The sequence below is a fragment of the Marmota marmota genome, unplaced genomic scaffold (assembly GCF_001458135.2).
Source record: "Marmota marmota marmota unplaced genomic scaffold, marMar, whole genome shotgun sequence".
Taxonomy (NCBI): Eukaryota; Metazoa; Chordata; class Mammalia; order Rodentia; family Sciuridae; genus Marmota; species Marmota marmota.
This window is the reverse complement of record NW_025999990.1, coordinates 26,983,793-27,040,863: the sequence shown is the minus strand read 5'-3', so window position 1 is coordinate 27,040,863 and position 57,071 is coordinate 26,983,793. Positions and strand designations below refer to the sequence as shown.

The following is a 57,071-nucleotide window of genomic DNA, read 5'->3' as shown; positions in this document are numbered from 1 at the left end:
GAGGGGGGAGGGTGGAGGATGGGAAAGGCAGCGGAGCACAACAGACACTAGTATGGCAATATGTAAATCAATGGATGTGTAACTGATGTGATTCTGCAATCTGTGTATGGGGTGAAGGTGGGAGTTCATAACCCACTTGAATCAAAGTGTGGAATATGATATGTCAAGAAATTTGTAATGTTTTGAACAACCCACAATAAAAAATTAAAAAAAATACATATAACACTGTGTAGTGATCATATTTGTCACCTTAGTAGGATGGGAAGAGATTGGTAAATGGGACCCCAGTACTCTCTTCCAGGAATTATACAGGTTCACCTCTCACTGTTACATTTTCTCCTCTTTGAGTTGATGTTTGATATGATGTAAGATAAATTTTTGTTTTCTTTCTTCCCTGTGCAGATATTGAGTGTCCTCAGCACCATCTGTTAAAGAGACTAACTATCCTTTATTCATTCTGTATTATTGGCCCCATTCTCAAAGATGATTGTGCAGTGAATGTCTGGGCTTATCCTTGTTCTCTTTTCTGTACATTGGTCTATATGTTGCTTTCTATTTCAGTAAAACAGTGTTTTAATTCTTAAAAAAAAAAAAAAAAAAAAAAGAAAGGACCAGAGTAAAAATCTGGTCAAGTCTCTCAGGACTGAACTGCTGAATGCTGCCTTGTCTGAAAACAGAGCTGAGAATTTCTCAGGTAGATTTGGGATTCTGAGTAGGTCATAGACAATAAATCTGATTGTAAAACCAGTCACACTTCAAACCAAACGCTCATTTGAGGCTTCCTTCTTCAAAGAATAAATTTGCAGAATGTTAATGCTGGAAGGAATATTAGAGATCATTTGGTCTGATTCCCTCATTTTATGATGAGAAAACTGAAGTCCTGAAATATTAAATAAATATTTCAAGGTCACAAAGTCAGTCCATGAGGAAACTGGGTCTAAAACCCATCATTTTGTGAATCCCAGTTGAACATACTTTCTTCTAAATTATTAATAAAATGTCATTGGAGTAAATGACACTTTTCTTTTGAGGTAAAAACTTTTCTAAAATAGAAAAAAATTAAATCATATCCTCTAGTCCTTCAGTATTGTTTATCCTGGCTTTACTGCTTTCACTCCTCACATGGATTTTTTTTGGAAGACAGAGTTTTAAAAGGAGGATATCTCTTTCAAAATAAGACTTAAATATCATAGTGACTAAAAAAAGTTACAAATATCCACAATTTCCTTTGAAGGCTGTTGTTGGTAGGTGTCATGTGTTTATTGATGAATGAATTAGGAGAAACCTGTTGTCTGCTTGCCTTGTGGAAGACCTCACAACTTGCTCTTGCACAGCCTACAGATCCAGGGTTATTTAGGACAGGGTCCAGTGCCATTCACAGAATTATACTGACTAGCGGATACAGACTGCTGATTTGACATCTTATATTGAGTAGTTTAAAGGACACTTTACTATTGGGGGAAATCTTCACGATGGCCCTTGAGAGCTTCTGAACCAGTGCTCATTGCAGCTGAGTAGCATGTGAGTATCTAAGGACCTACAGAATCCTGTGTGTGAGGCCTCATACCCCTTTGCCTGAATATGAAGGGGAAACCCTGTCATCACAGATGCTGGTGACCACGAATGTGGAAGTGCCATGCAGATCTAGATTTATGGGTCTTCTTTTGGCACTAGGTGATGTTTACGAGCTTTGCTAGATGGTCTTGGAGAGTAGAGCTTGTCAGCCTGGTCGATAACACAGTTTCACCTCAAGATGATAAAAAATAACAAGCTACTACAAATAGCTGTTCACCAAGGACTTTGTATTTATTTTTCAAAAATTGGATCAGGTAGAACAGGTATCTGACCATCAGTTCCTCAAATCAGAAACCCATAGCTTGAAATACTATTTTCATCTCCTCTGAGCTCTCTCTTAAGATCTATCAGCCCACTCACCACCTCCATTTCCTTCTCTCATAAGAACTTCAAAATTGAAACATGATAATATCACCACCTTCTCTTATAAGCTATTCTCACTTGTCGGTAATTAACTAATTCATGAAATAGCTCTTCACAATCATGTTACCAACATATGAATAATCATGAATTGTGATTCATGGATTCTATGAAATGTCCTAATAAACTCCATATTTTGGGATGTCTAAACTTTTAGCAGGTGAACATAATTTCCATTAAAACAAAAATATGTCTATAAAGGTGAGAAAACAAATCATCTGCTATTCACAATTATAAGGAATTAATTTATATGAAAAATACCTTAGTTTGGGATGATAGAGTCAAAGAGGCAATAATAGAAAGAAGACATTACAGAATGTAAGAATGTATGTGTGTGTGTGTGTGTGTATGTGTATGCATGCATGTGTATTGATATTCTGGATGATCCTAACAGTGAAATTTATCTACAATCCTCCTTCCTCCAAAAGCCTTACTCCTCCAGTCTTGGAAGAGCTTTCCACTAGAAAAGTAACCTCAAAACTCTCTATGTCAAATTACTGACACCTGGCTTTTTTCACCTGAAAAGAATGATCGGATAGACAGACAGACTGACCAACCCAAACCCCAAACCAAGCCCTTAGAAGTTCTGACTTGGTTGAAATAAGCTGGTACAAACTCACTGACATTGTTTGTAAAATTCTCTAACAAATCCTTTTGGATATCTTCAGTTGAAAGCCACTGTCCCAAATCCTCCATCTCCCTGCTTCCCTCATCAGCTTCTGTCTTCTTCTCACCCTTGGGTCCAATCACTTTCTCATGCTTTGCTTCAAGAAGTGTTCCGTTAGAGTTCACTGTTCTCTCAATATGGTGAAATGGAGGACTGATCTTTCATGTACTTCCACCAAAGGTCAGAATTCACAGCATGAGATAAATATGAATGCTTTGTCCCAGCTTCTTAGCACACCCATTTGAGAGAATGCACTCAATCTCTGAGCACCCAGGCATACAGGGGTTTCTGTACATTAACATTAGAGAACAGCAAAATGAAGTTTGTTGTGCACAGCCATTTTATGGTTAGAGTCCCTGTGAGAATATACTAAGTGTCATATTTGTCTTTCACTGGATTGATTCATGGCATTATAAAGCTCACCTATGGACCCCTGTGTATCCAAGAAATTTGTGTTCAGAGAACCAAAAATAACTCTTCTAGGGCTCCATGTTTTTAATTAGCTCAAACCTTATAAAATAGAGATTAAAAACTAATGGGCTTTGAATTTGAGCATATACTTTAAAATCTAGCATTGTTTCTCAACACTGGTAAAATAATGGACAAATAATATAATATCTACTTTCTCATCTCTTAATTAGGAGCAGGAACATACAACTGTGAAGATTGCATGTGAAATATAAATTATGGTGATAGTAATTGCTAATAAAAATAATTCTTCAGAAGTGCTATCACATTCTGAAAAAATTATCTATATCTATATCTATATCTATATCTATATATCTTACAATGAATGCACAATTGTTTTTGGCGTAATGGAAGCAACCAAGATATTATTTGCTTTGAATCACCTCGTGTTTAGATCCATGTTACTGGCACATAATTACTGTGTTGTTGGCCTGAAGAAATAAATAATTATAGAATATAGTCAATTAAGTGGAGAAAATGGGTAGTTAACTGAATATCAAGAACATGGAAAATATAATTGAGGACCAAGAATAAAGGGATAGATTTTGTTGCAGGGATTCATCTTCTTCTCCCATGTGGCTGGCCATGGATTAGAGACATTCCTGTATGAGTCTACATTCTGACTCTTTGGAGAAGAGTGTCAACAAGTATGGTCATTTACTTAACTTTGGCATTGCTGTAACCAAAATGCCCAACAAGAGTAACTTAGAGGAAGTAGAGTTTATTATGTTTCATGGTTCCATAGCTCTGGGTCCAAGGTAAAGCAGAACATCATGGTAAAAAATGTGCCAGAGAAAATAAGCTCAAGACATAGCAAGTAGGAAGCAGAAAATATCAGTCTCCCATTTCATTATGTTGAGACAGCAACTCTAGAGGAATAATTTTTGTAGCAATATCCTACTTGCCTACAGTTACTACCCAGTTAATCCACATCAATGGATTAAGCCAATGATAAGTGGATTCTCATATCCTAATCCTTCTACCTCTGTACATTCTTATATTATCTCACACATGAGATTTTAGAGGACAACTCATATATAAACCATAACATTCTTCCCCTGTTCTTACAAAGTTAATGTCTATTTCACAATGCAAAATATATAGATTCCATTTTCAAGAGTTCCCAAAGTCTTAACAGTTCCAACATTACTCAAAATCCAAGTCCAAAATATTATCTGAGACTCATGGCAACCTCTTGGATGCTTGTTCCTGTTTAGTTCAAAAAGCAAGTTACATATATCCAATATAAAATAACACAGAATAAACATGTATTCTTCACAAGGGAAAATAGGGGCATAGATAAAAGGAATGGGCAAGTCAAAGATCCAGGTGGGAAAACAAGTTTAACAACTCCGTGTCCACCATCTGGGGCACACAGCAAAATTTATTTTTTCCTTTCAAAGGACTTTCATAGCCCTACCTCATGGATTTTCTGCTGCAGGCCACATGGCTTATTTTTGGGCTTGTTCCTGGTTGATATGTGTAGCTTTACTTGGCAGACATTTTATGTTGCTAGCATCTCTTCTTTAAGACATCCACCACAACTTCAGCTTCTTTCTCGCATCTTTGGGCATCACCCTCTCAGGGGCAGCCTACTGGAGTTTCAACCTTGCTACACTTTTCCTGGCCTCCAAGACCTTCTGTTTGAGTCGTAGTGGAAGCCTTCATGACCTCCTAACTCCAACATCCTACATTCCTGCAGAGTCAGTACCATTTGGTTGACATCAAATTCTGCCACCATCTTGAACAGTAATGAAGCTGCTTGGGATCATGGATGTAGCAGCCTCCGCATGCTTGGTGGCTAAGTACTGTGAAAGAATTTCCTAGCTTCATCCCATGCAAGTGGAGTGCCCCCATGGTCTCTTCTCAAATGAATATTTACATGTTCAAAACTGAGATGAATGTGTTCTAGCCAATTCCTGAGATGCCCTCAAACCACATTTTCTATCATCTCTTTTAATGTGCTTAGCATTTATTCCCATCAGAATCACCCACTGAACTCAGTTTATGATATTCTAGCTTGAATCTCTAGATTTTTACAATATTCAAGTTTTCCAGCTTGCATCTCTAAACTTTTCAAAATTCCTCCCCTCATAAACTGGTTCCAAAGGCTTCCAAACTACATGGTCTGTTTAGTTATAGCCACTACCAGCTATTGGTACCAATTTCTGTTTTGGTCAGTCTTTGGAGTTGCTGTTACCAAAATACCTGACAGGAACAACTTAAATGAAAAAAACATTTAAAAAAAATTTAATTAATTTATTTGTTTATTCTAATTAGATATATATGACAGCAGAATGCATTTTGATTCATTATACATAATTGCAGCACAAATTTTATTTCTCTGGTTTTACACAATATAGCGTCACACCATATGTGCAGTCATACATGTACCTAGGGTGATGATGTCCCTCTCATTTCACCATCTTTCCTGCCCCCATACCCTTTCCCTTCCCTACCTCCCCTTTGCCCAATCACAGTTCTTCCATTTTTCCCATGCTTCTCCCCTCCAATTATGAATCAATATCCACTGATCAGAGAGAACATTCAGACCTTGTTTTCTTGGGATTGGCTTACTTCACTTAGCATGATATTCTACAACTCCATCTATTTACCTATAAATGCTATAATTCTATTCTCTTTTAATGCTGAGTAATATTCCATTGTGTATATATACCACAGTTTCTTTATCCATTTATCTATTGATGGCTGAGTGCTGTTGGTTCCACAGTTTAGCTATTGTGAATTGAGCTGCTATGAATATTAATGTGGTTGTGTTACTGTAGTATTTTAAGTGCTTTGGGTATAGACTGAGGAGTGGTATATCTGAGTCAAATTGTGGTTCAATTCCAAGTTTTCTAAGGAATCTCCATTCTTCTTTCCACATTGCAATAATTTTCAGTCCCACCAGCAATGTATGAGTGTGCCTTTTCCCCCACATCCATGCCAACACTTATTGTTGCTTGTATTCTTGATAACTGCCATTCTGACTGGCGTGAGATGAAATCTTAGATTTGATTTGAATTTCTCTAATTACTACAGATGCTAAACATTTTTTCATATATTTGTTGATCAATTGTATTTTTTCTGAGAAGTGTCTGTTCTGCAACTTAGCCCATTTATTGATTGGGTTGTTTGTTTTGGTTGGTGTTAAGTTTTTTGAGTTCTTTATATATCCTGGAGATTAGTGCTCTATCTGACATGCATGGGGCAAAAATTTGCTCTCAAAATGTAGGCTCTGTCTTTACCTCATTGATTGTTTCCTTTGCTGAGAAGAGGCTTTTTATTTTGAGTCTCATCCCATTTATTGATTTTTGATTTTATTTCTTGAGTTTTAGGAGCATTGTTAAGGAAGTTGGGGCCTAATCCAATGCTGGTAGCAGGCCCGCCCTGGCCCCTGGGGACTCAACCCCCAGTTCTTTGTTATGCATGTCAATGTGGCCAGCTCACAAGGCCATGACGCAGGCTTGCGGTTGGTTCCCTGTTTATCTGCCTCGCACATATGTGCCTCTCGGGAACATCTTGACCTGTTCGAGCCTCCTGATAGGGGACGGTGACGTGATGGTAACCCAAGGACGCAGTTATTACTCTCCCCTCCTCACTTTTGAGTAATTTCCCGCAGCTGTTAAAAAGATATATAAGGGGAACAAATTTGGCAATAAAGCGCGCACACGCTCCCTCCTGGATGAAGAACCTTGGTGTCCTGTGTATTTTTAACCCCGCCGTCCCTCGCCGGACTCGGCTCCGTTAGCCGGACGCGGCAATCCAACATGATGAAGATTTGGGCCTACTTTTTCCTCTATGAGGTGCAGGGTCTCTGGTTTAATTCCTATGTCCTTGATCTAGTTTGAGTTGAGTTTTGTGCATGGTGAGAGATAGAGTTTTAGTTTCCTTTTGCTGCATATGGACTGAGGAAACACTTATTTTGGCTCACAGTTCAGATGTTCATTCTATTGGCCTGAGGTGAAGCAGACATCACTGTAGAAGGGCATGGCAAAAAAAAGCAACACATGACAAGGTTAACAAGAAATAGTGAGGGAGCTCTGCTCACCAGGGACAAAATACAAACCTAAAAGCATGTCCCAGTGACCTACTTCCTTCAGCCACATCCTTCCTGCCTATAGTTAACCACCACTTAATCCATCTCCATGAATTAATCCACTGGTTAGGTTAAGGCTTTCATAGTCTAATCATTTCACCTCTGAACATTTTTGCATTGTCTCCCATCTGAACTTTTCAGGAACAATTCAAATCTAAACCATAACAGTTGGCCACTGGGCAGTACTATGTAGGATTACTGTCACTATGGGCTTCAGTGACAAAATGATCAGAAAGCCTGAGTTTGAATGCTTAAAATTTTTACTACCAACTAATGCTATTTTGTGACCCATACAGACTTTGCATACAAGAGCAGAAAAACCCTGCCTAGTCCTTACGCCCTCCTAACTGAAGAGTGCTGCTCCATGCAGGTTGAGCCCCAGAGTAGAAGCACAGGATCCTGGGTGCTCATTGCTTTCTAGTGGGAAGCACACAACAGCTTGCATTTGTCACCTATACCCTGTTTTACATAGACAAGTCATAACATTGGCTTCGGCATGGAACACATACTCTAAGCTTGGTTTTGGCAGGCAAATGAGATTGAAAAAAGGCACCCACCCTTTCCTTATGGAATGTAAACACCTCACTGCTGGGCAGAAATTTTCATTGGATTATGATATTTGTAAGAAAATGGATATACGTTACTCTTCAGAAACTTTGACTTTTGTCCCAATATTTGAATAGCAAATTAAAAGAGCTAATTAAATGAACAGATTCCTAGTATCAGTTTTTCTTCAAGTTTCATATAGCATTATACAGTTTGTTATTGTTTTTTCTTAAACTCCTGGATTATTAATGGTGACTACAGATTGCCACAACAAAGATATAGAGCAAGGCTGAATGCATTGCTCAGGAGTCTCATGGTAGTAAGGGCACTGAGAAGGAACACAAAATGGGGGCCAGTCTTTAATGGCGACACTTATTCAGTGTGTGCTACTTGACCTACTTTCTGCTTCATACAGTCCAGCTTATGCAACTAGGTAATAAGCAGGCTGTGGGTGAAAACCTGATACTGCATCTTAGGTGAGGTTTGCACAGGAAATAAATTATGAAATTAAAAGGGCTAAACTACCACATAGATTGTGCAACACATTTTTTTTTAATAAATTAGATTCCCAGTGTTATATTTTCATCCACAACTATTTACGTGAAATTATTCAGTCAATGCCATGGAGACAGGGTTACAGAATTATAGGATGGATATCTTCTTTTACCATATATGTTTTTTAACAAAACAAGAAATAGCTACCAATTACCAAGAAGTAATCACCTTGATGTTAATATGAAAGATAAAAAACAAAACATATATTCATTATAGCTATCCAAGTAGGACATCAATAATTCTCTGGACAAGCAGTGAGTCCAAATTAAATTAAAAGGCAATCACAAAGGAAAGTGTGTGGGAGCCATGGATCACTGCACAGGGAGGTCGGTGAGCTCTCAAAGCCTGAGGAGATGACCTGCCCTGAAAAACCCACAAAGGTCTCTCCTGTACTTTTCCTGGCTCAGAAGCATGAGAAGCCTAAAGAAAGCCCGTCTAATAGCTAAGAGTTAGCTAATGGTTTAAAAGCCAGTAATGTCTTCAAGGCCCAGGAAAGCATTTTGTCTCTAAACTCTTCCCAGTCAGTGGCTGAGCATGTAAAACCCAGGGTTTGACCCAGGTTCCGGTAAAAGCAAACCATTTTTATTAACAATTAATACTTCCTAGAAACCTAGTAGATGCCAAAGATGAGTTCACATGAGGAAGACAGAGAAAGGCCCCATCTCCACCTACCCGTGGTTCCTTGTGTCTAATTGAAGCCATTACTGAGCAGAGACCAGCAACACAAGCAAAACCCTAACTAACATGGGTCCCAGAATCCCTAAAACTGGAGGGTGTGAGAAATCAGTTCAGATCCCTTCCTTGGCCATGGCTTTTTTCCTTTTGGAGTTCCAAGGTCTAAATAAGTGCATAAAACAAATCAAGGGAAAATAGGGCCCAGCTGCCTGTGGCCTTTGTTGATGAATAGGGCTCTAAGTCAGTCACTCAGCTGTTTTATTACTTGTCTTTAAGGCTGATGAGTCCCAAGCAGACCTGCATCACTGAATTCTCAATAAAGGGTTAGTGCTTGTCCTGCAGAATAATAAGAACTGCTAATGACACCAATTAAGAGCTGTAAATGTCATTTATACTTGTTTGTTATTTTTCAAATCAATAAGGCTGGAAAGACACAGCAGCCCAAGATAATTTAGATTGGAACAGTTTGTGGGGACATTTTAATGGATATATTACAATCGGGATTCTTGTTCTCCTCTTGGAGAAATTGTATACCTCGTAGGGTCAATTTTGGTATCTATTTAAAGGAGAACTTACGTTCCAAATAATTAAACATAAGGGGAAATATTTAGGGCACTAAAAAGAGTGACAAATACATAATTTCTAAATTCTGTTCATTAAATTCCTTATGTAAAGAGCACCCATTTTGTCTGAGAAAGTGCCTTCAAACAGAATAAAATAATCGAATTAATAAAGAAATATAAACAAAGAAAAAATAGAATTGTAGACTATAGAAATATATTCTGAAGCTATAACAATTTCAGAGGCTCAGGTTTTCATGAAGATCTTACTCTTGCTAAGTCAGTAGTAGATATGAAATTGGTTCATTCATAAGATCATGCAAACGATGAATAAGGTGTTTATTTTCCTGAAATAGGAAGAAAGTGGTCAGAATTCTAGAGATACTTGCTCATTTCTAATAGTGGCACAGGGATTTCATTTCTCACCAGGGCCCTGTTCTAGCAAAAGAAAAATTTAAATGTTTCATTCACAAGCCTTCAATTTTCCATAAAGTCACAATCATGCCAATTATAACTAGAGGGACATTTCACCATAGAGTTTGGGAGTAGCTCACCATCCTAACTTCTGGGTGTTTTTGTGAATGCATTATTAAGCTTTTTAATTGTCATTTTGGATGTTGACAGAGATTATAAATAGCATGTAAAATTTTTAAATTACCTGACCTGGTTGCCTATCTCTATGCTTGTTCCTCACTGAGTAGGTGTTCTATTTTGTTTGAACAGTTCAATTTAAGTGGTTACGCTCCTGAAAGTTCATTTTTAATTACATTGAATAAGACAGTAAAATCATCACATCAGAAAAAAATCTTAAAAAAACACAATTTTGAAAATTACTGTTCAAATAACCAATCAATGATCATTTTCTATAAATGCCTACATGACAAAATGATCAATTTAAACTAAATGTCTTATGTCCTCAGTTTGTTGTGGTAATGTACTCTCATTTGGAGGTTTGATTATCTACATCAAGTGTAAGCATGGGTATCTGAAGGAATAAGTTATAACAATTTTACACTTTAAGTTAACAAATTTTTAAACTGCATGCAGAAATGAAGAAAATAAAATTTAAGACCATAGTAAATATATTCTATTAATAGATCTTTTCTGGTTAAATCATCAATATTGCTGTTTTGTTTTAGCTTCAAAAGTTTGATATCACAGAACAAACGTTTTGTAAAAAGCCAAAAGCATATTTAGGTCTTTTTCTTTATATTCTGATACCCAAGTTGTTTAAAACAGAATTGATATGAAACTTGATCTTTCCAGTGTTTTCAAACTTTCCTTTGTTTTGACTAATGCTATTATATCACTAATTGTCTCTAACTTAACTCCTACTCCTAGTTTTATGATTCCACTATGTTTTCCCAGTTTTCTTCTTAAGCTAAATGAATCTAATCATTCTACCTGAAATATTTATGACACTGTCCTTCATATTGTTGCCTCCAGAATGTCTTAGTCTTTACTCTGCCTCCATCTGGGACAACTCTGTTCTCTAGAACACATATTATGGCCACTCCATGGGACTTCACATAATCAACCTACTTGGAAATGGTTCTGTCTCATTCATTCATTCATTCAACAGACATTTATTGAAGTTCTGCCTTGAATCAAGCATCATGGTAGCCTCTGCCTTGCCACATAAAATCCTACTTTAATATCTGGACCAATCAGATAATACTTGCTATACTTCCTGATGTTACAGCCCTTTTTGCATGGATTTTTATCTCAAAATACAGTAAGTTTCATGAGGGCTTAAATCTTGCTGCAGTCATGTCTGAATTTTCTATACTGTTTATATAGACACATTTCACAGAATAAATGAATGGACATTAAGCTATGTGTATATTATTCCAAGATAATTTCCGTTTGGGTAAAATTTAATCAAATTAGGTAGTCAATTATCAATTTATATAAAACTCTAAATGGATTGGCTTAGTTTTTTTGCCCACTGCTGATCTACATTGTACACAACAATGTTATTCAGTGTACTTTCTTACTTCTTGAATTTGGTTTATTTTTGCCAAAGGTAAATCAGGATGCTTCAATGAATAAACCAAATCAGGACGACCTATTGTTGAATTGTAGTTTAGTATTTTGTTAGCATAGGTGCATACTTCATGAGTTATTTGCATCTATCAGTGGCAGTAACAGATCTAGATGCTGAGGTTCATAAAAAATTTCAACTATAATTTTATCTTTCAAAAAAAGGATCTATAAATTTCTTCCATAAGCCTAGTCACTCTCTGCTGAGCTCTACAGCAACCTAAACACAATCTCCAGTGGGCAAGGGATATGGTGGTGTCTGATACTAATGAAAATGCTTAAGGCCATGCAGAAGTAGGTGGATAGAGGGGCCAAGATTGGCTCACTGTACTTTTACCACATGGTTTCTTCTCAATGCCTCTTTTTCCTCCTCATTAATTCCCACTTTTTTCCCTGCCTGAGGCTCCCTGATCTTACTCCTTCCCACTCTGAAAGAGATCCACCAGAAAATATCAGATAAACTCCTTTTCTTTTGGAATGGAATTCATTTTAAGCATGAGAGGGAATTATCCCAAGGGGTTCATTACTATCTGTTGAATGCTAGATCCCAGAAAGTTGTGTGAGACAGGACATTTTAAGGGCAAGCAGCTCTAAAATTAAAATTAAACTAATTAGGTAACTTCCATTTTAATCACCCTGTGAAAAGGTCATTATGGCCCAGGGACTTAGGCTCAATAGACATCTGGTCTATGATTGCATTTACTCATTAGCTTTCTAGAGTTTAGGCACTTGCTTCCATTACTGACAAAGGATCCAATAAGGCGTGATGACCTCAATGGCAGAATGGACATCCACTGTTCATATTATTTTCTCTTTGGAAAGAAATTTCCAACTGCTTCCCCATATATGGGGAGTCAGAGGGTCACTAGTAAACAATATTCTCTGTTCAGAGAGGATTTATGTGAGTGTTCCTTTTCAGCTATCAAATATAGGTCAAAGAGTCTCTCATTTCCTGAAGGAAGGGCTTCTTCAGGGTCAGGAAGCTCATAAAACTGTGTATCAAGCCAGACTGGATATGACTAGAGTGGGGCCGAGATGGCGGCCAGTTGCAGAGCACAAGACTCATCCTTAGGGGGCAGCTGCTCCTTGTCATACACATGCTCAGTGGGCAGGATTTTCATGAGCCAGGAAAAATGACTTTTCAACTTTTCATCTGAAATCTTCCAATTTTCGAAGATTTTAATTTGGCTTAAAATTATTAAAATAGTCAAAGCCAAACAGAGCCATTATGCCTGTCAGAGCCATTTCCAGTCTTGTACCACTAGTGTGCCACATCTGGTTTTTCAAAGGCAGTTTATGGCATGACAGAGTGTATATTACAAATCCGGGGCTCTCAACCAATTGACTGCATTTCTCATGACCTGGGCAATTGCCATCCCCAGCCCCACCCACTGGTTTCCATCTCCAGATCACTTGACCCCATAGGGTCAGTTTCCTTGCCCATGAACAAAGCAAGTGCCTGTTTAAATGGTGTACCTTTTAAAACTTTTTCAATTAATGCCTCAAACTTTTGATGTTGCCTTTTCCTAGAAAAAAAATTCTGCCATTTCAACAAAAGTAGTAGTAACCTTTACCTGGTTCTGGTGTTTGTGTAATGGTAAACACCATCTATGTCAGTTCTGTATTTAAGTGTTAAAAAGTAATGAGGGTTTTTCAATTTCCATTCATTACTGCAACTAAGAATTTGCTTCTGCATGAGGCTTGCCTATCCTAACTAAATACTCAGTGATTTTTTTCTTATTCTAATGTCCTTAATTAGATTTATAGACTCTTTACAGTGTTTTATGTTGATGAGGGACTTAGAATACAGCCCACACTAATAAAATATCCCCACTACCCAACTTGTGCTTTTGCATGTTTTATTTCAGTGAATAATGAGTCTTAAATAATGTTCTAAATATGTTGTCGAGGATGTTCTAAAGAAATATGGACTGATGATCCATCAGGAGACATTAATAAACATATAACCACATGGAATTGGTGACCAGGAGAAAGTGATTCATTGGGCCATAAACCATTAAAGAATTTGGGTCATGAATGCCTGCTACAAATAAAAATGTGTTTAGAAAACAACAGTTATACATTCTCATTTTTTAATTTCCTTTCTGTGACTTTTAGCTTGCGTAAATGTTTTAAAATGGAAGGTAATCATTGTATAACATTCTCAATCCTAGGGTAAAGAAATTTACTCTACATAGTTTCCTTTTCACATGACACAGCCATTTTCATGGTTATAGCTAATTAGCTTCCTTTCGACATTAGATACAGAGGATGTTTAAGCAACGTAAACTAGCTGTCATCCAGCGGCATCATAATCAAAATGGCATAAAATTTGCCATAAAACCTGCAGCTAATAACATTTATAAGGCACCTTATTACATAAGGATATTGGAGAAGCTCAGACACTGTATATCACAATGTTTCCCCGGGGACCTGGTTCATTTTCCTAATGACTCTGTATGGGTTTACTTCAGGAGCTTTTATGCACCTGCCTGATCACAGGGCTCACCCAGCCAGCCAGACAGACAAGGACTGAGGAGGAGTGAGGTCCAATCTAGTTCTGCTTGAAAACCAATCAACCATTTGACCACCTTTGTAATTCACCAGCTAAGCTTTCTCACCACTTTGTGGCCATGCCACCTTTAATACCATCCCATGTTTTATTTCAAGATGCTTATACCTTGTTCTCCACCAGAGAGTCTTGAATCTTTTCTTCTCCACATCCTACTCCTGTAAAAATGTGCTTCTTCTGTCCTTCAAAGCTAACCTCACATGATACTTCTTCACAGGTTTTTTTTTTCCTGATGATTCTAACTCACATCTATTTTACTTTGGATCTTTTATTGTTTTTAACTGCCCTGTATAGTTGGTGTCCATCCCTGCCAATCTTTTCTTGTTTTTAAAATTGACTATGTCCTAAAAACTCAGACTACACCATGACCAAAGGACAGACAGCCAACACTAGAGAGACCATTAGTTCCACATATTTCAACATTCAATGATATTTGTCCAGTCCTTTTAGGGACCTCATTTTCTCTCTCAGCACTCACAAAAGAGTCAGTTCCAGTACAAGTACCACTGTGGCTTGATGTTCACATTCTGACCCATAGTTCATGTGATTACTGGTTTGCTAACCTACCACCTGTCATTCCACAGGTGGGATAGCTAGGACCTATTTCTGGGGGTGCTTTCATTGCCTGAAACAGATCTAATCCATGACTCCAACAATCAATAAACACTAGCAACAACTGCCCCATAGAAGGCCAACCACCAATCCAACCTATTTATTTCTCAAGCAACAACGTGAAAATCAAGTATACTCTATATGGTGAATGTATTTCTGTTTCTCCCTTAGCTTGACGATTCCTCTCTGAGGATTAGGAGAAAACTTGTTGTCCAAACTATCTCCCCATTTTCCATTCAAGGGACTTCTGGAATACTCTGTAACTTCAGTTTTCTCAATTGTGATAATCAGGTCAACTTCATTCCTTACATCAAATTGAAAAATTATATTACAGCCTAACCCATTTGTTGATTGTGTCATATATAAACAGTGCCTTTTCTTTCTAACTAGATTATAAAATTCTTATGAAAAAAGACAATGGCTACTATATTTCTGCATCAAAATCTTAATGCTTCTCTAGTCCTAAACATTTAGTGGTACTCATACATTCATCGATAATTATCTTTCCTAAACAACTTACATTGGATAAAATTCTAATGTTACAAAGACACTGTTTCACCACCACCTCATCTGGCTGTCTACCAATGGAAAGATCATCAGTCACTGTCTGTAATGTGCCCCCAATGCATCTTAAACCTTCCCTTCCTTGTCCTGCTTGCTGTCTTTCCACTCAAAATTTGATTCTATGCCTCATTCACATCTTAGTTTATAGACTCTTGCTTTTTTTCCCCAATCTTCACGCTCTCCCCTGTTTATTGACCTCTGAAGTAGATGGTCTTTCTCGTGGCAGATTCTCATACTTGTCTATGTAGTAACTTCTCATGAACTTCCCACCCTACTTAAGTATGCTCTTTCTTCTTGGACTCCTTCCCTTCCTTTGGGTTCCAGTCATGGGTGACTGCTTCCAAGAAACTGTTTGCTTTTCTACTTTTTTAGGCTCATATTATTACCCTGCCCATCCCTAGCCAGTGTCCCATAAAGTGTCCTCTGTGTCTCCACACACAGATACTTCATTTTCCCCATGATAATATAATAATGATAATATATATTTTTATATATTATAAATCTATGAATAATATAATATTTATTGAAAATATTAAGTTGTTTAACTCTTAAATGGTGCTGCAAAACTTTACGATGGAAATGTTTGGAAAGACTGTAATAACTGGAACCCATGAATATTCATTGGTGTTGGTCTAGATAATAAACTTCCAGAAATATACCAGCCATATAAAAGCATCATCAAAGGGTCTCGCCTACTAATTATGGGACTTCATTTGTACACTGTGTGTTATAGATCATTTTATTGAAAGAAAAGACAAAATTGAGAGGAGATTGCATGACTCTATGGCAACAAGACATCTATAACATCTTCAAGAAACGCTTGACATTTCTTCTAGTGTCCTTGGGTGTTAATTCATGGATGATTTTTCCTGGGTCAGAAAAATTGACATGGCTTGAGGAAGGGAATTGATCTCTTCATCTTAGAAAGGTAGCACAGTTCTTAGATTTGGCAACCATACAAACAAATGTGTAGTTACTATGGACTTTTCTATAAGAAACATTTTCCCTCTTCAAATTTCATTTAAATGTGGTTCAAGGATTCAGACTATACAAGTAAGTAAATACACGGCAAATCAGCTGGTGAAAAGTTTAGGAGAAAGCTAAAACAGAATTAGGAGTTGCCCGTCAAGGCCGTGATGTCCTCTTGTAAGTATTAAGATCAAGATAGTTTTCAATGATAGTGTGCTGTTGAAGAGAGAAAGAAATGAAGAAAAAAATCCTCATGGGCATCTAGACAGAACATGCTTTGGAACAGGAAATAGAGAAAAGGGAATATTTCTGTCTTAATACTAAGGATCCCTATGAGGGTATTGGTCATAAATTTAAAGTGATATTAGGACAGTTGTATATCTTTTGCTTCTTTATTTTGTCGTTGTTGCTGATGATGTTTCATTTAGAGGTCATAGTAGGTGGAATTTGTATTTAACCAAATTTGAGGGTTTTTGAAGGGTAAAAGGAGAAAGAAGATCAAAACAGCAAGAGGGGACAAGGAAGTGATAATGAATATGGAATGTAATGTGAGGATGAAAATGAGGACATGGGGAAGGAAGAAGGGAAAACTGGAAAGGTAGCAGCATCAACTGACTATAGGACAGTTTAATGCCCCAAACTATTTAATCTGATGTTTTAGAGTGCAATTTGGAGAAATGAATGATGACCATCAGAGAATGGGGTACTTAAAAGGGAATCTGTGAAAGGCGCCTGTCATTGATAAGAACATTGGTGTGAATATGTCTGCCAATAGCAGAGGTAAATTAATTCAAGACCATTGAAGAAGAAGGATGACAAAACTCAGGTTCTGGAGATATCACTCTGGTGATTACTGAAATTATAATACAGCATGAAATAAAGTAATTGTATATAATGAGAATAAACCAGGAGTTAAAATATTCCAGGAATGAAGTGAAATGTCCCCATGACGTTGTAGATGGCAAGAGAAAGAGAAAAGAGATCCTTTAATTTGATGGCATGTGATTAAGGAGAAGAATACACCAATTAGGAGAGAAAGAAGAGGACATCCTCCCTGCCACAGGGTTCAGTGGTAAGTGGATACAAGAGAGCAGTTCATCACCCTCTGGGAGGACCATTTCAGCATCAGAAACCATGGGCAAAGCAAGCTTTGTTTTGAATAGCTTATCTCTTATCAGACCCAAGACTTCTTTTATAATCAAGATTTTCAGTATAAAGTCATAGATAATTAGCATATAGAAACCATAACTTGAAAACAAGAAATGAAAGAAGTTTTTAAAGAATATTTCTTACCTATCTCTGCCACATGACCAGCGCTGGATTCATGAAAGAAGTTTCCGTTCATAAGTAATTGCTAGGGAGTTTTAAATTAAAGAGACAATACTCTCATTACCTTTAATACCAGCTCCGAGATGGCTTTTCCTAGCTCCCACCTCCAGCCACCTAATTCAGTGGTGAGGTTTACAGAAGAGACTAGCGAGAGAGAGAGAGAGAGAGAGAGAGAGAACCCGCCAGGGCGTGGGCTTTTATTGGGGAACAAAAAATTCCAGGGAAAATCCCATCCAATGAAGGTTAAGGGAGGCAGCATCCCAAGGTCCAGACGAGATTGGGTCTTCAGGGCAGTGGCCAGGCACACCTCTGCACGGACAAGCCCTTGGACCTGGGAAAGGGTGGGGAATGGCTCTAACACAGCTGTGTCTAAGCGCCTCTCACCCAGCCAGGGAGGTAACTCAAATCACGTGAAAGGATGGCCTCCCACACCTATCAAATTATTTTGAAATATAAATGTTCATCTATATCGAGCCTGGAAGTCAAAATGAGAGGTCAGATGTACAGTGCTGGTGACAGTTGCAGGTTAGGATGGATAAGGAAATATTTTGGAGACAGCTCAAATACCACTGGCAATGTTGCCAAGGGAAAGTGATTTTTTGAAACAGTAAAAATTTCTGATAAAGTTCTAAATAAAACAAAGCAATGTCTACTTCTGGTTTTCAGAAAAGCTGCATTTTTAGAACACTTTCACATATATTCCCAATAGGGAAATATATTTTAGCTTAAGCATCAGCTGTTTTCTAGATTCAGGTAATAATAAACTGCTTTATCACCTACAGGAATGTCTAGTGAAACATTAGAAATTAACATGGAATGCAACCAAGCCTTTCTTGTGAAAAATCAACGCTTTTATTGAAGACAATGTAGTTGATTCCCGTCTGTGCCATCCCCAAATTCAGTCACTGTAAAATAGTCACTCTTAGAGTTTAGATATAAGGTGTCACCCAAAAGCTCATGCATGAGACAATAGAAGAAAGTTAGAGGTGAAATGATTGTGTTCTGAGAGTTTTAATCTAATTAGTGCATGAATCCATTGACATGAATTAGTTGGGCAGTAATTGAAGGCAGGTGGAGAGTGACTTGAAGAGGTGGGTCATTAGAGGAATTTGGGGGGTGGAGTATATTTTGTACCTGGTTGCCATGTCCTGAGCTGCTTCTCTCTGTAACACCATTTTGCCATAATGTTTTGCCTCGCCACCTGTCCAGACCTATGGAGTAGCCATCTATGGATGGAGACCTCTGAAACGGAGCCCCAAATAAACTTTCCCACCTTTATGTTGTTCTTTTCAGGTCGTTTGGTCATGACAATGAAAAATCTGCCTAAAACATCAACAAATATCCATATACTTTTCTGAAGTACACCCATGCTGTCCCTGATGAGTACAAGAAGATTAATATTCATTTCAGTTTATAGGAAAAAATGAGGAGCTTAAAGAAAATCTAAGATATAAATGAAACTTTGAAATTTTGATCAAGAGAATTTTCAAAGTGATTAAAAAACAGAACATTTGGGACAAAAGCTAAACCTGAATATACATATACTTTGATGAGTTAAAACTGTCTATTATTATTTATGATTCAATAATTTTATATGTTTGCTTCCTATCCACTGCCATTCTTAAAATTCACACATTCAAGGAAGAGGGAAAACATGTTCTCAGAGAGTACTACTCTTTGCTAATTTTAAAAACTACTAAAAATTCTGAAATTCATTAGAGAATTTTGTGAACCTGAACTTCAGCTTGGTTTACTGTCTAATGAATACGCATTCTGTTTTTACCTTAATGCGCGTGTGGACCTGTGAGGGTACATACAGTTATACACGTCCATGTTTATCATAAGCTTTGTATGGAGAAGGCTTCATATTTGTGATAGGAAAGTCTAAAGCTAGTGTCATTGATGTGCCCAATCTGTTAATCAGAAAGACAAATTGTTATGGGCCAAAGGAAGGGTGATGGTGGTCACAATAGTGATAAGGAAAATCAAACCTACAATATTGACTTATTATGATTGCAAATATTACTTTCAACAACAACAGTAACAACAAAATATGAAATGATATACTGTTATTCACAGCTGAAAAAAAAACAACAGAACAAATCACCCCCATTATATCAACATTCATCATAAAATTCTTACCATCAAAGCCTTTTCAGATTGTAAAATAAATACAACCTAGTTCTGTCTATATATATAAATATATATGTATATTATATATATATATTTGTGTGATTCAATATATGCACGTACATTTTGGGTGCATAGATAAGCAGAGTTTAGTTTTTGTTCTATCAAACATTTCAGAATCTTTTTCAGATATTTAGGCCTCACTACTCTTAGCTTTTTAAAGAAATTTAATGTAAAGGAAAAGAAAAAATAATCCATTTTTTAATTCATTTACACTTCAATCATCCGTGTTGTTTAATATGAGCTATTTGATATTCAAGAGCCCTTGGGTCTTTTCAAACATGCTTTGGAAAAAAAAAATTCCCTACCCTAATATTAGAAGCAGCATTTTGCCAAAGGCAAGCCATAGTGAATGCCAGGGGAGCAGGGTGCTACTTGACTCTGAACTTGTGAATTGTTAAGTAACGTTTAAATAGGAGGAAAGAGAGCTCGTGGTAACTTGCTGTGTGTGCATATGCAGGCATCTCTGTCTTATACATTCACATACGATTTTCATCTAGATCTGGGGAGATCCCATTGTGGATGTGTTAGTAGTATCCTCTTCTTCCTCCTGCTCTTTTTCTTCCTCTACCTGGTCCTCTTGGTAGTCCTTTGTCCTTTTGTTCTTCTTCTCCTCTTCTTCCTTCTTCTCTTTCAATGATGTGAAGACTCATTAGACCTAATTGATATCTTAGGATAATCTTTCCATGCTTTGAAATGGAGGAAGAGCGCCATCTTTAAACAAAATCATGGGACTTTCAGTTTTCATAATTTCATAATTGCAAGTTCATTATTATTTTTTTCTGGTAAATTCCAAACTGATAATGATCCACAATCTAGTGAATTCTAGATGTGTGAGTTTCACTGACTCTAAACAGACAAAGTACATTCTTAAAAATTGTCAAAACTTCCTTCTTTCTAGAGAAAAATGTGCAAGATTTGTGGAAATAAATGAAATGCTCATGTCTGAACATTTTGGGGAATTTCTTTAAAGAAAATAATCAAAACTCTATATACAGAATCAAGAGTAAATATCAATATTTGTCTTATATGAAATGAAAACACAAGACATTATATGTTCTAAACACTTGAAATATAAAAATATGTATACTTATATCTATCATGATAGATTTATTTATTAGCTGCTTGATGCATCTATCAATTCATTTTCCTTAAACTTTTTGACTGCTGGCCCTTTGATCACCCATCCATGTGACAGTGACTATATTGCATCATCTTTTTTTGTGGAGTAGGAAGATATTACAGTATTTCCTTTAGTGAGGTTGATGAAAATATGTTTTTTAATCATTGATGATTTACTAAATTTTTTCATTCAACAACTTAACTACCTAACTTGTGTACAATAGTGTGTACATTAGTAAGATTCTTATCAAATTTGGAAAAACATCTCAAGGTTTTTTTTTTAACATATGCAGCTATGAGATGTCAGGGCATTTCAAATTGTGTGTGTGTGTGTGTGTGCAAAAAATGACAAACAAAAAGAGTCCTCTTTGAATTGATGGCATGCATTAACCTAATATTTGTGGTAAATGTCCTCTTGGTAGCAATTGCTTAAGAATTTTACTCTATATTTACAAAAAAATGTACTTCATTTAATTATGACATTAGCAACAAGACCCATGTATATATAAAGGGAACATCATGTCAGAGAAGAATGTGTAAAAGGCCTGGGTTCTAAAATAGAAGACCAACATGCATGAAGCACAGTGGAGAACACCAAAGGATGAAGGGACAGAGAGTGTTGTTTGACCAGGTGGGAAGCTGGAAGATGGGGCTAAACACTGGGTACTGTTACTCAGTCTATCAGACTTCCTGGTTAAGAAGGGAACAGCCTTTTAATGGATTATTATGCAAATGAATTGTAGCATCTTGATATTTTCATTTGAGTTCTATAAACCCAACACTTACACCATCTAGTCTGTAGGACCTAGGTAGGGGTAATATTCTTCTTATTTATTTATTTATCTTATTTGTTATAACTGACAGCATAATGCATTTTAATTCATATTACACATATAGAACACAATTTTTCATGTCTCTGGTTGTACACAAAGTAGAGTCACACCATTCATGTCTTCATACATGTACTTGGGCTAATGATGTCCATCTCATTCCACCATCTTTCTACCCCAATTTCCCTTCCCTTCCGCTCTCTCCCCTTTGTCCTATCTAAAGTTCCTCCATTTCTCCAATGCCCCCCGCCATACCCATTATGGATCAGCATCCTCATATCAGAGAAAACATTCATCATTTGTTTTTTTAGGGGATTGACTTAACTTCATTTAGAATAATATTATCAAACTCCATTCATTTACCTGCAAATACCATAATTTTATTCTCTTTTAATGCTGAGTAATATTCCATTGTGTGTGTATGTATAAATCACATTTTCTTTATCCATTCATGTACTTAAAGGCATCTAGGTTGGTTCCACAATTTAGCTATTGTGAATTGTGCTGCTATAAACATTGATGTAGTTGCATGACTATAGTATGCTCTTTTTAAGTCTTTTTAATTATATATCACTTCCTTCCTGAGTCCTTTGTACCTAGTTTTACACTCCATGAACCTGCTACATAAGTCTTTCAAATGTCTTACTGTAATTTTTAATTATTTTTCATACATTTTTTTCCTGCAAGATAAACATCCATATCTCAGGCTCACATTCCAGGGTGTTTAAAATGTCTCCTTCCATCTGAGCCTTCACTTTGCTGTTGCACCTTCAATGTCATCTCAAGATCTAAGTAAAATAAAAGGCTTTCAGTGCATATGACTCATCCATTTTTTATTTGAACCATTCCAGGTTTGTTAAACAGTCCCTGCTAGGCCTCATGAACCTAAAAATTGTGTTGGTATCTTTGACTATTGCCATCAATGTTAACATGTGGAGTATGATAGACTCTCATGTATAGCTATAGGAAAAATAAATTGGTGCAGTCATTTAAGCAAAATCCATTGAGCAATAACTAATTAAGTTAAACATCAACATACATTTTGATCCAGTACCAGCACTAAGTTTCTGCCCCAGAGGAACATGCTCATGTGCAAAATGAGTGACTTATAAGAGAATATTCACCCCAGAACTGTTTCTAGCAGGGAGACTGGCAATCATACAAATATAACAAATGACTCAAAATGTGTTACATTCATTTTATGGCATACTATAGAGAAGATCACCAGGGAGATTAATAAGTGTAAAGATTTATAGAATGTCAAGACATACTTTTGAGAGTAACAAAACTATCATAATGTGCACAGAGTATAATGTGTTTATTGTAAACCAAACAGGAACAGAATACATAAACATATATGTAGAAAGATATATTAGCAGTTGGTATGTCTTCTGTGGGCCAGAATTGGGATTATTGAATAAAGAAACATTTTATATTAGGTGTGATTTTTCAAAGTGTATTGTTTTAAATAATGTGAACATATTATTCTGATAACTGATATTACATAACCCCAAATTATATTATTTACAGTAAATATGTTACATTGTTATTCCTCTTCTTGTTCATATGTGCATACAAACAAACACACACACACACACACACAAACACAAGAAATTCTGTATGCCTGGTTTAATGAATAGAAATAAGATGACCAGATTCAAAGTATACACAGAAACTAATCTTGTGTTGTTGGGAGTTCTGTGTTCATGTCCATCAGATGCTATCAGTTGTTATTGGGATGATATGAACTTGGTAATAATTATGAAATTTCCTGGTGAATTTTTATATTTTAAGTAAAAATGCTTCCCTCAGTTTCTCTGAGAAATACCTGACTCCTGGATGTGCATTTTCAATGGATGAGGGTGAGGGGAGGTGGGAGGAAATGGAGAAGGGATTTTAGGTGCAAGTAATGTTGAGGTGTCCTGAGCCATTTTTTTCTGCTCCATTTTTGTATCAACCACTGCTCCTCATGGCACATTATGAGCATTGTCAGAATAGCATTTGTGAACTCTGTCTTTAAAGTGTAAAGTGCTTCACAAATACCACATACTGTTACCCACAGCTTGGTTCTTACCCCAAAACACTAGATTGACATTTCTCTACTAACTCTAAAAATGAGATAGATTAGTAAAGACCAAAAGAAAAGTTCAGTGAATAGTAACTGAGATCCAAAATGTATAAGCACTGTGACCATGTATGTAGTATTGACAAGTGTCACATGTTTCCTTAAACGGGTCGTTAAATGGTCCATTCTTGTCATCATGAACTTAAAAATATGTGATGGTGTCTTTGACTATTGCCAGTATATTATAATTGGAATACTCTGTCCAAATAATACTTGTTCCCCTTCAAAAGACAAAAAGTCTGAAGCTGGTCAGACAGGAGGAAAAATTCATCAGTGGATCTTTTAACTGGATGGATATTGGACCAGGATGTTGAGAAGATTTACTTTACTTCTCTATCAAACAAAATAATCGGTTCTCTGTTCTTTCCTTTTGCATTCAAGCTTGAAGATGATTTGTGACAGGCAGAGATCTGAATCTCATACTTTAATGTTGTTTTAACAAAGTTTCCATTTTAATCTGTAGATAATCCTAACATAATAGACTGTGAATCAATATTTATAAATGAATTTTAATATTTTATAGCAGATTCATTAACAAACCCCAAATTTATTGAGCCGTAAAAGGTAGGCCAACGCTATGTCATATAGTATAGTCTTATAGTTCCCAATTGAATCACTAGGCACTGTAGATATGTTGCTTCCCACTGCACAAGTGCCCTCAAAAAAAAAAAGTCTATTTGTTACCTCTTTTACTTTTCTTTGGGATAAACATGAAAACAGTAAAAAAGGGGCTGAGAAGCCACAGGGGATGCAAAGCAGGCAGGCTTTACACAGCCTACAAGGGAGGCTGTTACCAAGTTACAGTAGCTGCCACAGAGCAACCAGCTGTGCATCTGGAATGAGCTGGTGTAAATGGGACACTTTTAAGAGGACCAACATAGTTCCTTGCATGTTACTTCATTTGCCTTTGGGTTTTATTAGGAGATTTGCAAAGTGTATCCTCCCACAACCAGATGTGCAAACAACGAATAAAATAATGGTTTTGCCCTCTTGGCATTTTTTCAATAATTGAATTAAATGAAGGTAAGTAAAGTGAAAGATGACCAGCTTTTCTGGGTTCCTAATCCAACCTCAGAAGGTGATGAATCTGTGTGTGTGGACCTCCCTCTGAATCCTTGATGCTGTGTTGTATTGCGATATTTTTGGACAGCTTCCTTGTGATGATTGCTTAGCTCACCCATGCATGAGGCACAGACACACTGGACATATGTGTAGACACAGAGATTCAAACAATAGCAAGAAGGTCCTTTTACAAGATGGATTTGGCACATTGTTGGCTCTCCTATGGACCTAGAAGTTCATATGGAGAAAATGCTAACATTTTAAGTCTAGCACTTGAAGTGGCTGTAGTCTTTTGTAAAACTGATGAACTACTGGACCACAGAATAAATTTGCAGGCCTTGAAAAAATGCTATCACTTTCAAGTCTCCTTAATTCATTTTCAAGGTTGTGAGTTAGTGAGGATTTCCCTGAGTCTACCTGTTTTTTTATAGACTGATGGAAACATTGCATTGTGAAAACCAGAGGAATTGACAAAATAATATAGTAGTTATCCTGGCTTTCCTGGAGATCTGAGTTAGATATCGGTTTCCAAATATCATATTGCCTTTGTGAGTCATATCCTGAATCAACACTTACAACTTTGTAGGCAGATATATTATATTTTATGATTTAATTAATGGCATTTCTCTTCCCATTTTCTCCAAAGTCCTGCATACTCTTTAGTCCAAAATTAGAGAACAACTTTGCAAAGTAGTATCTAGATACACCATTCCAGCCTGGATGTCCTTGATGTTTCCCAGCTTGGAAAATCAGGTTCATAAGCTGAGCAGCTCCCCTCAAACCAGGCAATTCTTCTACTGCTCTTAGATCTCATTGCTGAGTTCAGCCTCCCAAAGGACATTAGTCACACTGTTTGTTCTATATTTTCCAAAATATGCATATGCCTATAGTCTGGCTGATTCTAATGCTTTTGCAAAAAGAATTGAACTGCCTCATCTGATGTGATGCTCCTTCTCTAAATGATACTTTAAAATATTCTGGCTGTATTTTTATGTGAGTAAGAAGTCAATAATTTTTTTTTTAATGTCTAATTGGCAGAGACTAGTACCTTGCTATGGAAATGAAATCTGATTGTCAAACAAACAAACAAAAAAGTGAATATGAATCTGAGAACTAGAATTAAGAGGAAATTCAAAAAAATATGGAAAAATGAAAAAGAGATAGGAAGATAGTAAGAGTGAGGGAGCAACAGACTTTGAGACCTGGTTTAAGTTATTCTCTTGAGCTGCTGCCAAATGCTTTCAATCCTTTATGAAGGCTGAGAGTCTATTTCTCCAATTTTATCCTAAAATCTGCTTTCTTCTGTATAGACACAGTTCTAAGAGTGAGCTAACCCATGTATACTGAAGGCCAAGTCTCTAGGGTTCAAGAATTCCATGTGTTCCTACCTAGATCAAAGCTGACTTGATTGAATATCTCAACATTTCAACAATCAAATCTCTAATTAAGAGTTGATGGAAAGTTGCACTGAAGAGAAGCCTGTGCTGCTCCAAGTGCTAGTTCAGCCCACAGACCTTTTCTAAAATGTTCAGTTATGGTTTGCATATGAAATGTCTCCCAGAAGCTCTTGCATTAAAGGGTTTTCCTCTGTGCAACAGTGTTCAGAGCTGAGGCCTTGGAAAGTGATTGGATCAAGAAATTTCTGATCTCATCAATGGATAAATACTTTGATGATTTCATTGAAGAATGGGCTATTGGAGATGGTGAAACAATAGGAATGGAGGTTTTGTGGGACACAGTGAGTCACTGACGGCCAGGCTTGAACGATACATTTATGTCACTGGTACCTTCCTCTAGCTCTGTCCCTTTCTGCTTCATGACTCTCATGAAGTGATTAGCTTTACTCTACCACAAGCTTTCCATCATGATGCTCTGCCTCATCACAAGCCCAGAAACAAAGAAGCCAAATGACAATGGAATGATATCTCCAAAACTGTGAACCAGAATAAATATTTCCACATTTAAATTGCATATTTTGTCACAATGATGAAAATCTGACCAACATAGTCTCCTTACTCACAGTTGGAGAAAACTGGGACCTATGACCCTGCCACTCTAGACACAGTTCATGGTCATGGAGGTGAAGATTGAAGAATCAGCATAGGAGAATAGTATGAAGCCAGGGAAATGCAGAAAGAAAAAGGAGTAAGCAGCACCATTACATTAAAAGAGGAGAGAAGTGAATGTGGTGTTATTAACCAGAGAATTGGTCCTAGGAGAAGAGAAAATCCCAATGGGCATAATGGATAATACTGTTACAAGATATTTGGCAATTTTTACTGATAAGATATGCCATGACTTGTAATTGACTCCCATGAGATTCTGCCTACCTTCTAGAGTTTAAAAAAAGGGGGGAAATACTGATAGTTGCTTTCATATAAAAAAGTGATAAGTATGGTTTCTGGTGCAACATAGCCAAGCAGGATATCTACTGGAACACTTTACCTTTCCTTCTTTTTTTTTTTTTTTTAAGAGAAAGAGAGAAAGAGAGAGAGAGAAAGAGTTTTTTAATATTTATTTTTTAGTTATCGGCAGACCCAACATCTTTGTTTGTATGTGGTGCTGAGAATCGAACCCGGGCTGCACGCATGCCGGGCGAGTGCGTTACAGCTTGAGCCACATCCCCAGCCCCAACCTTTTCTTCTTTTTTCCTCAAGTTTTCCTGTAGCAAATACTAATTTTCTGAGGAAAATTTACACACTAGTGAGGGTCAATGCCTTGTGACCTATACTTGCCATAGACATTGTTTAAAAAGTTCTGCATCCGATAATCTATAGATTTGTCCTAGTACCAAGCCTAGTTTAACCACATTATTTATTTATTAGAAATATTATAGAAAGTCGTATATGAAATGTAGGATAATCATATGGTGGTGGGAGGAAAAAATGGTTTAAAGAGACATTAAAGCTGAAATTAGTCAAGGATAATAGCATATGTTTAAAATTGTATTTAATGAATACTAATATGTGCTCACAATTTACTAATAACCAGTCTATGCACAAATTCACTGCATCAAAAATAATAACTCTATGAATTTTAACTCACCTAATCCTTATTACAACCTCATGATATAGGCACTATTATCCTTATTTATAGTGGTTTGGATATGAGGTGTCCCTGGAAAGCTTGTGAGTGGGACAATGAAAGAATGTTCAGAGGTAAAATGATTTCATTATGAGAGCTGTGACCTTATAAGTAGATTAATCCATTTGCTGAAATAATAACTTATAAAGACTATTGTACTGCGTGGTAACTGTAGGCAACTAAGGTATGGCTGGTCAGGTAGGTCACTGGGGCATGCTTTTAAAATTATATTTTGTCCCTGGTGAGTGTAGCACCACCACCATCTCCACTTTCTTTCCTAGCTATCATGAACTGAGCCGCTTTCTTCCACCATGCCCTTCCACCATGGTGTTCTGCCTCACCTTATGCCCAGAGCAATGGAGTTAGCCCGATATGGACTGAACATCTGAAATCATGAGCCAAAATAAACTTTCCTCATCTAAAGTGTTCTTGCCGCAACAATAGAAAGCCAACTAACACACGATTAATATCGATATATAGATAACACAATAATGTCTAGATAAAAACAAGTTGAGGCACAGAGTTGAAGAAATTTGTTAAATCTTCCCAGTGTGTGATGAGAATAGCAAGAATACGAACCCAGGAAATTGTTCTAGAGAAAAACCTCTTGTCCGTTACATTATGCTGCCCTTCAAATTCTGAATATTTAAACTAATTTCTAAATATTTATTAAACACTTTTGCTATGAAATGTGAAACATGAATGTGTGTATACACATTCACACACAAAAATATATAAATATGCAAATGTATACATATGTATACATGCACATGCACAAATATATACATTTATGTATGTACTGATTGATATGTGCGTATATACATATGTGTACTGTACTAATATATATATATATATATATATATATATGTGTGTGTGTGTGTGTGTGTGTGTGTGTGTTATATTTTATAAATCTAATAACTTAGTAATTTTCCATGTGGTAAAAATATGAAGATAGTAGGTAAAAGTAAGTATCACGGTTGTTCTACTTTTCTCTCTGTGTAGTACTAAGTAAGTACCACTATTGTTCTACTTTTCTGTGTGTGTGTAGTAGTTCAAAGCTATTTATTTAATCCTAACTAGTCTAACCCAATTCTTAGTCCTTTAAATAAGTTATCTCTATCAATACCAGTACTACTTCAAGGCCTCTTCATTTTATTGTCCAAGCAACTAGGCTTAGGGAGACTAGAGACCTGCAATCCATAGTCAGTCAGATAATGAGAGAAAAGCCCAGGATTCAAAAATAAATCCTGGTACTCAGATAAATGAAAGATCATTACAATCTGCTCCATGAAAACATAGCTTCCAGGAACAAATCAGATTTGACCTTTATGTGTGTATTTATTTATTTATTTTGCTTTTTAATTTACACATTGAGCTACGGGTAACATTCCAAAATTCTGAGAGGTGTTTCCGTGTTGGGACTATACTTCCTACAAACAAACTGGGAAGACTGTCATGACCACATGCTGGTTTGGTGGGGAAGGAGCATAACATAAATTTGGATAAATCAGATGAAGCCCTATTAAAGAAGTCTTGAAAAACAGCAGAGGAGTTTGGACTTAATGTGATAAGAAATAAGGCTGTGAAGGTTGTCGAGAGGCAGAGGATATGATAAAAGCAGTGCTTGGGGAAGATTAATCTGTCAACAGTTTGCAGGATGGATGCTATTTTAAAGATTGTATATTGTTATGGTACTTTATGTTTCCTTGGGGGTGTTTTGTGTATATTTTTCTCTCTTCTGTTAGATTATAAACTCCTGTAAGGCAGACCCCATGCTTTCAGTTTGCTCCTGCAGTTTCCCACAGCTTTTAGCCCAGTGCTTGTCTGTTACTCTTGATGGTTGGGAGTTTAGAAAGGCTATCTAATGATGGAGTGTATTCAGATATTTCAGGCTGTTCAGTACAAAACAACATCTCCCCTTGGTTAGATTTAAAGGATGCTTTCTTTTTCTGATTCAAACATTTTGGAATCATGTGTTCAGTGACATGAAAAGTTGTTTAAAAGGAGGAGAAGTGTACAAAGTGGGAAAGGGAAAAGACTAGAAGGGACCTCGCCCACATGGGACAGGCTTTGGGGGAGGGGCAGAAATACTTCAATCAAATTGGGAGATGCCCTCTAATTCCATGTGGGTAATAGACTGAATCAATGTTGCTAACCACAAAGTCTGGGCACTTAAAAGTCCACATCCCAGATGATACAGTCTTATATCTACGTTATAACCAAAAAAATTATCTCATTATCCCAATTTTATTTTTTTCATTTGGCAGGCAGCAGCTCCATGAAGCAGTATGTAGAGGACTGTTATGCCACTTTGGGGCAAAAGTTTTTAAAATAAGTTAAATAACAATGTCTTCCCTGGTGTAGGATATGGTAATGATAGCACATAAACCCGCCTTTGTCAACCCTGACTTAGTTTGAAATCTTCCTACAGCGGAGGAAAAAATGAGATCTAAATAATAATATGGTTAGTCCCAAATAGCTAAAGAGTCTAAGAATCGACCCAAATTACAGTCTAGTCCTTGGTCTCCATCCTGATATTCCATACTCTCTTTTATTTAGATATTGGGGTTTGTTATTTCTCTAAATTCCTCAAAACACAAAACCAAATGACAACCTTCAACCCGAATATTTACAGTACCTGAGTTTTTCTGGGCGTATTTACAGATAGAGGTATAAACTCCTTTTGCTTCCAGAGTTTGGTTTCAGTTCTTTGTGATGCTAGATTTGCCAAAGGGGAAATGAATGAACACCCTCTGGGGCACACCAGCATCTGTAGAAAACTGCTGCCTTCCACTCCTGCTTAGTGCCTGCAGTGTGGAAGTAATTTATCCTTCTAATTTTACAATGCAATCTTTCATACCTACCTTTCAGACTTGATGCCTTATGTGTACACACTTCCACTGGGTATAGATAGCGTCTTTGTTTCCGTGGTTTCTTTATGATCATGGCTAGCTCCTACTCAGATAATCTCCTCCACCTCCACAGTGATACTCTTGGTAATGGGAAGTTCAGCTAGCGGTATAGTTTACATCACTATATACCGTTGGTTAATGGCCGCTTTATTAGGTATCTCCAGTGAGATGATGGGCCTTCGGAGAGTATTAACACCTGGATTTACAGTCATCATGATGGAACACATCGAGGATCTTTACTAAGCTGAATTACTCAATAACATCTAAGAAACATAAATAATCAAGAAGCCTCATTTTCAAGCCTAAAAGCCAGGAGTCTGTCTTGCTAATTGACCATGATGGAGTTATAATAGTGAAATACAGCACAGAAAAACTCTCTGGAAGGCTGCCTTGGGCATATAACATCAATAAAGCAATGGTGATCCCATTTCCAGCCCTGGAGTCCTTATGAAGGGCTCCTTCAAAGCGGGCCTATGTTTTGAGATGCAGATCTATGGGGAAGTGCTTTAAATGTCTAGTTATTTCACAGAATAGTTGAGAAGAACTATCTCCATGTAATTAATGTGAGCTGCAAGGTGTTTCCAAAATGCTCTAGACTTCTCAGAATTAATTTATAGGCTTCAGGCACCCAATGAGATTACCTAATTCATCAAGGATGTACCATAAGTAAAATAGAGTGTAATGAAGTAACACAAAGAATGGAGTAGAATGGAATAGAATAGAATTAGGATGGATCCAAACAATTGATTCCTAAAACTAAACAATGTGTACCTATACTTTCAAAGTAAAGAACAAAAAAGAAGGAGACATAAATCCAGGACTAATCTGTAAGTAGGCTGTGCCTAGGTTGATCAATGCCAATGATAATAATGATTATGCCTTTCTCCAATGTTAAAATTTTATGATCATGAAAGAATGTTGATTCTTAAAATGTAGATAAGGCAGATACTACTCAAATTTTACAGATTATAAAATAGAAGCTTAGAGGCAGCTAGTTAAATTGGAAATAGAATACACAGACCTACTGACTTTAGCTGATTCAATGTTGGTACTGTTTTGTCCATTCAAGAAACAGGCAGCAAGGGGCTATGAGACTTTTTCATAGTTCTAAAGCCAATAAAGTAAGGATGTTTCATTCCCCATGTTAATCTGAATAGATTGCCCTCTGAACACATAGTTCACATTCTGATCAACCAGTAAACAGTATTACTTATAACTCAACCTGTATTAATAGAAAATAAGATGGAAATCAAGTTTTCAGAACTGTGGTCTCCCAAACATTTCAAACACCAAAAACTGCGACATATTTCCATCACATAGACAATTGACAAAGAAAGCAGATTTGCTTCTAAGTTTTCCAAAATCATTAATATACCACCAGGGTAAAGATCTTGTATAATTCATTAGGTTGCCTACACATTTCTGACTTGAGTCCAATATTATTTATTTCTTGAGGAGTGCAAAGGAACTGAGTAATAACAAGAAGCAGATCATCTGTTTGATTCTGTGTTATTAGACCTGAGCCCTTTCTCATTGTCTATGTAGTAATGTCCATTATCACTATGCACAAAAAACATGTAGTCTGCTGTGATCACTGCAAAAGGTTTCTATGGCTGTTTTCTGCTAAATAGGAGCAAAGATAGGAGACTTTGTTCACCAGGAAGATGTCTTGTTTCTTACTTGTTTTCCTTGATCCTCATGCTACTCTTCTTCCTTATCACCTTAGCCTCCCCTTATTCATTGATATTGGAAGATAGCAGTGCCATATTACCCTGAGTCAGAATTCTGAACAGAAACATTCATGTCCCCAGGTTGTTAAAGACCTGGAGAGACAATAGCCCATCACAATGTCCTGCAGGCTTCATGGGTTGCTGAAATAGAAAAAAATCCTTGCAAGTTGGGAACCCCCATTTTGCTCTATTTTGTTGGGAATCTCTTCTATGAGTGTGACCACTGTTTTAAGATAAAGGTAGAACAGGAGCAAAAGCAACTAAAATAAGTTATCACCAAGTAAAGGAAATGAAGGGACACAATTTTAAGAAGCAATAAGAGACAGGCACCAGAGGAATTTTTGTTAGAGTCTTAGCAGAGAGAGTAATTAATACATTGCATATGGAATCAACCCATCGAGGGATGCGATGGAAGTAATTAGTATGAAGTTTTAATAAAAGAGTTAGACATGTATTTAGAGGAAAGAGAATGCTATGATGTACAATTAATAACTCTGAGGCTGGGACAAAGCATACAGGACATGGGCTTTCTGGCTGCTTTTCCCTATTCACCCATCAGCCAGTCAGCTAAGAATGTGCCTTAGCGAACATTTTCTACAGTTGGCTCCCAGGAGTGACTTGTCTGTGGAAATCAGGGAAATCTAAAAACAGCTCTGTTCTGTTTCAGAAAGGTAAATGAACCTTCTATGGAAAGCAGAGGTGTGAAAGGCTTTAGACAAACTCATTACAAGCTCCAGCACACACTTAGTGAATGGAATTGTGACTTAGAACCTCATACTGCCCAGTGTCCCTGGGGACCAGGAATAACACTGATAAAGTACAAAGACAGGGCATTCAATTAAATACTGTAAATGAATGGCAGCTTGGCTTATCCTGCTCTGTCATTCTTATTCTATCCCTGCTCAAAGGAATACTATAGGAAACTAAGAGCATACACTGGGGCTATCACCTATATGTAGTTTTCTGCATTTGGGCAAAAGAGCTCACCATCCCAGGAAGAATTTCCAAGTTAATGAATGTAGCAAGCAGAAATCTGTGATACGCAGTCAATTTTGGTGTACCCATGTGGTTAAATATGTGACTTTTTAAGTAAGAGTTTAGCCAACTCTATTAACTACATTTATCTATGAATGACCCACTGGGTAAAACAAATGGCTCTGGGTTTAATTGCTTGCATGAAGTTAGGTTGAAATCAAGTATATAGAATTAAGAAATAGTTAAGGTCTTGAAAGAGCCAGAGAAGAAACAAACCACCCAAATAATAATGCCAAATTCCACCTCAGAATTACTCCACGGTGGTATCTGATATTCAGGATTTGTCATCAGTTATTTTGGGAAAGTATTTTCTGAGAGTTGGGTCCCACAGTGATATATGTCTATCAGTTATTTTGGGAAAGTATTTTCTGAGAGTTGGGTCCCACAGTGATATATGTCTATCAACAAAAGAAAGTAAGTATTTACGGAGGTTTATGACATTTATTGCTCACTTAACATTCTCATTTAATTGCCACTAAAATGCAAGAATGCAGGTATTCATAGCAGAATTTTATAGATGACAAAGCTTTCTGAAGCTGGTGAGTGGCACAGCTGATGTTCCAAACCAGCTCTTCCTTATGCAAAAGTCTTGATAATTTATCCCAGTGTTTTTTGTTTCTATACCAGTGTTTATTGTACATAAAATTAAATTTTGAATTGAGAGCTTAGGGAAAGCAATCTTCTCTTCCTCTTCCTCATGCTGGGATAAATAGCCCTCAGTATATCTGCTATGTGAATGACAATGAAAGGCAATACAAATTCTGACTTACCCAAATGCAGAGTACTTATTTTCCTTTGCTGTTACGATTTATAATATAGGTTACAATTTCTATCAACAAAACAAGACAGACCAGTGTTCTTCTTTGGCACACACAAAGAGAAAACATTGGAAAGAAATTAAAAGAATACAGGAAAACAATGGATGAAGGAATGTGGAATAGTGTTCCATTTATAGATGAATGTCTGTAAAGCCCTGAAGTCGGGAAATAGCTTCTTTTGTTCTAAGAAGTGTTGGAAACCAGGGTAACTGGGGTGTGATGAAGGACATGGAAAATAGTGGGATATGAGCATGGAGAGATAGACTGAACCAGCATCACTCTTCAGGGAAGGAGTGACATGATAAGATGGTTTAGGTCTCTTGGTTGAAAGCTAAAAATGAAATGAAAGCAGGAAAGCGAATATCTCGCTAAAGTATTCATCCAAGAAATATCAGCAGGTTGGTTTATAGGGATGAGAGGAGAAGAGAGAAATGCAAAGACCACATATAGATTTGGATTTTGGAATGAATAGCTTACCTTGATTAACTGGATGGGTAGATCTCCAGGTTTAGAGTAGATTTTGTTTGTTGGTCAATTTTGTTTTGGTCAGTAACATTATTCCTAGGACTGGAATTTAAGAAGTAAGAAAGAGGTAGTACAGGTTAAAGAATGGAGTGATTTGTGGAAGATCTTTGATTTTCACTGGGGAATCAGGATCTTCTTTATACCACAGGACTCAGAGCAGCAGTCAGCACTGGGCCATCTCCTTCTCAGTCTTGATGATTCGAAATCTATTACCAGACTTTGACAGGTTCTTGAGACCGTGCTGTAGGGACACAGGAAGACAACAGGGGCAATACAATGAAGAAATATAGAAAAAAAAACATGTGAGAAGAAACAAAGTGACTTCCATTCCCACCTAGGTGTCTGAGACTGATTTCAGAGCTTTGTAAGTGAATACACTTTGATAGCAGATGAAAAGAACCCAGTAAAGTTGTTAAGAACCTGAAAGAAGACTAATAACATTTGAGAAGGGGAAAACCTTAGAAATAGGAGTCTGGGAAATAATGTCCCCAAATTCAAGGAATTCAGAATATTGCAGGGAAAGAGCTTCTTTTTTTTGAAAAGGAGTGAGCTACCCCACTCAGTGATTGTGCTGCTATTTTTAAAATGTGACATTATCACTCATTTAGATATTTATTCAATTAATTGTGAGTTTAGTCAGCCCTTTGTATGCTCTAGGCTCCTATTGCTAATAAGTAATCAGATAAAGTATATTTCTCTTTGTTTGAAAAGAAGAAAACAAGGTAAGCATTCCTCAGAAGACAATCACAGGAGCCCTTGGAGCTGCATTGACCAGGTGCCCCTCACCTACACCATGCAGATATGCTCCTTTTTTTCTCTCTCAGACCTACAATTCTAGGACACATGAAGTAAACAAACCATGTACCTTCCTCTTCCTCATGGAATATCCCCCCCCCCTTAGGCCACAGGAGAATTAATAAACATGCCTTTATTAATCAACTAAATGAAAAATCAAATATAGAATTTCAAACATGATGAAAGTTGATTTTAAAGTTTTAAGTACATTCAAATGAAATTTTCCCCTGGAAGTATCAGTAATACTTCATTTTCTTGCCTGACATATAAAAAAGTTAAGGTTAGTAATTCTAAGCATATGAAGTAAGACAGAGTGCTCTTCCCATGTCTAATTAACCAGTTGTAGGAGAAAAGGCTGCAACCAAACTTTGGATTTTCTGCTACATAACCCCCCACATAACATTCTCCCATTAATGCAATACTAATGTCTGCATATGCTGGAAACAGCAAATGTGTTGCATTGACTCCCTGGGCCATGAAGTCTCAGCTCCTTGCTTACACCTCCAACCACATCATTGGTGTCATCTCTGAACTCTGTAATCTTCCCAGGGACCTGCTGAGCACATGGCTCTCCCTAGGAACTCCACGAAAGCCTGGCCGCCAGTTCAAAAGTCAAGAGGCAGCAGGTTTGCGCTTCTGCTGAGCTGCAAGGAAACATGCTGATTGCTGCCAAGAAATGAAGGCGAATCAGTCACAGATCTCCACTGAGAGAGAAGAAACCTCACCAAAGGCAGGTTCCAAAGGCAATCGAGGAGCTAACACATTCCCTTCATACTGCACACTTGGGGAAGCAAGAAGCTGGTTTAGATGTTTTGTGGGAAGGAAGGAAAGAAGCTGTGGATAGGCAGAACAGGCAACCACCTGTTGAAGGTCATCAGGAAGCCACATCCACCTGCCCATCTCCTATGCACTTAGTCCACTCCTTTTGTTTGGTAAGTGCCTCAGAGCCTTGGACTTTATATTAAGACTAAGTGGTTCAAGAAAGAGAAACCAGAGCTGCTTCAGTCTAACTTGAGTGTTTCCTTGTTCTATTTTGCTATTATAAGTGCAAGCTTCGAACCTTCTTTATATTGAAGCATCAGTGCATTGATATTTGCCCTTTAAATATGTTTCTCTCTCTAATCATGTTTCACACTAGTTCCTGGAAAGATGACCAGGCCTTTTGTCTAAATGTTGTAAAGTGGCAGCAAAATAACTAAATATTTCCCTATTGAGCAAAGGGAGTGCTGTGAGGTTTGGGTGAAGGTTTGGAATTTCTCTCAAAGGGAATTGCTCAGTTGAGCTTTGCGAGTACCGTATTGCCAAAATTAGTCGGAAAATGTTTGCTAAGATCTCTCTGATGATGAAGGTAGTGTAATATGCTATATTCCAGTAAATAGCCACAACTAAATCTCCTTGTATTGGGCTCAACAATTTAAAAGCATATTCACACTACAGTCATAGTAGTCAGGTGTGATTTTTTTTTTGTCAGAAAGTAATAGATCTAGTAAAAATATTTCTGACACCTTTCAAAAGTGCGGTATTCCCAGATTTTTTTAATATAATTTCTGCCTCTGAAGATAATCTCTCTCCTTAGTGAATTGCATGAGACAACATGCAAATTCTTGGGACAACAAAAAATAAAGAGGTAAGAAGAGTACACACACTCTTCCCAGCTGAAATGGACCAAATGGAGCCCACGGGGAAGGAATGAGTGTTAGCAGCTATAAGAAAGAGAGAAATAATTCCATAATAAATTTTTCCTATTGCCCTCTGTTAGGCTTATTTGTGCCAAGCATTTTTACTTTTATACCATTTAATCTTTAAAGTGTTTCTCATCAGAAAACAATGGACCAAACAAGTTTTGCATCATGTCTGAAAAAGAAGTGGCAAGGATCGAAAGTGAACTTAGACCTCGGACCTTTTGAAGGAACATATTAAAGAGAGTGGCCTTTGCAACAAAAAGTTTCCTCTGGGGTCTTTCACAGGAGATAACATGTGGATTCCTTAATGACTACTTCTCAGAGTCAATATTTAGCTTTACAAAGAACTACTACTTTATTTAATATTGGGGCAAAGTCTTCAATCTATAGAGTTGGTCACTCCCTTCATTTTGCATACAGCTCAGAGGTTCTGAGTGATTCGCTTGGACAAAAAGGGCGAAGACTTGTAATTAACTCCACAAAAGGACCTAAAGTAGTGAGAATTGGGCTCTGGAAGCCTTCCCTCTCCTGACTTTATTTCCATGTGCACATCAACAGATTGAACTGAGTAGCGCGTTAGAATCACTGCTTCACACAGAGTAGTATTTGCTTATTTTTAATTGATTCTTATGCATCAAAGACTGTGTCCCAGATGTGTCCCTTACTGATTTTCCACTCAGGGAGTCCTTACTCCGTCTTTGGGGATTATGATCAGACTGAGAAAAGCTGAGTTAATTTACTTTTTATACAAACATACCTTGTTTGGGATTGGAACAAGATTTCTTGAGAAATAAACCAACAGGACAGGTTAAAGGATTTAATCATTGACAATTGTCTGTAAGTTTGTCCCAAACCAGCATTCTGATTTCTTGCCTCGAGTTGGTACAGTATAATGGATGCTTTTGAAACCTCTTCTCAAAGGAACATTAAATTTTGCATGGATTTCTGTAATACCCACATAACTAGAAAAATTAAACACAGCTCTTCATTCTTCAGTGTTTATCAGAAACACATGCACCCCACTTGCATGCCACATTGAAAATGTAAGACCGTTGCTTTTTTCTTATCCTTGCATCTAGATTGGAAGCAAACTCCTTCCTTCTAACACCGTTATTATCCAGATGTCTCTTCTACATCCCATTTCCTCTGGGATTTATTTGTTAGTTGTCATAATTGAAAACATCTGCAAATTTACTTTATATTAAAATTTTAAAGAATAGGAATGCAAAGTGTTCATTTGTAAGCAGTCATATGAGTTTTTAACAATTTGAAAGCCAAAGGTAGGATTCCTGGTAAGATTCAAAAAAAGGAAAGTTAAGTTGGAAATCAGAAGATAGTTCCAGTTCCCAGTCTTTCTCTAGCCGGATCTAGGAATTCCAGCAGCTCACTTAATTTCTTTCCTTGAAGAAATAGGAAACAAAAGTAAGTACTCTCTCAATAATTTTCTAGAGATAGCACTCTATCACTGCTTGTTTCTAAAGTCATAGACATTTCAGGCAACCTGACAGGATATTAGCATTGCTACTTTTTCTTTTTTAACATCTCTCAAAAATAGCCATACATGGAAAATTTTCAGGCTTTTATCATGTTTCTTTGCTCTGATATATGTTTTTTTCTTTTTCTATAGATGTTTGGTAGATGGACAGTTAATTTAAAGGTTAACTTTCTCCTGATATTCTCAAGAAATGAATAACATGGCTTTCCATATTCTAATCACAGGCACTTAGCTGCTAAATAAAGGCAGGTGTCCAGTCAATGCAGATCAATCTGTGGGCTACGTGGAGATGTGTGAGCATCTTTCCCTGCATGAGCTCAGTATAAGAAATTCATTTAACCTTTAGCTTCCAGTTTGATGAACCTGTGGTGACACTATGCTGTTCCTTTCCACAGAATGGTTCATAATAACAATAAAATAAGGGAAACATTGGAATGACAAAGATTAATTTCTTTTTACTCTCCCTAGTGAGAATCTAAACTGACAGTTGTCACTTTATAAAGCTGCAACTTCACTACAATACAGAGATGGCCCAGGTCATCAGTTGTGCCTTTTCTGGGGAGTGCTTGAGCTGCCATAGAAGTTGAACATATACTGAAGAGTGTAAACTGAGAGTAGCTATTGTTTTTCCACCTGACAGAATTCAAACTGGAAAATTTGAAACCAGAGCCAGATTCCTACTTTATACTCAAAACACTCCACAACTTATCTCTTCACTGATATGCACAGTAGTTCCTCTGATTTGCCTCAAATCATCTCATCTTTTCTGATGAGGTTAAGAAAAGATACATTCATTTAGTTCCCAAGATCAATGCTATATCTTAGTGTTACAGATAGAGAAAAACTGCATAATTATTTTGGAATATCCTGAATCAAAGATGCTTTAATAGTAAACATATGCAGATGTTTTTACCATGGTTTTAGTTAGCCATGCAGGAAATGAAAAAAAAAATCAATTCTCGTATCAATTTCATACATATGTTGGCATATGCAATTCACAGTAATGGGTTTTTTACCCTCTCAAAACTACTTTTTTTAATGATGTATACATATCTCCAAAATGGTCTCCAGGTAGAGAGACATTTTGTACATAATAGTCTGGAACTTGTTTTTCAAGGCTATCCCAGATAGGAACTTCAGTATATTCATGTTCAAACATCGTGTGTTACTAAAATCATGATTTCAATTCAGTAAAATAATATGAGAAGTTGCATTTGCTGACTTGATATCAAATCATCATTCACAGGCCTTCTTACTTCAAATGGATTGTTTTGACTTCATAAATACACAGAAATATGCTTAGAATACTGGATGATTCAAAATTTTTGTGATAGTTCAGAAAAGAAACAGACATTACTTGGAAAAAGAAAAAATGCTAAGCAATTATTCTTTACAAGAATATTCTTACACACAGAGATATAAGAAAATTACCTTCCTTGGCATAAGTTTTAACATCCATCTAATTCATATGAACAGACCTTTTTGAGGTGCTATGGGGGATTCAAAATATTTAAAATTTTCTCCAAATTTAAGAAACTTCTCTATTATTCATGTTAATGTACATGCAAAATTATAAGACACAGAAAATGATGAATTTGAGCATTTAATTTTCAGAATAGAAAGACTCCCTTTGATGGACTGAGAATGTAGCTTAGTGGTAGTGTACTTTCCCAGCATGCATGAGGCCCTGGGTTTAATCCCAACACCCCCCCAAAAAAAAATCTCACCTAAAGTAAGGAGTAAGCAGTCAGTAAACCATCATGATAATATATTCAATATAGGGTAAATAGATAGAATAGAAAATTCTACCTTGGGTTTTTGAGCCCCTGTCTCAAAAGTGAAATATGCCGACCATCTTTAGTTTATTATGATGATTATTATTATTACAAATGCAAAGGTATTTAAATATGAAGATGCAAACTGAATTGGATGTCCAAAATGTTATAAATGAGCATGAGATCTGCCATCCCGGAAGAGAGGAATGATCTATATTGTTATTATCCTGAAGAAGAAGGCGATTTATACAACAGTGACAGTGCACTTAGCTCTGTACGGTGGGTGGGCGATGCCTGTCTCGGTTCAGCTGGCTTCCTGTCTAAATAAGACTGAATGCAAAAGAGGGTAAAGACAAAGACTAAATTCATCACCAGAGATACAAAATTGAACTCATCCATTTCACTGATGCAGTTTGTATGTGATTTTTTTTTCCTTTCTGTCCAGAGGGGTTATAGAAAGAAGGAATATCTTCTAAATCTTCCTTATCACTATCCAAGATGTTCCCAGATTTCGCACTCTCTTTCTCTGTTCCCCAGGATCTCAAGGGGATTCTGGTTCTTCTATTCCCTCCTCTTTTCAACCTCATGTGTCACATAGTTCTGAAGATTATTCCCAAATGCCCATTACCTGTGTGCATATCGGATTCTTTTCTAATTGGCAGATGTTCCTTCTGGACTCCCAGTGATTGGGGAATAGAATGAGCAGCCATCCTTAATGGGGGAAGGAAGGCACAGCCAGGTGAAATCACTTGTGTGATTAATGAGTGACAGATGTTCCAGTGCCATCAGTATTGCATTCAGGAACCATTCTTCTTTACTCCCCTCCATGACACCTCTCTGTAGATTGTGAAATCTTTAAACATGGAGGGAAGGGAAATAAGAGTTCATCTCAGAGGAGAGCATTGTTATTCATTCAACAAATCCTTTCAATAAATATTTACTGATCTCTGAGCTGGGCCTCTGAGGATGGCTAGGCATTTTATCAATGGAGTTAAGTACGTAGGAGGGCAGTGTAGAATGAAGGATCAGGCAATAAGACAAGGAGGTACGATTTGAAAGAAAACCGGTAAACCGATTTAGTAGAGGAGAGAATGACTATCTGGCCTCTGTCTAAATGCTGTGCTTCACATAATACTTTAAATGTTATATACTTGTGCACACATGGGCATGCTATGTCAGTAAACATGTCTGATTAGGAAAATCCATTGTTTTGGTAAATAATTTTTAAAGTTTGCTCTCATTTTCCTGATGGGAAATTCAGTCTGTAAAGGGCAGTATATTAATAACAGGTAGTTACTGTAAGGGGAGCAAGAGAAGCAAAATGATTGACATGAAGAGGGAAATATATCTGGGAAAGCCCAGAAAGAGGAGAATAAGGAATATAGGGATGTCAAGAAAATATAATTCTCCAAACAGATTACTGGTAGAGTCTGGCATGCTCTTTACTCAGTCACTCAAACATGAGTTTAAAGTTGATTCCTTCAGGGCCAAAGGCCTTCTCTTTCCTTCCTCATATAAATCAGTTAAAATTTCAGTAGCTCAAGTCCATACACATGAAGAAATACCACCACAAGGTGAAAACCAAGAGGACCATGTATCTGGTTTTATTTGAAAACCTTCTTCCTATCATTTCATCCAGAGTTGACACTGCAGTGGCAGGGCCCCCAGAGAAGTCTGGGAAGCTGGGTCTTCAGTGTTTCCATCTTTATTCCCTTTTCTCTAGGCACTCCTACATGACTCCTGGGCCTGCAAACTGAAGGCTTACTCGGATGCTAGAGTTGCCTGAACATTCATTTAATGAGGGATCTCCTGAAGGAATAAAGATGTATCCCTTCTGATACATATTAAACATTCAATATGTCTGATGATTTCATGAGTGGGCTGGAGAAGGGAGTACTCACCAACTACAGTTCCAGGGAGATCTACAGGCACAGAGAAATTGCAAGGAGAAGAGGGCATCTCAGAGCTAATTTGGGTCCAAAACGGAGGGGTAGCAGAATGTATCTCTCACTCCTATTTTCCTTCCTCTTCTACAACAATCCGCAGATGTCAACTGCCCTCAGGTTGCCTTCAATAGTGAGTAGCAACAACGACTTAAAAATAATAAATCTCAGTTGCAAGAAAATGTAATTTTTGTTTATTGCCTAGGTTTGACATTGGTAAGAGGAAGGGGACATTTCTGACCAAACAGTAGCTCAAAGAGTTAAATTCCTGATTTTGTCATATTATAATTAAGAAACTTCCAAGTCATCCAATTCCTTATGACTATAATAGAAATTTGATTGAGTTATTTTTATTAAATATTCTAGCGGCTTCAAAACACAAAGAATCTTTTCAGGCACAAAGTACTTAATTTAAAATAGCAACAGAATCAATAAAGACCCATCAACCAATGTTTTTTTTTATCCCAACATTTTTCTTTTTCTCCTATTTTCCTTTTCTTGTTTTCTTTCTTCTTCCTTGAATATTTGTTTTATAACTTAAGTAATCATAAAAAAAAAGTTTACACTAAATTGAATGAGCCAGGGAGTGTATGAATGAGAAAGTGATTTTGTGATTGATGGTAATGTCCTATGTTCTCTTCCTATACACTTGGAGATTATAATCTTCTTTTAAACATCACCAGTCTGATTCATCCATCTAGGGCCAATTTTTATCTTTACTTTTTAAAAATTATTCTCTTTGGGGAGTAAGGCATTACTTTTATTTCTGTGTTTACATTGTACATAACACATGATACATTTCTCAATCCTCCAGAACCTTTAAAAAACAAACAAGTGATTCTGGTCTGCTTTTCCAAGAAACACGAAATTTCAACATTGAAGATAGTTAGTTTGGAATCAGATTATTTCATTTCACAGCTAATAAGTCACTAAGAACCAAAAGACAATGTGGGCAGTAAGTATTTAAATAAAACTAACAAAAATGATTACTGTCAATGAAATTCAGCAAGGTTTGATAGCTAATATTAATTCAAATAGTATAGCCTCATGCACAGGTAACAGGCTCAAAGACTTTGAATGTTGAAAAGAACCATAGATATTCAAAGTCAAACACAAAAAGAACAAACAAATGAATGTTATTGTTGATATATTTTTGTGTGATAAAATAATGCTGTTGCAGGGCTGGGTTTGTCGCTCAGTGGTGGAGCGCTTGCCTCGTGAGTGAAGCACTGGGTTTGATCCTCAGCACCACATAAAAAAATAAATAAAAATATATTGTGTCTATCCACAGCTAAAAAAAATTAAAAAATAAAAAATAATGCTATGCAGAATGGAGACCCGAAAAATACAAAATTCTTGTTTTGGGGAAGGGGAAGTTGATTGAGGACTTTTTATCATTCTATTTGTAGAACACCCATGGAGAGTATATTTTAGAATTATATAGGTAATATTGAGCCAGCTGCAGTCTCAAATACAAAAACAGAGAAGGATTGTGGAGGGTTAAGATCAGGTGACAAAACTCAAATCCTGTGGAAGTTTATTAGCAGAGGATTTCTGGAGAATGCAACAGTTTGGTACAAAGTGAAACATTAAAACTCAGAAAGAATAATCATGTGGATGTTTTATCTCAAAGGGAAAGGTCAGTCATGCACAGCAGAGCACAGTCACCAGCAGAATTCCAGGCTCTCACTTCATGCTTCTGTTGTTGGTCTCCTAAAAGAGGTGAGGTAAAGGCAACTTGAACTTTGGAAACAACATCAAGACGATAATTACAAACCAATGCATGATCCTTCTTGCACTTCTCACAAATATCCAAGCAGAATAAAGGATCTGTAGAGTAAGTAGGGAATGAAATAAAATTCATAAATATTTTTTAATAAATTTTATTTTTAATAAGGTGTTTATTTTTAAGAACACGTCTTTTTTAAATATTTATTTTTTTTAGTTGCAGTTGGACATAATACCTTTTTATTTATTTATTTATTTTCATGTGGTTCTGAGGATTGAACCCAGGGCCTCGAATGTGCTAGGCGAGCGCTCTATGACTAAGCCAAACCCCAGCCCAAGAAGAACATGTCATTTTTTTTTCCCCTTGGAAATCCAACTGGATTGGATTAAGGTGAACACTAGACATGTTTAACCCAGAAAGAAAAGAAAAACACACACTTAAGTACACATATTCACATCTATTTGTGTGCCTGTCTCAAATGTATCTACCTTCACATGCCTAGGAACAATGCCTGTTCTGATAAAGTACCCCTGGGACAATACTTTTAGGTATAGAGACCCTTTCAGGAAAATAGCATTCTGTGATGTGACATTATTTATCTACTTATTTACATATTTTGGTCATCCTACACTCTTTTTTAGTTATAGTCTATAACACTTGAATATAAAGCTGGCTGAACGACTCTTTTTAGATATTAAATTTGAGATTAGATACCTGTGCTACCTGTGAAAAATGAGTATCACAGGCTTTTATAGTTGGTGGTTGGTGAGGTTTCTTTGTGTGTGTGTGTGTGTGTGTGTGTGTGTGTGTGTAATTGTTAGTGTTGTTGCTGTTGCTGTTGTTTTTATCCAGGAAACACTGACTCTTTCCTTGAGGCAGCTCAATACTTCAGACCTCACTCACTCATAATGAAATACGGCAGCAGGTCCCCACTTTTGTGGAAGCTCCCAGGTAAATCAGATTCTGTGTACCTGGCTTCATATGAAGGAGAGATCCTCATGACCTGACTCAAAAGTAGCCTGAGGTAACATGGGTTTGTCCAGGGCTCTCACTTCAGTACCAGGAGCCCAGCTAGAACATGATCATGGCAGTGGTCCTTCCATAGTCCCTCCAGGACCTGTGGCTCTCAGATTACCACCCTCACCCCATTCTGCCCGGCAGCTCACTTCTGTTCTAGCCTGGAAATTTTTTGATCCTAACTAACTCTTTGAGACAGGCCACTCATAAAAAGGAGATGAGAACCTGATCAATGTTTACTGCAGAAACTGGAAAAGATTCATTTCTAATTGCCTATTTTTTTCACTTCATTATCTCAAATCACATACCTTGACAGTTGCACCTGAGCACTCACCCACCCTCCCCTTCTCTCTATTACCTTCTAAGTGTTCTGTTGGCTCCAATGATACAATTACAATTGAAGAGAAACAGGAAAAACGTGCCTTTGTCTATGGGTTGCCAAGGGCATGGGGAATCCAAATTAGTACAGTAACCACTTCAGAACCTCTGAGGATTCACAAGGAGCAATCAGGAATGCTTGAATAACCTCAGGACATAAAATCAGGACTCCAGACACTGGGAGGGAGACCCACGGGAATATGAGAGCTATTAAAAGCTAGGATATTAAAGAGAGAGGGTTGTTAGTATTTCTCATTTGCAAAACTGAAACTAGAAAATTTTAAGAAACTTGCTAAAAATTCCATATTTGCTTATTAATCCATAGATTAATATAAATAGATGATATATGACACCAATGTGTACCAGTTACTATAGAAAATTCTTCAAAGTTAAATGGTATGCAATTCATATCTTTTTTTTATCAATATCTTTATTTTTATTTGTTTTTATGTGGTGCTGAGGATTGAACCCAGCACCTCATACATGTGAAGCAAATGTTCTACCACTGAGCCACAACCCCAGCCCCAATTCTTGTCTTTGAGAAGCAAGTATCAGACACAGCTCAAAGACAACAGGATTGTGGTAGAAGATGATCTTCCATGATGCAAAAGGAAGGTAGAGGCTATAGGTAAAGTAGAGGACTTCAGAGAGGAAGTACACAGGGACTGGCATTTTCTAAAGAGAAGAGGAAGAAGAATAGGGAAAAGAGGAGGGGGTGGAGGAATAGGAGGGGACGAAGCAGAAGAAGAGAGAAAGCAAAACAGCATTACAGTGTTTCTCTCTTTGGACATATAATCTCTGAATATACACAATGGATTCATCATGAAAATGCCTCCCCATCACGTGACTCTGACTGGATGCCTGAGTAAGCTGTCTGACTGCACCTGTCTACATGCCTTCTGGTTTCTGATCAGACCAGGCAGCTCTCGGTTACTGTGGTCCAGGATGAGTTTGGGGAGGGCCTGTGCACCAGTTAACAGAACAGGATGTTTTTCTTGAATGCCTGCCCCACCTCTCTGTGGCATTCAGACTACCTTGAACCTTCTTGAGTCTTTCATGTTGCTCCCTACCCTGCACCTCACCCCTTTCCCAAGAGAAGCACAACTATCACCAGAGTGGACCTCGTCCAAAGAAGATTCTAGTCTTTGTCTCTGAGCTGGAGAGCTTTCTCTTATTTGTCCACAAGAGGTAATGCTCCTTGTCTGTAACTCCTGGGAGAGTGGCTTTTCTGTCCCTCACCCACAGGCCTAAACCTTTAGCTTCATAGGAAGAAAGGATGGGGAAGCCCACAGGAATTTCATGCCTGTCCCACCAGTGGACCTTCCAACAGCTGTGGACCTTCCAACAGCTCCTGTATCATCACATCACTGGGCTGGCTCTATCACAGGATCAGCCTCGAGCTTGCTCTTGAGCACCTGATAGAGGCCCTTGGGAAAGATCTTCCAGCAAGTATGGATTTCCACAGCAATTAGACACTAACTTGCTAAGCCACACTTGTCGGTGGGAGATCTTTTAAATATTTAGGTGATTCTTACCTACTTTTTGGCAGCCTGGGAGAGACACCACCTCTATAGTCTACCAATATGAGGCAGATCTCATGTTCCAACTCTCCTTGAAGAGGCTGTGCTTAGCATTTTTGTATACTAGGCTACCTTAGCACTTCAGTACTCTGATTGGCTAAAGAAAATTTATAATTTTATAGTATAGTTGATTATTACTCATTATTAGGATGGAAATGATTTTCTTTGAAGGTTTCTACATTCTAAGTAGAAACACAACTCTACTCAAAATATTGAAAGCAGAAAATTTCCAGAACTAAAGGAGAAATTGACAAATGCTCTCCCACCATGTGGATTTCATTAGAAGCCAATGCTCTCACCATGATCTTGAACCGCCAGAACCATGAGCTAAATCAATTTCTTATCTTTATAAAGTACTCAGCAATTAAAATTTACTAAAAATTGATACATACAACTACAAAGTTGAATCTCCCAGATAATGCCAATGAAAATAAACTGAACATGAACAAATACATACATGAAATATCACTTACATAAAAATCAGAAACAAGGACAACAATCTAATACAATGGAGATGAGGAATGAAATAACTTTCAAGAAGTTTTGAAGCAGATTTCTAGTGTACTGGAAATCTTCAATATTTTGATATCAGTCCTGGTTACACAGTTACACAGGTGAATAGATTCTCAGAAATCCATTGAGCTGCATACTTAAAAAGGAAAGTGAAACAACATTATAGTGAGCTATAATAATTAGTTATTTTTAGGTATATCATTGTTCAATTTATGTGGGTAATACCCCAATATACATTAAGGAAAAATAGCACAATCATAACATTTTTACAAGGATGGTGGCTCCAAGAATCTGATGACAACTGAAGAGTTGGCAGGTGAGCAGAAGCTCCATTTTTTAGTAGGCCTGTGGCAGCAAGGGTAGCACGGTAGGTCCCACAGCACTGGGACCAAGACCATTCCTGAGCCATCATGTGCCTGAGGGACCCTTAAGCATGGAAAACATCAGATAAAACTATTTAAAGATTAGTTTGTGGAGGTAAAAACAAATACCTGTAGATAAAAGCAAAGATGTAGACTAAGGGTATTTATAAGGGAATTCAGAGTGCCTCAGCCTAAGGGATTCTCCATTAATCTGGGCCAATGTTTCTCTTTCTAAAATTTGCTTAAAAATTTAAGAGAAGGATCCAGATTCAGAAGAGATACAAAGGAAGAAAAAGTTATTAGAACCAATTAGGTTCTTCAAAATTGTGAAATATCCAGGCTTAAAGTCCCTTTCTCATTTTGTCTTTCCCTGTGCTTTCTTCCCCTTGATTTCCTGCACAGTATTGTTTTTAGGTCTGTAGCATTCTCTCATCACTCAGGGAAACATTCTCGCATACCACCATGTGCCCCATCTTCTTCTAATGGTAAGCATATCCAAAGGGAGAATGAATTAACTTGCACACACCCAATACATAAGGATTGTCAGTTACATATTGACATAAGCTCAAGAGCACACAGGGATGCTTAAAGGAAGGCCACTGGACTCTGCATATGGGATAGAAGGACCTGTGGATGGAGTAACAAGAGTGGCCTGCAAGAATTAGGGGGAGTTCAGTCCATTATTATCATGGCTTACCATCCCCTAGAATATAACTTTCAACTCTTTGTACAACATATATAATCCATATAAATAAATGATTCCTGACTAGCCCATCCTAGGAAAGATGAAATATGTGCACTTCCTATTATACATTTCTCCTTATTGTCCTAAGTTCCCACCTTCAATTTATCACCAATACACAAGGTAGCATCTTTAATAAAACTTGCTCTGGCATATTCAGACTGTCCAGACCATCCCAGATGTCACAGTGCTACTATGTTATATTTGTATTACAGCACAATATTTTTTAATTTCAACTGTTTGCTTATCTCTCTAGTCTTTGGGCAGGGAGCCGGTCTTATTATAGCTGTTCCCTTGGTATCTGCATGGCACTTTGCACATACTGGACCAGAAGAAACGTCTGTTGCTTGAATAAATGAAAAGAGGGATGGATGGGAGATGGACAGATGGATGGATGGAGGATGGATTAATGGAAGGATGAATGAATAGATGGATGGATGAGTGAATTAATGATGAAAAGAAGGCCAGCCTTACAAATTAGTGGTAAAAAGGATTAGTTATTTTTAGGTGTACCATAAAATACTTCTGAAACATAAATAGTGCTCCTATTTAGATGCAAACGTTTAAATATCTGAAAAATTTCCTTCGTTTAACTTACTACTTTGACTTCTATTAAATATTAATGTTCTTGGAAAAGGTAACCTTTTTTTATCAGAACCCCAACTAGTGTAGATTCATCCTGATAACAAAGTTACTTCTCTGTTTTTATCTGTCTTCCCTCATTTTTCTGTTCCAAATATGTTCTCTGGAGACGTTGATTGATAAAAGCCAAGTGCTCAAGGTTAATATTTTAAAATAGTTTCAATTTATAATAATAAATTTCTGATTTTTTTAAAATTTTCCCATTCTCTCTCTTTCTTTTATAATAGGTAGAAGGAAAATACACCCTTAAATGACAAGAAGGGACACTGAAGAAATTTGGGGGACTAAGACCACAAAATTTCAGGTACAAAGGAGGCCAGTGTGCTTTGATGAAAAGGCGTTATTGATGGTAACTTTCCCTGGTCTACAATAAATCAAAATACTTTAGCAAGCTTTCAAAATGATGGATATAAAGAAATTCCACACCAAGAACCTTGCATTTGGATTGTAATCAATATCCCAAATGAAATAATATCAGTCTTTAAAAAAATGATCCTAGTTACTCCAATCTAACCTTTGCACTTTGACTTCTGTTAGTTTCTTTTGTTTGCTTCCTAAGTGGAATAGACTTAAAGTAAAAGCCCTTGATAGCTTTCTATGCAGAGAATAGTGATAGCATCACGGAGCCCTTCCCAACAAGGCCACATTTCTTATCTCTGTGAGATGAATTATTCACCATTTCAGTCTTCTTTCAACATTGGGACATGGAAGGAAGGTGAACTTCACAGTCAGCATTGCTCTTGTGGGGTCAGCCAAGCGCTTATCTTCAGAGCAGCAGAGGAACATTCATTTTACAAGGTCCTCTACTTGATTCTACTGCAATGGAAAGCCAACCAGGACCTTATCAGCCAAAGAGATCAGCCTTGGAGCTGTAAGAGAATGAGCTCACCTTGAAAAGAATGATCTCAGGCAGGGAAAAAGATAGATTTCATTGCAATGAATTTGCAATTTTAGATATGAAGCTGTGTGCAATTTGGGCATAAGTATCATTTCTACCTTTTAATTGAGACTTCTATCTTTCTGCCACATTTTTAAAAATAATGAATTCAAAGTTTCCACTGTATATCTAACTCCATTATCCAAGGATAGCTAGAAATTCCTCAGCCATTTCACTTAACTGCAGAAAGAGTTTAATTTTCAATGATATATTTGGCCATATTTGTCCCTCACCCTTATTTCCCTATGTAGGATTTCTTCACCCTCTTTTTAGATCATTTTGTCCCACCATCTCAGGTACAGAACACACATTAAAAACTTAAGATGAGCAGCAACTATAACCATTTATTGCAACTTTAAATAATATTTAAATATTTATTATGTTCACAGAATTGAAACTTGGGACTTAATGGGTTTTAATCTTATTTGATGCTCTCAGCAAGTGAAGTAGTAAACTGTTATAATGATGTTAGATAATTTGTGTATGTCCTTTTATCCAGAAGAGACTTTTTATTTAAGTAAGGTACAATGGATAAAATAACCCCAATTAGGTTACTGTCTTGGTCTTTTCTTTTTTCACTCTTTCATTGCATTCATTCTACAAATAATGATTAAACCTGTCCCATGTGCTACACATGAAGACAAAAACGTGAGGATGTTACAATGCAGGATAATGAAGTGAATTATGGAGTGAGACTAGAATAGAATATATACAACAGACTTGCTGCTAAGGTTTCTCTATGTCTCAAAGATGGTGTTTAACTAAGGATATGCAAACTTGGGAGTGATTAAAATATTGATTTACGAATCCTCAGTCATTCATATGCAATCTGTCCCCAAACTGATCTTCATCTCAGGTTTCCTTTTCTTCTTGTCTTCTCACATGGCCAATCTTATCTTCAAAACAAAAAGACCAACTAAGGCATATCATCTTAATAAGGTGAAGTATCAGAACCTACCACCAAGGCACCGAAGAGTGGAATGATTCCAAGTGATGATTTGCAGCTGAGATAGGGAATAACTCTGATGTCTAACAAATCCTTTTACAAATCAGGTTTCTAATATTTTGCTTTCAATAAAATTAAGTTATTGAAGTATGGATTCTTCAAAATAAATTTGACTGCTTGATAACCATGTGTTTTTTATCCTTTTCCTTTTTGGTTTATAATTAAGAAGGGAGTCAAAGAACTGAAATATATTTATATAACAAGTTTTTCCATCTCCAGCCATGTATTTATGTGAACAAGGTTTATTGTACTTAGCCAATGAAAACTAAAACTGAAAGACACTCACAGGTGAATTCTGAAACATTATAGAAATAATTAATAATCATAATTAGATAAATGAACTGGAAAAGTTATAATTAAGAGTCTTTTGAAATTTTTTAAGAGTTTTTGATGCCATTAAGAGATTAGTTCTAAGAATGTTTTACTTTTTATAGTGAAATAGTAACATCAAAATATAATAATATTTATATCATTTTGACCAATTTGTACCTAATTGTAATAATAAAACAATTCAGCTAGATTTTTTGCGTTTTTAAATTTTTTTATTGGCAGACACATCTTTTTAAAACTAGAAACCTAAGGTTACATAACATCATCTCTTTCTAAAGTAAATTGAGATACTATTCATTTGTTTACTTGTTTGTGGAGAAGTATAATAGTGATCAGTGAAAGGATTTCAAAAATAAAAATGCATTAAATTTGAATAAATTTTCTGAAAGATAAAATGTAAATATAAGTGCAGGGAACAAAGAGCTTGTTGAGCACACAGATGAATAGAACTAAGCAAGATGGAAGGAAATGGCACTGGAAAAGCAGGGACCAAGGTAGGTTTTCTTGAAATTGCTTCCCACATCTGGGTCACTGCAGGTGATTATCAGTGAGACATGGCTTGAAAAAGAAATAGGGAAATCGATTTACTAGAGTGTTGTTTGAAGGTGGCAACACATTAAAATTTCTGGGGTGACTCTTCCCTCTCTCTACCAATGAGGTATGTTGAGCTCTCTTGAAACTTCAGCCATTCCCCAGAGTGCTCTACCAGAAAAGCTCATGTTTAATTCAAGTGTGATGATTTTGAAGCCTTGGCAAAAAGCCACATCAGTTAAGTTTGGAATTTTTCAGATTCTCCTAAACTTTGAAATACATCCCAAAGTTCAACTAACAGGGATGGATGTTTCATCAGCCAAGAAAATGAAGGTTGATAATTTATTTTTTAGATGTTCAAAAAAAGATGTCCTAATGTTTGTTTCTATTCCTCAACTGAATTTTTTTTCGAAAACAAGGGAAGATTTAAGTGGCAGGCATGTTTTCCTTATTGATCAGGGAAGAACTCTAATACCTAAGAGCTATTACAAAAAGAGACAAAGGAACCACATCCCATGATCCAATCCCTGGAGCAAGACTTTTCCCATGGGAAACCTGGTTAAGAGTATTGACATGCAACAGACTATGAGCTGAGTCCCACAGACACCTTTGGGTTATGCCCAGCATAGCAATGTAGCACAGAATGCCAAGACTTTTTTTTCTGATATACATATAAAAAGTCCAAAGGAAAGAATTAATATTTAACTGCAAAAGTTTTATCAATTAACACAGATGACTACATAAAATCTATCACTCTTTTCAAAAGGAAGAAGGAAATAAGAGAAAGGAAATCACTTAAAGGCATTTTTAAAAATCAGAAACTGGAGGTTTCTACCTAAGGTTACAGATATTGAATTTACAGGGGCATCCATCATCATCGATGTGTATTTTTCTCCAGCAGTTCTAAGGAACTGAAAAAGAATGGGGAAAGATTACATTAACCAGAGCTACAGATTTACAGAGTTGGTGTGATGGAAAGGTGAGAGGACAAATGTATTGAGGTAACTGGCAGGAGAATGATCCAAATAATAAACTCTGGCACCAACGCTGTATGGAGAAAGAACTAGAGATGAAAGTGGATTTGGGTATAACTGTGAGTATGCACAGGCTTAGGGTCGCTTAGGATGGTGGGGAGGCATGCAGAACATTTACAGGAAGCAAAAAGAAAGAAACAATGCTAACTCTGGCCAAAGCCTGAGTGGGTGGTAAGAAAGAACCCAGGTAAGATCAGAATAGAGTCACAGTAATATTTGGGAATTTGGGACTGGGACACTGAAATGGAATTTAAGTTCTTCAATAAATGGCAAGAGAAGAAATATTTTTGAAATTCGTTTAGATGTTGTTTGAGTCAGCTTTTTCACTGCTGTCACTAAAGGATCTGACCAGCACAACTATAGGGGAGGAGAAGTTTATTTGAGGGCCCCTGGTTTCAGAGATCTTATCCCAGAGAAGGCCAGCTCTATTCCTTGGGGCTTGAGGTGAGGCTGAACATCATGGCAGAGTGTGTGGCAGAGGGAATCAGCTCACATCATGGTGGTCAAGCAGCAGAGAGAGAGAGACTCCAGCTACAGATACAAAATATATACCCCATGACCATGCCCCAAATTAACCTCATCCTCCAGCCACACCCCACCTGCCTCTAGTCACCACTTAATTAATCCCATCAAAGATAAATTCACTGATTGGGTTAGGACTCTCATGATCCAATCATTTATCCTCTGAACCACCTTGTACTGTCTCACACATTAGCTTTTGGGGGACATCCCCCATCCAAACCATAACAGACATCAATTATGTTAATTTATCTCACAAAATTATAGTCTTTGATTTATCCTAATCATGTTCAGTAAAAGATGGCAGGTTGTTTTAGGGTTTTACAAACACATCATGACTCTTTTTATATATGCCAAGACAATGTCAAAGATTTTGATTTTATCCACATAAGATTAAAAGAGCAGGAGAAGAGAGGAGAGGGAGAACAGATATGAATATAATTCTATAGATATTTTTATAGACAGTTAACTTGAATTAAATAATGCTTTTCCAAGTCTTGTTGACTTTATCATTATGTTAATATGAATTAGAAAAGAATAATTTTAATCACCCTTTTAACATGAAAAGCAATCAAATAGACCAAAGTGCCCATCAGCAAGACTGCTGGGTTCTTTTGTTGTTTTTCATGCCCTGTATCACACAATCAAAACAATGTGCTATTTCATTAAGTATCTACTATATACCAGGTTCTAACAAGACCCCACATGTGGAGATCCCTCTGTCTTTGTCTCTCTCTCTCTCTCTCTCTCTCTCTCTCTCTCTCATACACATATGGTATTTGTACATTCAGTTTCCTCTTCCTGAAATATAATGCCCCCACACCCCGCATTTTCTTCTGGGATATTCCATTCCTTTCTTAAAATCTTACAAACTTGTTGCAATGATGACCATCTTTGGCAAATATTATTTTTCCTTTATTAAACTCACTTTCTACTGTTACTGGATTGCAGCAGATAATGTCCACTTTTCTAGCCACAAGATTGAGTTTAACCTTAGCACTAAACATATTGTAAGGTGCATGGAAGGTATTAGATGAATATTTGTTAAGTTGGTGGTCTAAAGCATAAATCAATTAATCAGTAAATCTATACCAACACATAAATATTGTGCTGTTCTGCTATCCCATTCCAAAAAATTACTACACACTAAGTGGACATGGAGCTTCAGTTGTAATACCCAAAGTGGTAATATCACTTCTATTTTGAGAAGTGCTTCAAATATATCCTACATTATTTGAATTATAATCTAATATAAATTTTGACAAAATAATATTTCCACTGGGAATGGATGACCCATTGGATCAAGGCCACGTGTTTCTGCCACATACTTCACAACCCCGTTTTCTTCCTCCTTTGTCCATCGACTCCCACCTCTTGCTTGTTAGGGAACTGTCTTTTTAAATTTCACAAGACCTACTAGATATTGTTAGGAATGACAATGTAAGTAAATTAAGTCCAGGATAGTATGCGCTGATGAAATACTGTAATTCAATTGTATTGCATCAGTGGCAACAGTAAATAAATGAACAGCATAACATGCCGAGATAGCCTATTGATCTTTTCAGTCAATATTGGATGAAAATTCCTAACAAAACATAAAATTACAATATTGTTAGAAAAGATCATTTGGGGCTTTTAATAATACAGGCAAGTTTGGAAGGATAATGGTTTCATTTATAGTGACCAAGACTTGAATTCCCAGCAGATTAGATTATATACAGTAAGATCCTACTTATCCCAAGTTTACTCACTATGTAAACTCTCAGCAGTGACCAGCCAAAGCACAGCATAGATTTAAATGTTTATGTTCATGCAAAAGTTTAGCACATCATCCAGGTACCCCATATGCCTCCTTCAAAGATAAAGCATTTCATTTTAATACCCCATTTTAATTTATAATTATAATTGTTCAATAGAGTATGCAAAAAATATGTGAGTTGGATTTTAGGAGAATGAGAGAAGACAGAATTTCCATAATTACAAATGATGGTTCCTTTTAATAAAATAGAAAGTGTCTTTCAAAAAAACATGGTTAAAAAGATAAAAGCAAAACCACACACACAGGAGTTCCAAGACTTTCGATGGAGGGAGAATTATTTTGCATATCTTCACAACCACTCTGGTTGCTTTTGGAGTTTAGTTAGCCCAGAAAATAATTAATAACAATCTCTTCTTCATTGAGAGCCAAAATTATTTTCAAATATTTACAAATTTGACCAATATGCCATATCTAGAATTCCACCAATTTTCTGGTCATCGTGGATCAGTTACTCTGCATTCAGATTGACCCAATTAAAAACTTTCCAATTAAAATCTATATATATTTGTTGTCTATTCTGTTCTATACCCTGTGGCAGTCTCCTGAAGAGATAAGTACATGAATGTTAAGTGATTCTCATTATTGAGGTTAGAAAATTTGGGAGGACCACTGAAATTCAAATATGTTAGTGCCTTCTTTATCTACTTCTTTGGGGAACATATAAAAAGCAAAAAAAAAAAATCAGCTCCACATACATAAAAAATGAACTAAATTTATTAAAAATTTGAGATGAGGGATTTAAAAAAAAATTTATAAAAACAGAATATAACTATTTTTGCTGTGTTAGTATTTTTATTTTTTGATGTCTTAAACAGGTTTGTTTTGTTTCAAGTGTTTTTCCCTCTAAATGGTAATATTTTTCTGAATAATAGTGCATCCTCTAAGAATTTGAAGAGTTTTTTGCCAGAAAGAATTTTAAAAAAATAGGTCATTACAAGTGAATACTTCCTAAAAACATTAGTTTTATTGTTAAAACTTAATATAGTCTTGGGGCTGGGGATGTGGCTCAGTAGTAGCGTACTTGCCTGGCACTGGGTTCAATTCTCAACACTACATATAATAAATAAAATAAATAAATAAAGGTCTGTCAACAACTTTAATATATATATATATATATATATATATATATATATATATATATATATATATATATTT

At 36.7% G+C, this 57,071-nt stretch overlaps 1 long non-coding RNA gene across 1 annotated transcript; it reads left to right on the top strand.

Annotated features, from left to right (window-relative positions):
* Positions 1-36,452: 36,452 nt before the first annotated feature.
* Positions 36,453-51,807, top strand: LOC125617789. The gene is made up of 3 exons (XR_007348905.1): positions 36,453-36,814; positions 49,968-50,044; positions 51,589-51,807. It is a non-coding gene; the product is annotated as an uncharacterized LOC125617789 (long non-coding RNA).
* Positions 51,808-57,071: the final 5,264 nt, after the last annotated feature.